Raw genomic sequence first — 60,948 nt, 5'->3', positions numbered from 1 at the left:
GGCTGTCTGCTGCCTCCCGCCCTCCCGGCAGGCTTCTCTGTCACATTCCATTGCGGTCTCGCCACAGACCAGATATCTTTCATCTGCCTGCGCCTCCTTCAGCCGGGTAAGAGGAGCCCCCAACTCCTGCCACGCCTTAAGGAGAAGACCGCAGAGGCCACCACCCGGCGGCCATTTACACCCGGCGAACCGGGAACAAGACGCCGACAGGAAGAACCTGCATGGGCGGCGACCCTGAAGGCGGAGCTGGAACCGAAGCCGGAAACGGCGCCGTGGGCGGGACCTCGGGCTCCTTTGTTTCTTATTGGAGCTCACCGCTGCCAGTCTCGGCCTCCTCCCTCCCGTCCTCACCTCTTCCGCGCCGGCAGTCAGTAGGTGGCGGGCAGGGGCGGGTAGGGGCGGACGGCCACTTCCGGGTGGGAGAAAAAAGCTGGGCCGCGGGAGGGGCCGGGAAGAGGGAGGAGGAGGAAGAGGAACCGACGGACGGCGGCGGTTGTAGGTTGTTCGGTGACGGCGGCTCCGGCTCTCTTACGGGCGCACTATGGACAGCCAGGGCCGGAAGGTGGTGGTGTGCGACAACGGCACCGGGGTAAGCGCTTCGCGGGGAGGCTGCAGCAGCTACAGGCTCGGGCAGGGGATGAGCGAGGGGCGCGCGGGCTCTTGGCGTCCGGGGCTGCACCCCTGGGCCCTCGGCCCCTGGGGCCAAGGGGCCAGGGCCTCGCTTCCCGCCTCCGTGGGTGTGGCGCGCGAGAGGGTCGGGCCCCTTAGTTTCCCCGAGCCCGCCACTCCCGCAGCTCGGGGTCAGGACGGCGGGCGAGGCCGGCACTGGATGGGGTTCCCACCTGCTGCCCGGCCGGGGCCGGCCCCGCGCTGGAGCCGCGGGATTCTGGCTGGCTAAAGGGCCGGAGGAGTAAAAGGCTGGGTTTGTGTGTTCCAAAAGGGCTCCATTCCCCAGGGTTGCCGGTGTGTAAAAAGAAGATCAAGAGGCCTTCCTCTTCCTGTATAGTTGAAGATACAGAACGGGAGGCAGGAAACGGGTTTAAAGAAAAAAGGGAAGTGCTGTCATGCTGTGAGCCTCAGTCCTTTCGCAGTGTTTGTTTTTTTGTTTTCTTGTTTTTTGAGGGGAAGGGAGACCAGGTCGGCAGCGCATCATTTACTTTTTGTTCTGCATGCTGGAAATTTGGCCCAGGTGCAGCCCCGCAGAGACCAGTGTGTTCCAGTGGTTGATCTTGCACCCTTTAAGGCCCAAGTGTTAATTCCACTAACCTTAGGGGAAGTTAATCAGTTTGGGTACCCCTCCTCCTTTTTTTCCTTACTTGCAGAATACAGGTAATGTTAGTATTTAAGATTCTAAAATGCAAATAATTGTAAAATTCTGAGTAAAACACTGATACAGAAATTATTTGAAAGTTGTTTCTTTCAATCGCCCCCCCCATTAAAAAATGTATTTTGGGCAGCAAATTAGAAGACAGAAGTGTTACTTATTTTGGATGAGTTCTGTAGTGATCACTTCCCCCTACATTACAACAAGTCCTAACCATCTTGGAGCTGCAGTATTTTGTGACTTTTATCCCCTTCCTTCCATAAATGTGATAGATGAATTAAAATATTTTTTATTTGAACTTAAAGCCCTTTGGAAACTGGATTGTTGAGGGGAAAAAAGAGCTGATATTCACTGCTATAATGCTGCCCTTGATTGAATTTGTTAGACTTTTACAAGCAATGATGATATTAGCTTTATCTGACCTAAGTTAAAAACGGATAAGAGTAAGAAGACATCCATACAAAATGGAATAGTACTTAAAGAAAAGGAGGCAGGTCCACCACTATAGAAACATTTTTAAGATCTATTGTTAAGTTTAAAAAAAAGTTTTACAGCAATTCCATCTTTATTAAAGATATTTATGTGTCCACAAATGTATGTGTATATGAAAGTTTTGGCGGAATTCATAAGAAATGTATGTTCATAGTGGTTACCTGTGAGACTAGGGATAAGAGTGAGGTAAGGTGGGAAGGACTTCATCACCCTTCTGAATTATTGGAAAACTGTTCTTTGTTTTTTTAACAAACCATGTATTGTTAAACTATCTCTAAATGAAACTAAGTATAAACATGTATTACTTTTACAGTTAAAACTCAGTTAAAGGTGCTTTTTAAAAAATATTAGCCTGATTCCCACTGTAGCTCAAATTGACCTCCAAATAAATGTAAATCTTTAAAGGTTGATGTTAATATATTTTGTTTTGTGAATAGGTCAGCTTTTTTCTTTAGAAATTGAAGTCAGTTATGTTTTAATGGATTCCTCCTCTTTGAAGGACAGTGAACCCTGTTTTTGTAGTATATGTTTTCTCATAATATTTAGGGGTTTTTTTTCTTCTTCATTTTTTAAAAAATTTTCTTTTTGGCTGCACTGCATGCAGGATCTTAGTTCCCGGACCAGGGATCGAACCCGCGCTCTCCGAGGTGGAAGCGCGGAGTATTAACCACTGGACAACTGGGGAAGTCCCATAATATTTAGTTTTTATGTTACTATTTCATTAGTTTATCTGTGTTAGAAAACTGATTGTATATTATTGATTAGTCTTATGTCTAATCCATAATTTAAGAATCTTGTTTCTTAAGACAAAAGATCAGTTACTATGACATAAATAGAAAAGTGTAGTTAATTCAAACAAAAACTTACATATTTGGTGTTATGTTTCTAGTTACTTTAAAATTTTTATCCAGATTTTCTATAGGACATGGTAGACTTCAAATGAAGAAACAGCTCTGATGTGGTATGTAGTCATGAATGCTGTGATATTTCTGAAAATTTAGAGAATTAGGAACCACTTAGATTCTGTATTTCTTATGGTTATACTTCATAGTCAGTTTGATTTTATTTAGGTACCTGAAGGTCTAATGATTCCTCTATGATTAAATAAAGAAGATATTAAAATTAAATTTCTAAAAACTTATGGAAATAGTTGTTACTCCAAAGCAATTTGCCTCTTACACATTTTAGGTGTTAAAATTATAGGTATTTGAGAACTTGATTTTTTTTTTTTTAATTTATTTATTTATGGCTGCGTTGGGTCTTTGTTGCAGTGCGTGGGCTTCTCATTGCAGTGGCTTCTCTTGTCACGGAGCACGGGCTCTAGGCGCGCGGGCTTCAGTAGTTGTGGCACACGGGCTTAGTTGCTCCATGGCATGTGGGACCTTCCTGGACCAGGGCTCGAACCCGTGTCCTCTGCATTGGCAGGTGGATTCTTAACCACTGCACCACCAGGGAAGTCCTGGGAACTTGATTTTTTAAGCCCCTCTGGCAGGCCCTGAATCGAATGCCCTAAGAGTAGGTGAGTTCTTGTGATCACGTGCCAGATGTTGGTCCCGCTCTTCTTCCTCACTAGCTCCCAAGCTGACCACTGTCTCTTTTCCTCCTAGAGGAGGAAAAGCTCATCCATTTCCAGTACTTTATGCATTTCACCTTCATAACCATTCAAACCTAAAATGGAGCCTTTGGTCCAAACCTGCACCTAAAATAGAGCTGCGGAAAGTGGCCAGATAGGTGAAAATGTGGAGATCTGCTTAGGCTTGGGTGCCTTACAAGAGTTGGGCCTGGGCCCCTGGTGTTGTATATTCTTTTACCAAACTTGGGTGATTTCATCAACATTGAGTTAGTTCACCAACAGTGAAGACTTCTGGCGTGCCTACTGTGTGACTGGTATAATTTTTAGGGTCTAGTGATACAAAGTAGCTTATAGTGTTAGGTAATTATACTTTTACAATTCACATTTGTAGTATTATGGCCTTTATCAGGCTTATACAGATTTATATAATGAATTTAGAAGTGTTTGAGTTAGAAACAAATCAGAAACAGGTTTGGTTTCACCCTATAAAATGCTTTGGAATAGGGCTTCCCTGGTGGCGCAGTGGTTGAGAGTCTGCCTGCCGATGCAGGGGACACGGGTTCGTGCCCTGGTCCAGGAAGATCCCACGTGCCGCGGAGCAGCTAGGCCCGTGAGCCATGGCCGCTGAGCCTGCGCTTCCGGAGCCTGTGCTCCGCATCGGGAGAGGCCACAACAGTGCGAGGCCCGCGTACCGCTAAAAAAAAAAAAAAAAAAAAAGTGCTTTGGAATAAATATAATAAATATTTTAGTGGTCTGAGATCAGAATAATCACTATGCAATTAAATTAATATGTCAATACCATTAATAAAGGAAAAATACAAATTAAATAAGTCCAAATGAGGCTTTATAAATCCCAGTTTATTTTTTGAGGGAGAAAGGTACTTTTAGAGCAAATGTAGATGAGCTTTTTTTTGTTGCTTGAAAGAACATTATATTGTTCATGTTCTTACCATTTGATGACTCAGTAGGAAGTAAGGGAGCCAGTTTAAACCACAGTGCTATGAAGAGGAAACTATATATGGTAAAATCTATTTCTTAAACACAGCCTTACTGCACACAATGAGAGAACTAAGCCACCAAGTCTTAAAGTGATTGGAATGGGGGGAGGTATCTCCAGGATTAAAAATGATACCAAACAAATAATTTTAAAAAGAATATTTTCTTTGTATTTTATTACATCGTGGTTTAGATCTTTTAAAAAATACTTTTTACAAGAAAGGAAATGCCAGGTTGTCTGTTGGTTATATGTTATTGAGAAATACATCATTGTAATTATATTCTTGTTATTGTAACTATTAATGCTTTCACATTTGAAATAATGTGAAATAGTGCAGCACTTGCCATTTTGACCAAACACTAGTACCCTGTAGTAATGCTAGCACTGGATTACTATGGTAGCATCTACTTCCAGTAAGCTACTGCTTAAGCGGAATAAATGATTTCATTAATAAGTGATTGGTATCTTTAATTTGAACTAAAAGCCAAATTTCCATTTTTTATAAAGCACAGGAATAGTAGTTTACAGTTATTTTTATAGTTTCAGGAGTTCTTAATTTTTTGTCATCTTACCTCAGGCAGTTGGCAAATATTTTGTCCCGTGAAGTATGCTCAGACAAGAATTTCAAGATGCAAACTACCCATCTATAATTGTTCAGATTATAATCAGTAAACATTGAGTGATGTGATTATGGATTTACCGTGTTGCACGTTTCCCAGTGTGTTTGGCTCAGAATGAGGGGAGGCACGTCAACCTTCGCAGCCTCCTCCCTGCACCAGGACTTGGCTTACGCCCCATCCCAGGCTCCTGCCCCACCTTTACCTTATGTTACAATTTCTCACTTAAATCATTTGTTTACATTTAATATGCTAAAAATGCCCTTACAAACTTGTAGGTTCTTTTTTCATTCATTCTGTCATTTTTTTTAAGAACATTTATACCCATGTGAGCATGTTCAGTCTGGTGAATGGACACTTTTGACCCACCCAGTGTCCTTATCTGTTCATTATGTTAATACATAAGAATTTAATGTCTACATTGTATTTGGTTTCTATATTTGGAACATATGTATAAATTATGACTAAAGCTGGTGATCATGACAGATTTTATTTATGTAGAAATTTGGATATGGTGGGTTAATGAGAAGAGATTCTCTGGTTTTGCACCTGATTTCAGTTCACATCAAGTGAGCTGGCTTTTGACTTAAGGACAAAAGCGAGTTTGATTTAGAAGAGAAGCGTGTGAGAGGTTTTTTCATTTTCTTTTAATTTGAATAGACTAGAAAATACTAAGTATTATTCTTTTCCTCTGTGGCAGTTGTCACTCCAACTCTTTCTGGGTCACATTGTTAAATTATTTGGGAAGACATTGTGGAAAAATGGACTAGCATTTCTGAATTCTGTTGAACACTTTTTTAGGGTGGGAAGTGTATTGCTCTTTATCAACCACTATTCAAATGGAGAGAGAGGTATGAGCAAGCAGGTAATCTATTGCATATGCCATCATATCACAGTAACTTCTGCCTTGGAAGCTAATCCGGTCAGAATTGTATCATAGTTTTAGAAATGGGTATGTGGCTGAATGGTAAACTAAGCAGGACTAGATTTTGTGAGTTTGGAAGAAAACCTATCTGAGCAGTGTGTTTTATGTAGGTTCTAAAATGTAAACGTGAACTGAGGAGATACGAATTCAGGTGGTATTGGAAATATGCAATTTTTAAATTTTAGGCATATTTTTCATACCAGTAGCTTTAGTCTGCTAAAGACATGACTTCAACATATTTTTAAGAGCTCTATATATAAAAGACTTGAAATTATGCATGGCAGAATGTTCTAGACTATTTATAATTAAATGTGGTTCATCAACATCATTTCCAACAAGGTTGTCTTTGCAGTAGAAAAATTTTATATTTTGGAGGGTTAGTCAGAAGTCAGTGAGTTTCAGGTAGTTGCTAACCTTTACCACTATCAAACAAAACAGTTCCTTGTATGTAACAGCTTTCTCTCCACTTCTCTGTTATTACTATCATGCATCACATTCAGTTTCTGTTTTTCTCCTTAATTCTTCTAAGAGAATATGGTACCTGAAGCCATGGAACAATAGACTTTCTCAATATTAAACATATTCTCTAGGTTAAAATAATCATAGTATCATACGGGTCAACAGCAAAACTGCTAATATTTATTGATCAGTTAAATAATATGCATTTAGTATGTGTCAGACACTGTTCTAGGTGCTTGGGATTCATCAATAGACACAAAAATCCTTGCACAGTGTACCATACATTGAATAAAGGCTTGGTAAGAGAGAGGGTAGAGACTGATTGCATTTCCTTTCTTTTATAGCTTCTTCCTCCCACCCTGAAGTTTTAAACTGCCTTTTCCTTGTAATGGCTGCTCTTAAAAATAAGTCTAAACAGACTGTATTATTGGTATAAGAACTAAAAACCCTTGGTTCTATTTTCAGTTTTACTGTAGATTGTTCAATCTCCTAGTACATCAGTTTCTTATTCATAAAATGGAAGTATTATTAGAATCAGTGATATGTCCTCATTGGAGAAGTACACTATCTGAATATGAAATTATGTCATTTGTTATTACTGAATACGTTTGTCTAAATATAAAGATGTAAATAGCCCAAAATGCCTAATAAATGTTTATTTTGATGCTAGTCCATATAGCATTTGATTTTCCCATTTTCAAAAATGGGGTTGCTTAAGTGAATTGCCAGACATGAATGAAAAGCTGCTTTAGTTCTGTTCATTTTCTGACATTTCTCTTTTAAAAATCCTTAGCATTTGTTGAGTGAATTTGTCCGTTCCCCTCTGTGCATCAAGGCAGTGGGCTCCAGCATGAACTGCTCAGCTTAGCTCCCTGTGGTGGGGAGACCTAGGCACTAAATAAGCAGTTAACCAGTAAGGAAATGGGAACTCTGGTAGTAGTGCCATAAAGGAAATAAATGGAGGATATGATAGATGGGGTGACTACTTTGGGTAATTTGAAAGCAACAAGAGTTTAAGATATTATATAAATGCAAAGTGGTACTTTTCAGATACAGTTTTTAAAAGGATAATATCATAAATACCTTGACACTAACCCACTTTTACTGTTCTTTTCCAGTTTGTGAAGTGTGGATATGCAGGCTCCAACTTTCCAGAACACATCTTCCCAGCTTTGGTTGGAAGACCTATTATCAGATCAACCACCAAAGTGGGAAACATTGAAATCAAGGTAATATTTTATTTATTGATAAATGAGGAGCAAACCCTGTGAGGTGTTCTTTGAATTAAGTAGTTTTAAAATGTGATGCCTTGAAAAGCAAAGGAGGAGGGCCGAATTTCTTATATTTAAAATTTTTATCAACACCTGAAGAAAGGCACCAGAAACTGAAGTTAATTTCATCTGACTTTAAGTATAGCTTGATGCCATTACTCTCTGAATGAAGTAAAATACTTAGTAAGATTTTTATGTTGATGTGAATACTATATTAGTGACTTAAAGTCCTATTACCTAATATAATTTTTAAAAGAAATCAGCCTGGTATTTTTATGTCTTTCAGTTCCATATATTTTTCTATGTTAGTGTCTCTTTGGGACCTAAGATTTTTCCTTCCCATGTTCTCATGGCCTGATCCCCCTACATTTTTATATAGCTAGTCAGGAAACACAGGATATAAATCTTATTGGTTCCTCTTTTCACCAGTATAACTGATTTCCATAGTGTGCAGGAGGAAGCTGTGCAAGTCTTTATTTGGCCTTGTATTTATCTTAGCACGAGGAGAGGGAAGGGAATATTGTCATTGCCTACCTACTGTACTTAACATGAGTGACTGGATGTTAAGGGTGATAGATTTTTATCTTCTATTAAAGGGATTGAAAATCAAGTGGGAGTTACAATACTGTAGAAGAAAAAGAATCAAAAGTCAGTGGTCACCAATTGACTTAAATTTTTCAGGTGGCCTAGGGATCAGGTTATACAAAATGCAGTAACATTTGGGGCCCTTTTACTGAATCATTTGTGACCGGACTAGCATTGTTGGTCCTATCTGGACAGTCCTTGGCAAGACTTCACTGAATTGTTAGTGTGTGAGTTAGTGTGTGCCTCTCTGGAACGTTTATTTGAGATGTCTAGGAAGGTGGTGGTAGGTGGTAGAGGTTTGCTACTTGGTGGCTCTCTGCTGTTGGGACTAGAGAATTGAATTACACAATGAATAAAAGTACAAACTGAAACTTAGGTTCTGTGTTAATTTTTTAAAGACTTAAAAGAGTGAATGATTCTGGCCTCTGTTTTGTTATGTTACAATCAGAAGGGATACTCAATGTGAGAGGTTTTTTGGTTTTGTTTGGGGGGTTTTTTTAGGGTCTTTTGGGAATTTTGTGGAATTCTGTATTCTCTTTTTGTGAACTTTCGTTCTGATTGAATTCAATCTTAAATGAACTCAACTTAAAATTTAGCTAATAATAGTGATAAGGATAAACTTTTTAATGATGTTGGAAGTCACACTTTTATTCAGTATCAGCCTTTTAAAGAAGAATGGCTTTTTTATATACTTTATGGATAATAACATTTTTGAGGTATTAAGATACATATAGCTATTTTTATTGACCAGCATAGTCACAATAATTACCATTTTCTTGCTTTTTAAGGCCAAGTGATAGAAATGAAACTAGATGATATCCTAATAAGACGTTTTTGCTAAGGAATTCCCCAGTAGCATTTGCTTGTATGGTTTGTCAGTCTGTGTTCGATTGGCTCACTTCTGTTCAATCTGCTTAATCTTTTAAGTCTTTCAAGTTAATTTGTCTTCCAGTAGAAAACTGAAAGAAAACAGACCTGTGTCAAATTTAACTTGACTACTAGAGCTTGGAAAGTCAACTCTAAATACCCTTTACTTACTCAGCTAGACCTTTTCTTCTATTTATTTTCCTTAATTAAGGTTCTTAAATTCAGTAATGAATTAAAGAAATATGACTTTTTTGGAATTCCTATGCCTAGTGGATTGATTTATACTTTTTGTGTCTTGTTAGCTAAAATGTGGTAGACTAAAAACTGGAAATTTAAATTGTTTAATGAGTTTATTTTCATTCAGGAGTAATAACTGTCCATGCTAATTCGGCCCTAATTGTTAACTCCGTAAACTGTAGTAGTACTGCATCTGACCTCGACCTAATTTGTCTCTATTGCTTGTATGTTTAAAAATTTCAGTGAGGATTTTATTTAGGCCTTTTCTGACTCTTACTTCTACCTTCTCTCTCTTCACCTTTCTTGACCTGTTGAAGTAGAATAACAAAAAGATGGTAAGTGAGGTTACACACATGCTCTCTGTTTGTTTTCCACTTTTGCTTGGTGGGACAGTAGTTGTTGTTTTGTGTCCCTTTGGTATTGGGGAGGGGGGTAATTCCATATTTTAATTTTTTAATTTTTAAGTACTTTGATTTTTAACCTTTTTCATTGCTTCAATTTGATAGCAACTAATTAAGTCCTATACTTTCCTGATTGCATACAATGGACCAAATCAGAACTAATTACTAACATAGTTTTGAATTGTTTTCCTTGTGTTTTTTGTAGATGAATGTTACGATTAAAATGGAATGTGGTGTGCCTTTTATTAGAAACCAAGTGGCTTTATTTAGGATATGTGTGATCCAGAAAATTGGGGTGAAGTTGTTGCATTTGGATAAATCCACTTTATTGACCATTGTTAAATTGAACACTGCCTGTCATAGCCTCTATGTATATGTGTATATATTTGCATCCAGTACAGTATCATATGTGTATTTAATAAACTGAGTAAAATTTTAATGTGCAAATGAACTGTAAATAGTAAAGGGGGAGAAAAAGAGATTGACTTGTTTCCTATATTATCTTTATCGATGAGCAGATTTTGCATTATCTGAGTATAAATAAGAAAAAGGTGGAAGTCTTGTAAGACTTTCGCATAGACAATAGATTCTTCCTCTAAATAAATACCATTGTGTGGCACCTTTTTCTTTTGAACTAGAACTAGGCGCATCCCAGGCAATTGACTCTTTCACCATATTTTTCTGTGGTAGTCAAAGTGCTTTCTGTAGTAGATATTTTCAAGTTTGTTTGTTTTTAATATTATTTGTAAGCAGCTTTGACAGAGATTAATATCAGGCCTTTCTAGTGATATGTATTTTAACTAGTAACAGTAACTTTGTGAAGTTTTCTTTTGAATAAACAAAAGCATTTAAAAGTGGAAATTCCTACATTTATCCTAAATAAAAGATCATGCATTTGTCTTAAAATCTGGAGGAGATTAAGAAAAAAGTGTACTTGTAGAGAACAGTGTAGGCTTAATTTAATGTTTTTTATGAAATTTTGTTCTAGGAATTTAATTGTGGTTTTAAAGTATATTTGCTCTACTTTTAATCTGAGGTGACATTGTTCAGAATGATTCTTGGCAAATCTCATCTACACTGCCTGCTTTTCATAAAATATAAATGCTTTTATAACAAAATCTCAGACAGTTACTATAATTTTTCATTCTTTCAGGTAATAGGTGATGGTTTAGGCTTGGTCCAATGATGAGGTGGGTGGTAAAAAACTAAGGCCTGATCTGATGGCTTATAATTTTGGTCTTGGAGATGCGGGCAAGTTACATAACCTTTTATCATTTTGGGGTTTTGGAAGTTAAAATGTTCTAAGGAAAACTATGTGTTTTAGGATTTTTTGAAATAAAATTTTAGATATCGATACGTTTTTAAATTAGGTAGCTTGAGTTAGTCAAGACTATTTGCACTAATTTGATAAGTTAATACTCGTTTTCTTCCATTTTAAATGTCCTCTTTGTTCAGAGGGATGGTAAGATAATGCCAGATGTTTTTTTCAGTTAATTATTTATGGTATGTGTGCCCTAGAAGTAGATCCATGACACTTTTATTTTGAGTTGGCATTAGATCAGACATATGTAAGCCCCTATTCTTGCATGGAATAAAAACTAAACAGTCTGATGAAATCAGACCAGACTTATACTAAATTTGTTGAAATGTAGTTGTGAATATATATCGATGATATAAACCATCTAATTATCTGATCTGTTATTACCTTGTATAACACAAAGAAAGATATATTCTAGAAGAAAGTAACAAAATTGTATATTAAGTTATATTGATGGCCAAAAGTAATATATGTACTTGGAGGTTTAAATTCCTCCCCCTAACATTTTATTAAGAAGTGTTTAGAATACACAGCAAAGTTGGAGGAATTTTGCAGTGAAACCCATACATCCATCACCTAGATTCTGATATTAATGTTTACTATACTGATATATCACATATCTATCCATTTATCCATCTGTCAGTCCATCAGTGTATCTTGTCTTTTGATGTATTTGAAATTATCAGTATACTTCTCCATAAGTAATTCAACAAATGCATGTCAGTTACTAGAGTTCACAAATGTAGATTTTTAGTTTTGCATTTTCCTATCAGATGATTCTAAATAGTTAATATTTAAGCAATTTGAGTATTAAGTTATGGTAAATTAACTTTATACAAAATTAGTTGCAACAGAAAAGTTTTAGTGAACATTTCTATCATGTGCTTTAACTTTGTTTTTCCTTTTTGTTGTTGCTTTCAGTGGATTTTCTGGAAATCTGTTTGGTTTTTTTTTTATTGGTGTTGTTTTTAGAGTCTTCACCCTTGTTTATCTCTTCTCTCTTTTTTTAATAGTTATTTTTAAAAGTTTTAAAGTCATACATGTATTTAAACTTCTGTTTAAAAATATCCTAAGGTCTTATAGCAAATAGTAGCTATTTCTGATACTAGGGTTTTTTTTTTTAATTGAATTCATCAGTATATGTAGAAATCAAGATTATTTAGCATTTTGACTAGCCGATTTCTAAAATAAGTTTAAATTCTGGGACATCGTTAGCCTTATTATACACACAAAATTTGACTTTTGAAATGTGGGTCATCTTAAGTATGCTGTCATTGGAGACAAGACTTGTGAGTATTCTGCTTCGTGTGTAATAGCATAGTTTTCCAGTATTATACTTTAAGATTGAAGATGTCGCTCATGAGATAATTTTAAAGAAGAATTGCTTCTCTTTGTCTTAATTTTTTGTATCTCTACAAATTATCATTCATCTTGGTGAGGCATATATTGAAACTTAATTTCAATTCTAATTGAGGCATATATAGGTAGAAGTTTGTGAAATTTACAAGTTATGTGGTGCATATGTCCATTCTTACAGTGTAATAAAACATCCTTTTATTTTTTTGCTTCTCATTATGCTTTATAGTAGTTACACTTATCATTTTGATATTTAGTACAAAGAAATGTGCTGCATGCATTGAGCATTTTTCTACAAGTTTTTTTTTTTCCCTGATGTGCTATCTCACATATCACAGGCCTTATTTTTTGAACATTTGAGCAAAAGAAACAGATGAAACCTCATACAAAACCCTCCAAAATATGAAAATGTGGGGTTTATTTGTGCTAATGCTCTTCTTTTGGAAACATATGTATTAAAGGTAAGGTCAATTTATTGATTTAAACCACGCTGTACATAAAAATTTACTATTCATGATTAAGATTTGCAAGGCATTGTTCATGAAAGAAAAGACCTTTTTAACTTGTGGAATGAAGAACTTTGTCTGAAAGTGCCAGAAAGATTAAAATTAATTATTCCCAAGTTTTCCAAAATATTATGGGAGGATAATTTTCTGAAGGTATTTTATACAAAAATTTGGTCTAAAGCTTTGATATTATAATTTTCTAGGATCTTATGGTTGGTGATGAGGCAAGTGAATTACGCTCAATGTTAGAAGTTAATTACCCAATGGAAAATGGCATAGTACGAAATTGGGATGACATGAAACACCTGTGGGACTATACATTTGGACCAGAGAAACTTAACATAGATACCAGGAATTGTAAAATCTTGCTCACAGAACCTCCTATGAACCCAACCAAAAACAGAGAGAAGATTGTAGAGGTAAGTTTTTAGATGGGTTGCACACATACGTGTTTCTGTGATGTGATGTTAAAGCACATGTTTTTTCTTTTATCTTACCATTGTCCTTAAGAATAAAGGGAATAAGAATAATTGTTATTTTCTCCCAGATCCTATTTATTGAGCACCTAACTATGTTAGTCATTACTTATAAGTAGAATATACCAGTAAACAAAGCGAAGTCCTGCTGCCATGGAGTTTATCCTCTAGCAGGGGAAAATGGACCAAAAGAGCAAAAAGTGAGTTAATTGAATGGTTTGTTAGAAGATAATAGATGCTAAAGGGAAAAAAAAGTAGGTTAAGGGGGATGGGGAATGTAGGGAGGCTGCGTTTTTCATAGAATGTGGTAGTATGTGTCTGTGAGAAGGTGATATTTAAACAAAGGGAGTTAGCCAGAATATATTTGGGAAGAGCATTCCAGGCAAAGGGAGTAGCCAGTGTAAAGGTCTTGAAATGGGAGCAAGCCTGGCATATTAGAGAGTCAGCAAGGAAGCCAGTGTGGGAGAGCAACAGGAGACGAGGTGGGAGAAGTAATGGGGCAATCTAGGGCCATGTAGGCTCTAATAGGGAATTAGATTTAAACTCCAAGTGAAATGTACAAGGAAGGGACATGCTCAGATTTAGGTTCCTGTGGCTGCTGTGTTGAATGTAGATAGAACATAAGGAGGCAAGGGTACAAGAGAGACCAGTTTGGAGACTTTTTCAGTTACCTAAGCACAAGATAATAATGGTTAGGATTAGGGGTAGTAGCAGAGAAGGTAATGAGAAGTGGCCAGATTGTGGCTCTGTTTTGAAGGTAGGGCCAAAATATATTCTGATTTCTTAGATGTGGGTAATAGAGGGATAACGGCAAAGATTTCGCTTGAGTAACTGGAGGATGGGGAAAGACTGAGATAGTAGAAGAGGATTTGGGAGGGAAATGGATCAGCAGTCCAGTTTTGGACATGTTAGGTCTTCATTAGACATCCAAGCAAAAATGTCAAGTAGATGGTTATTAAGATCAAGTTCAGGAGAAAAGTCTGGGACTGGGGATAAAAACTTGGGAGAGTCATGAGGATATAGATAATATGGTTCACCAAAGAAGTGATAGTAGACAGAGGTGAGAAAGCGAAAGGCCAGGGAGATAGAGGAGAGCTGGGAAAGGAGGTTGAAACGGCTAATGAGGTAGGCAGTTACAGAGAGCAGAAAGTCTACATTCTTAATAGTTTAGATAGGTAACTTTTCAAGGTTGTCTTTCATTTTGTTATATATGAGATAGAAACCTTTAATTGCTTTGTATTTTAGTAGCTTTCCAGATACTACTTAATGTAAATATCTTGTTTTACTCAGTGGCTATCTTTAGATGTTTATGGAAATTTTGGAAGATATTTAGAATTTTTATATTAAGTGTTTTAAATTTTTGAGATCATGGTTTTAGCTACAGAATCCATATCATTTCTTATGGTTCGTATTTTATTACTTTTTTCCCCTAGCCAACCCTAAAACTATGAAAGATGGGCTTTATTGTATTAGCTCATATTTTAATTGCATTTTACACTTTCTGGGTTTTTTTTGTTTTTGTTTTTTGCACGGGCCTCTCACTGTTGTGGCCTCTCCTGCTGCGGAGCACAGGCTCCGGACACACAGGCCCGGTGGCCATGGCTCATGGGATGTAATTTCTCCGAGGCACGTGGGATCCTCCCGGACCGGGGCACGAACCCGCGTCCCCTGCATCAGCAGGCTGACTCTCAACCACTGCGCCACCAGGGAAGCCCCATTTTACACTTTCTGAATGGTTTACAATCACTAATACTTTGTGATGGATAAGTAGTCATTTGTAATTGCTATTTATTTTTAGCAGTTCATTACAAAATCAGAGTGAAGAGATATTTTTGCATTAAATCAAAAGATTACTACACAAGGAAACCTTTCGGAAAGTAACATAATACCAGAATGAAAACCAAGTTTTCTTTCAAATGAAAAGTTAGGGAGATGACAGGTATAGTGTCATCCACTAACTAGCTATTTGACTAGGACACATATTTTTTTAATCTGCAAAAATGACAAGAATTAGTCTTACTGCACTCTAAGGTCTCATCTTTAGTTTAATGCTCTTTTTTACTCATGAGTGCAAATTTGGCTATGATTGATAATGCCCTACTTCAGTCTCATCCAGAAAGTTGTATTAGAACTATAGATACTTTTTAATGATCTTATAAGTAAAAACAAATTCTAACAGACTGTCAAGTTGATAAATGCAAATACAGTTGACCCTTGAACAATGCAGGGTTAGGGGTGCCAACCCCCCTCGGTCAGACATTTGTGTATAACTTTACATTTGGCCCTCTTTATTCCAGTTCTGCATCACTGGATTCAGCCAATCTCGGATCATGTAGTGGTATAGTATTTATTTACTGAAAAAAACCTGCAATTAAGTGGACCTGCGCAGTTCAAACCTGTGTTTTCAAGAGTCAACTGTATAGCATTACTCTTCCATTTTCATCCCTGTGGTGGGGGAATAAAGGATGATGGAGTAGAATACTACTTAGAATATCTAGTTGCTTAATTGATGAGTATGTGTTTCAGAGATGTAAAATTTATTTATGTATGTATTTTAGAATTTTTTTATTTTTTTAATTGAATTTTATTGAAGTATAGTTAATTTACAATGTTGTGTTAGTTTCAGGTGTACCGCACAGTGATTCAGTTTTGTTGGTTTTGGTTTTGTTTTTGGCTGTACCACGCTGTATGCGGGATCTTAGTTCCCTGACCAGGGATCGAACCTGTGCTCCCTGCAGTGGAAGCACGGAGTCCTAACTGCTGGACTGCAGGGAATTCCCCAGAGTTGTAAAATTTAAATTCTGTATAATTCTTATTGTGGTCAGTTGTAAAATTTCTAAATATGAGATATTCATAGCGGTAGTCAGCACTGCCAATCAAGGAATGCTCAGTGTAGATGACAGAGAAAATCCTATAGGATGTTCCCAGCCAACCTGCACTACAGAGAATGAGCATGGTTGGGAGCAGAGAGGGCATGAGGGAACTCCTCCCTGCAGTGTACCTTGGCAGAGAGTGGAACGCAGCCTTGGCTCCAGTGGGGAGGGCAGGCTCAGCTGCTGAGCATTCAGGATCTGCCAGCATTCAGGAGTTGCTGTGTTTATTTTTGTTTTCCTGCCCTACTGTTTTATTACCTTTTTTTTTTTTTTTTAACTGCTGGAGGTAGAGCCACAGTCTTTCTTGGCCCAGGTTGAGGGAGAGGGATGCGAAGGTAAGCAGTTAAGCAATTTCTATAGTTTGTCTTTAAATTAAAAGATATTTCCTTTAAGGGACATCAGTTGAGAAGAAAGGCTTGTTCAAAAGCAGAATGCTTTCTTTCACTCTAATTAGCCATTAACTAAAACACTTAGAAATCTTTGCTTTGTAGCACTTATGAAATGCTTGGGGACTTAGTGTGTATTCAAAAATCTGTCCCCCAAATTGGAGCTCTGTGACAGCAGGACTTCAGTAGAGGCAAAAAGAGCTAAAGAGAATGGAGGATTCTTTTGGGTTCTTTGATTCTATTTTGGATAGCTAATCCACTCTGACCATCAAGAAACCTTATACATACTTACTGTGTAATTTCTAAATACTAATTTTTTCCCTTTCCTTTTGCATTTTCAGGTAATGTTTGAAACTTACCAGTTTTCTGGAGTGTATGTAGCCATCCAGGCAGTTTTGACTTTGTATGCTCAAGGTAGGTGAAGCTTAACTTTTAGTATAATCAGTTCAGCAAATATTTATTAAATATGTTTGATGTCAGAGGAGTTTGATTTTTCGGTAAGTTGTAAGTCCCAGAAGAGCACAATATATATGTATTTATATTTATTCAAATATTTTAAATATTTATTCAGATATTTCCACAATTTCTAAAATTTGTCAAATAAAATATACACATTTTTATTTTCTTTACTAAACAATGAAAGACTTAGGAAAAAGAAACTTCTCAATTTTTTTAAAAGTAGAAGGTTCCCTCTTTTAGGCTATTTAAAGTAAAAAATGTTTTATAAAGTGGAGAATGAAAATGGAATTTGTCCTCAGAATTGGCAGTTAAAAAAAATAGAGCCAAAATGTTAGTATAAATCATGTTTGTCAAATACATAATAGATTAAATACAAAGGAAAAGGCAGACATTTGAGAGTGCCTTCCTAACTTTTGAGGTGGATTTAATGGAGGGGAGCTACTGTGTTTTCTTGGTACTGCCGTTAGTAACTGCCTTGCTGTCCATTGGGAATAAAATAGTAGCCATGTAGGGAGAACTCTTTATATCCTGATGGTCTTATTGAGAACTTAAGGGGCCATCAGATATGTGCTACAGAGTTTGTTAGGCACTTAAAATGTAAAGATGCCTCAAGGACTTAGAATCTAATGGGGAAAAGATACAGAAATTGATTCAGCATGTCAGAGAAGATTTCTGAAGGAGGTGACAATTAAGTCTCAAGCCTTAGTACTTAAGCAGTGTATGACAATACAGTTGACCCTTGAACAATGCTGGTTTGAACTGCATGAGTCCACTTATACATGAATATTTTTTAATAGTAAATACTGCAGTACATGGTCCATGGTTGGTTGAATCTGGGGATGTAGAGGAACCATGGATGCAGAGGGCCAATTATAAGTTATATGCACGTTAACCCCCGTGTTGTTCAGGGGTCATTTGTACTTGGGAAACTAATATTGTAGTGATCCATCTGATTCTACACATGCATGAGTAAAAATCACTTTTCAAAATACATACTGGGTTTTTAAACTGTCTTTACTACTACATATAGATACTAAGAAAGTACTTGGGGAGAATTAAATTTTTAAATAGGCTTTATTCATTCGCCAAGTGTAGCATGTGCCTCGATTTCTGTTTAGTGCAGAGGATACGGCAGTGAGTAAAGTAAGCTGCTCCGTAAGCTACGTGTGATTAGTGCTCGTCTGCACCTAGGTAATTTTGTTTCATTTTTTTTTTAAAGTAAATTTCAGGAATTATTTTAGAAAATACTTTGGAAAAATAGATACTAAAAATTTTGAATCTAAGCTTTGAAATTGGTGATAATAGTTGCATTTAGGGAGTGGGGATGGGACACTTCTGCTGAAATGATATTTTGTTTTAATTGAATGAAATTTACCTTAACAGATTTTTCTAGCAGTATTCATAAATTTATTTCTGTCCAAGGAGAAGATACCCTCTTTTAATTCCTGATACTTAGCTATTTTTGTTTAACTGTTGAATTCTTAATTTTAAGAAATCATAGTCCAGTAATACTAATCAAAAGAACTCTAAGCCGTGGAAAAATTCTCCTTCTTAAACAAGGTGACTAGTGCTAACCAGTTAAACCAAAAAAAGTAAGAAGCAGCATTCGGAGCCAGGGAAGGTTTTTGAATAAGAGAGAGGTAACACAGTGATTCAGGAAAGTATGTTTGACTGCATTTTGCAGACAGGATTGAGGGGAATAACAAATCATGGAGTCTGGGCTGGAAGTTAAAGTGGTCAGGGAAGGTATAAATGGAAAGGTAAGAACTAGGTTGAGCTTTAAAGAATCCTTAGGAATGAAGTGGAAAGAATGAATAATCCAGTGACAGAAGGGTGTGGCACTGGAATCCGGTCAAATACGTAAGGGAAAGGCCAGTATGTAACCTAGTGGGAGTGTAGAAAATAAGGTGAGGTTGGATGGGAAGGTCTATTTGGAAAATAAAATATGTAAATTGCTGCTTTAGTTGATATTACTGGGAGTATTTTTGAATTAATGATATTGTGGATTCTTCTTTTTTACAATAGAAAGTCTCTTGTTTAAAAGAATGCAACCTTAAGAGGCAGTGTATGATTTTTATGAAACTTAAAAAATCAGTCAAGGAAAAACAGATTATATCAACTTCAGTAGGAGGTGGTTTGAATAAACGTATTCCAAGATAAATCAGTTACTTAGTGCATAATGAGAAAGAGGGATGGGACAGGGATGGGACAATGATAAAAGAATGCTTGAGCAAATTGTAGATAATGCATATTCTGGTTAAAATTTTTTTTGTTGTTAAAAATATTATTAGACTATTAAAAACTACTAGAAAACATGAGTCAGAAAAAGTTTTGTCTTTCCTGAATTAACCCTGACACAAAAGGTGAAACAGTAATTTGCAGCCATTTATAGTTTTAAATAGCACTTATGAGAAACAAGGCAGCTTCTTTGCTGTTTTTTAAGACGTTTAACTGACATTGTCTTTTTGGTTTCTGGTGAATAATTGAAATGATCCTTCGGCTAGTCAAGATGAATTGTTCTCAGATTTCTAGCTATCTAGTATCAACAAATTTTCCAAACACAGTTTTGTCATATGACAAAAATAATAGTAAAGAACTAGATTATTTCAACAGGTTCACTATCAACTTGTGTAATATTTACCTTTCACAATGGTTTTCGTAAAAGTTATCCATGATGCTCTAGAAAATTTTACTCTAAGGGAATTCAGGGATCCAGATTAAGTTGGAAGGAAAAATAAAGACCATGTTGTATTTTTCAGTCCTAGGTCTGAAAAATAGTCCTAGGGCTATCTCCTGGGGCAGCCCATGATTAGACTAAAAGTCTCACAGGAGGCATGTGAGAGAACACTGACTTTAGTGTCTGTGTGTTTGAAATAAGCTGCAAAATAAGCAAATAATAAAGAAATGCTGGCTTTTAGACCATTCTGGTTGGTGACGTTTCTAGTTTGGTTTCTTTACCAATATTTGAAATTTGCTGGCTTTGATTTTTCTGATTTGGCTTTTTATTTACAACCTCATTGCTCTTCCACAGGCTTATTAACTGGAGTAGTGGTGGACTCTGGAGATGGTGTGACTCACATTTGCCCAGTGTATGAAGGCTTTTCTCTCCCTCACCTTACCAGGAGACTGGATATTGCTGGGAGGGATATTACCAGATATCTTATCAAGGTAAGCAAAAAAAAAAAAATATCATAGAATTAGATTTTGTAGTTTTGTGTGTACCAACTTAACACAAAATTAAATGTATCATCTCAGGATTCTAGCTAATCTGCACCACCAGAGGAGTGGCCCAGTTCATTATTCATATAAAATCCATGAGATTCACACACGTGATCTCTTGTATACTAATGAGAGTTCATCATTACATAATTATATTTACTATTCCCAAGGAATGGGTAGAGAGGTATTTCAAAGATGGAGGAAGACTCTAAAACTTCCTTGAACAACCTAGGCAACCTTTCTGCCATAAGACCTTCCTTTGAACAGGTGGATGATAAAGTGTACTTGTGAATATAATTAGTTACAATTTTCTTTAAAACATTGCTGGATAAAGTATATAAGGCCACTATTTGGAGGCATGTGGGTTTTTTGTAATGTGGAAAAAAAGGGTTTAGAATGTCGTCTGTACCAGAATTCTGTAGTTAGTGTATCCTCTCCAGGTCAGTCAGTGGCTCTCAGTTGGGGATAATGCTACCCCCCAGGGACATTTTGCAGTGTCTGGAGACATTTTTTGGTTGTTACAGCTTTGCAGGAAGGCTGCTAAACATCCTACAATTAACAGGGCATCCCCTGCAACTAAGAATTGTAAGGTCCGATATGTCATTGGTGCTGCTGTGAAGAGACTGTTCTAGGATGAAATCTGTGCAATAAATTAGGTTGCATTAAGTCTTCACCTTGACATTGGGTTCCTTTAATCTCATTTAAAGTAATAATAAGATTGTTAATGAGAATTATAATACTCTCATTCTAAGCCAAAATCCTACTCGAAGGTGACTACCAAAGGAGTGCCCAAGGGATTTCTTTTGAGCATAAGCACAAAGATAAGGGGATTTGTTTTCTTAAGTTTTTATATGAAAATGTGGTTTATGATGCATATTATGTGGGTTTTTTTTTTTTTAACAAATGCTATTGCCCATCTAATATTTGTCAGACATAATAGAAGTTAGGGATAAAACTTTGTTAAGACCTGGGGTCTTTCATGAATATGGTATTGATTGAGCAAATTGCAGAATTACAGGAGTCCAGTGTAAAGTATTATTTATTAATAGATATTTTGCTCATTTTGGCCATTTATTATTCATGAACTGTTAATTCTGTCTCTCTGTGAAACTGAAATATAAATCCTATTATGGCAAGTAATATTCCCATTTCTGAAATAGTAAGAGCTAAGGCTTCACTGCCCATTGCATTTGGTATTGATGTGACATATTTAGAGAGCATTAATCGCTTTTGCAGAGTTGAACTCATTCAGATTACTTGTGGATTTACTGCTATTTTTTTGTACCAGCTGCTTCTGTTGCGGGGCTACGCCTTCAACCATTCTGCTGATTTTGAAACAGTTCGCATGATTAAAGAAAAATTGTGTTATGTGGGGTATAATATTGAGCAAGAGCAGAAACTGGCCTTAGAAACTACAGTATTAGTTGAATCTTACACAGTAAGTATTTCCAGTGTATAATATATATGTGGTTTTAAAATGGACAACTTTGGCTATTGGTGTATGCTTAAGGAGGTTTTCTTGGAATCCAGTATTTTTGGTTTGGGTTGTTATAATATGTATATGTGTGATCTTTAATGTCTTTCTACATTATGATTCTATGATTTAATTATTTTAGGATACCGTATAACATGAAATAAGGCAAGAATCATGTATTGCTTTTCTACTTTAGGATGCAGTTAGATGTGAGATATTATTTTGAGATTCTAGTACCTGGAATAGCATTTTTCAGGATGGGTTTCACGTAATGTTATTTCTGTGAGATGTTAATAGGTATTTCACAAAAATTAAAATGGGGGCTACATTTTCAGGTAAGTTTGGGAGAGAGTTGATTTCACTTTATTAAAGGACTTCTCAGAGCCTTTGATATGCTGATTTGTACATGACTGCAGTAATTCCTCAGCATTTCATGGGGCTGGTGTTCTGAGATACTTTGGGAAGTGGTCATCCTATAGGATGGCTTTTATAATTCAGTAGGTGGCAGTCTTCCTGACTTAGTATTTTCTTAATGAGATGTTCAAAACAAATGTTAACTTGAAATTGAAACTGATGAGACTTAGAACCTAGTTATAGTTTACACTAGGGGAGTTGATCCTCCCTGAATTTTTAATGTATTGCTGTCTTTAAGTCTGTCATTCATCTGGGTATAAAGTACTTCCACATTGCATCTTTGATCAATGCACCTGGAGACATTTTTTGGTTGTTACAGCTTTGCAGGAAGGCTGTTAAACATCCTACAATGAACAGGGCATCCCCTGCAACTAAGAATTGTAAGGTCCAATATGTCATTGGTGCTGCTAGGATCTAGTAGTTATTAAAATGAAATTGAGTGATAGGCAATAAAAGCAAGTATTCTTAAACCATTTGATTCATATAAACTCAACCTATCACAAATGTGTACATAATAGTCATTTAAAAAATAATTATAGGGACTTCCCTGGTGGTCTAGCAGTTAAGACTCCGTGCTTCCATATGGGTGGCTAGTGGGAAGCTGCTGCATAGCACAAGGAGATCAGCTGGATGCTTTGTGATGACCTAGAGGAGTGGGATAGGGAGGGTGGGAGGGAGGATCAAGAGGGAGGGGATATGGGGATATATGTATACATATAGCTGATTCACTTCGTTGTACAGCAGAAACTAATACAACATTGTAAAACAATTATACGCCAATAGAGATATTTTAAAAAAAAAGAAAAACGGTTACCAGGGGATAAGGTGGGGGAGGGATAAATTGGGAAATTGGGATTGACATATACACACTACTATATATAAAATAGGTAACTAATAAGGACTTACTATATAGCATAGGCTACTCTATTCAGTACTCTGTAATGACGTGTATGGTAAGAGAGTCTAAAAAAGAGTAGGTATATGTATAACTGGTTCACTTTGCTGTACACCTGAAGCTAACACAGCATTGTAAATCAACTGTACTCCGATAAAAATTATTTTTTTAAAAATTGGAAAAAAAAAAAAAAGACTGTGCTTCCACTGCAGGGGGCATGGGTTTGATCCCTGGACGGGGAACTAAAGATCGTGTATGCCACATGGTACAGCCAAAAGAAAACAAAAACAAAAATAAATGAATAGGGACTTCCCTGGTGGCACAGCGGTTAAGAATCCACCTGCCAATGCAGGGGACGTGGGTTCGAGCCCTGGTCCGGGAAGATGCCACGTGCCGTGGAGCAGCTAAGGCCTTGAGCCACGACTACTGAGCTCGTGCCACAACTACTGAAGCCCGTGCGCCTAGAGCCCGTGCTCTGCAACAAGAGAAGCCACCGCAATGAGAAGCCCGCACACCGCAACAAAGAGTAGCCCCCGCTCGCCGCAGCTAGAGAAAGCCCGCGCACAGCAGTGAAGACCCAACGCAGCCAAAACTAAATAAATCAAAAAGAAAGAAAAAAATAATTATAAATTTTTATAAGTTATATTGTTTAATTTTAGAAGATACTGATCCAAATAGTCAATAAGTCAGTACTTTGCAACTTAATGATCTCCAGATTTGCTCTGGGGATTCTTTCCTGAAGCCTTCTTGGCAGTTACCCTAGATTTATAATTTGTCACCTACCTGACTTTGGAAGAAAGTGTCATGAGGCAGAGGATAAGGGAACTAGAAGTGTAAGACATATTTTATTTATTCTCCTTTCTCAGAGAGTTTGAGGTAGGTTACAAAAATACATGCAACAAATAAACAGTGAACTGATGAGTAAATGAAGAGGGATAAGAGTGGACAAATAAAGGAAAGGGTAAGATTTGGTGCAAAGAAATGGGAAGCATACAGTTTTAACAGTTCCAAGAGGTAGTTCCTAGGGTCGGTGACCCCAGGCTGGCCTGCAAATAGAGCTTTGAGAAGAGCCACACCATCAGAGGCTGGAAGGGCCAGGTACAGAGGTTTTGGTAACAGTAGTGTGCCATGTGAAGTTTTTCCATGTATCTTGGGGTGATTTCAAGTTTGGGTTTTAAAGTTTATTTTTTTTAAGGGTAAATTTTGTTTTAAAGACATTGATGTGATTTATAAAAAGATAATTTTGGAGTGATTGCTTTGCACATACTTGTAAACAATCATAGCAAACGGGGGTAAATGTCTTAAGGAACTTGCTTCATGATGCTTTGTCATATTGGAAAGTCAGTTTTGGAATCTAAAGATAATTATTTTAATTATGTTATTTTAAACAAATATACTGTTAGAAATGTTAATGTAAAACTAATTCTGGTATGTCGTACAGAAATGTGTCCAATGCCAGCGTATACAAGCATGCTTGTTACTTAGGTCAATTCAGTGAATTGTGAGGGAGTTTTTGTTTAACATTTCTCATTTAATTAAATATAAACATGATGTAACTTAAGAGTTTTCTGCACAAGGTCATGTTGTAATGGTATCTGACCAGTTGTTTAAATCTCATTTTCTTAAAATTATATTTATTCATTATCATTTAAAATTTAATAGGACCTAGTAAGTGGGATACAACAGAATTGCCCAATAAATAGTCTAGGTCAGTATTCTTTAAGTTTTCTTAATCATACAATTTTTTTAGATTAAATGATTTGACAGAAGTTTCACACGTGATATAAAGTGTTTTGATGACAAAATAATAAAGTTTCCCAGAGTAATTACTTGGTGAAAGAAATTACTTAAAATTTTTAATTGAATTTGTCTGTGCTCCATGGTAAAAATATCCATAAACTCACAAATGTGTTAAAATGATGAGCAACACTGACCCCAGCAAAAATCCAATTGCCATGGGCGATCAGTGCCACCTGTAGTGCTCACCTGCACACACCAGTGGACCATGACACACTCGTGCGTTGGCGAATCCTCCAAGAAATTCCTCCTATTTGGGGCCGTGACATACCATTTTAAAAGCAGAACATAGCATGATAATAAAAACAATTATTTTGATGTATTTAATTTACCTTTTTTGTCTTTTTTCAAAAATGTATTTTCAGAGAAATATATTGCTGATAATGATTTTGGTTCTAGAACAGGTGTTTATAAGCTTATAAGTACTAACATCTAAAGAGCACTAGGAACTTTTAAAATCTTTTGCTGATACCTGATTGTTCTTGGTTTCTAGCTCCCAGATGGCCGCATTATCAAAGTTGGGGGAGAGAGATTTGAAGCACCAGAAGCTTTGTTTCAGCCTCACTTGATCAATGTTGAGGGAGTAGGTGTTGCTGAATTGCTTTTTAACACAATCCAGGCAGCTGACATCGATACCAGGTACATTAGAAATTGTTGTTTCAAAGTTATTTATCAGAAATAGATGGAATAGGGCTTCCCTGGTGGTGTAGTGGTTGAGAGGCCGCCTGCCGATGCAGGGGACACGGGTTCGTGCCCTGGTCCGGGAAGATCCCACATGCCGCGGAGCGCCTGGGCCTGTGAGCCATGGCCGCTGAGCCTGCGCGTCTGGAGCGTGTGCTCCGCAATGGGAGAGGCCACAACAGTGAGAGGCCCGCGTACCGCAAAAAAAAAAAAAGAAAAGAAATAGATGGAATATAAATAGCTAGAATGACCAAGTTGTCTGTTGTCTCACTCAGGTTTCTGATAGGATGACACTGGTTGTTGAACAGCATATATCATTGTGTCTCAGGTGCCTCTTTAATCTTACTTTGAAATAGTTTAAATGTTGAAAGTTGCGAGAATAGAATAGAGAACTCCTATACACGATCCAGTTTTCCATTTTACTGATTTTAACATTCTGCATGTTTGTGTGCTCTCTCTCTTTTCTTTCTTGAGCCATTTGAGTAGGTTGTATGCATAAGTCCTCTTTACTGCTTAATATTCACTTTGTATTTCTTAGGAATGAGGCTATTCTCTTACAGCCACAGTGCATTATTGAGTTCTGGGGATTGATTGCTGACATACTTTTATCTACCATCTGTATTTCAGTTTTGTTCACTGTCCCAATAATGTCCTTTATACAGTTTTTCTTTTCTCCAGTAAAGGATCAAATCTAAGGTCACACATTGTATTTAGTCGTCATGTCTCTTAGTCACCTTTTATCTATTATAGTTCCTCAGTCTTTTATGACATTGATATCCCTGCAGAGTACAATTTGGGTTTGAATGTTTTCTCATGATTAGATTTAGATTGTGCATTTTTGGCTAGAACAGTACTTAAGTGATGTGTCCTTCTCAGGTTATCACATCCAGAGTGATGTCTGTTTGCTCCGAATTGGTGATATTGGTGTTAAACTCTTAATGAAGTTTCCTATTTTCTCCACTGTGTACGTTTTCTTTTTTTTTCCTTTCCTGACTTTTAAGTAATTTGTGGGAAGATACTTTGAGACTGTGTAAATCTCCTGTTCCTCATCAAACTCTGGCCCCCACCCCTTTTGGCGTCTGTTGATGATTCTTGCCTAAATCCATTTTTATTGTGGTGGTTGCAAAAAGGTGATTTTTTTTCTCATTCTGTCATTCTGTATTTATTAGTTGGCATTCTGGCATAAAGAAGTCCTTTTCCTTTCTCCCTTGTTTTGTTTGTTGATTATCAGTATGGTCTCATGATTTTATTTGGTGGATTATAATTTATTACTGCCTTATTTCATTTTGGTGCTAAATTGTTCCTGATATCGCCTGTGAGAGCCCCTTCAAGCAAGCTGCTGTGTCCTTTGATGTGCCCTCATCTCTTTTTGAGCACATTCTACTTCATTCTGTTTTGTGGCACAGGATATTCCTGGCTCATCTTTAATTTTGTTTTCTGAATAGGTAGTGAAAACTATACAAAAAAGTATACTCAGAAGTATTACTCTCCCCACCCCTTGTCTTTCACCCTAGTCCTCCTCCCTCTTTTTTATTTTCTTGCACAAAAGGTAGCAGACTGTAAATACTCCTTTGCACTTTGCTTTTTTCACTTAATGTGTTTGAAACAAGCTTTTTTTTTTAATGTCTAAAACTGCCTTCTTTTTATACGGCAGGTTTTTATTATCCGTTTTATACACGTGTGTATGTATGTCAGTCCCAATCTCCCAATTCATCCCCTGCCCCGCCCCCGCTTTCCCTCCTTGGTGTCCACACGTTTGTTCTCTACATCTGCCACTTCCTAGGGGTTGTCCTTATTCTTTGTTCCAGTTGCATTCTTTTTTCCAGTGTGATAATGCAGTGATAATGCTGCATTTAATAACCTTGTGCACACTGTATCTTTGTATTGTTGGGCATATATATTCTGAAAAAATGTCTGGGGGGAATAGTTGGGTTGAAGGATAAATGTGTGTGGTTTTGTTATTGCTCAGTCCCCTTCTATGAAAGTTGTACCCTTTCTTTTTCCCACCAGTCATATATGAGGGCACCTGTGTCCCCAACAGCTTGTTCACACAGTTTTTCAGCATTTTACTTTTATGCCAAGTCTAATGAGTGAGAAATGATATCTTAATGTAGTTTTAATTTGCGTTTCTCTTAAGATTGAAGTTGAATATATTTTTCTATGTCTAGGGCCATTTTTATATCTTATCCTGGTGAATTATCTGTTCGTGGCTTTTGCCTGTTCTATGGAATTAAAAAAAAATGTTTTCTCTCAGTTTTTGAAAAAGTTCTTTTTATATTAGCTCTGTGATATCTATTGCAGACAGTTTGTCATTTTTCATTTGTCTCTTATGGTGTTTTTGGCCATACAAAATTTTGTTTTTATTTAGTTATATAAAAAGATTTATAATCTTTTATTGCATCTAGAGTTTGAGTCATAGTTTAGAAAGCTCTCCTTTGTACTCAAGTTATTGAGAAATTCACTCAGAAGCATTTTATTAAGCAAGTGTTTGCCTACTTCTTTATTTAACCCTGAATGAAATAACCCCCTAATTTTTGTGGGCTGGCTGGGGAACAGGCTGGTAATGGAAATTAATAAAAATAGCAGTTGGCTTATAAAAAGCTATAAATCTAATGGAAGATGATCAAAAATCTCATCTAGACTTCATAATTATGATAAATTCTTATGGTAGGGATTGGGTAGATGCTTTTGTCCCTTGATTTAATGATCACTAATAGCAAAATTATATTTCAAAGTGCATTCCTGTTGGTAGTGATTAAAGTTTTGATGTTCCTAAAGCAATGGAGTGAGGTTCAGTACCCTCTCCACGTTGCTAGCACTGGAAAGCAGCACAACTCAGATTTTGTTTTGCATGTCCTGTGTGTTGAAAGCATACATGTAAATGCTCATGGGGGGCTTCCCTGGTGGCGCAGTGGTTAAGAATCCGCCTGCCAATGCAGGGGACACGGGTTCGAGCTCTGGTCCGGGAAGATCCCACACGCTGCGGAGCAACTAAGTCCGTGCGCCACAACTACTGAGCCTGCACTCTAGAGCCTGTGAGTCACAACTACTGAAACCTGCGTGCCTAGAGCCTGTGCTCGGCAACCAGAGAAGACACCGCAATGAGAAGCCCGTGCACTGCAACGAAGAGTAGCCCCTGCTCGCCACTAGAGAAAGCCTGTGCACAGCAACGAAGACCCAGTGCAGCCAAAAAATAAATAAATAAAAATAAATTAATTTAAAAAATAAAATAAAAATAAATGCTCATGGGCACTTACCACATGTAGCTATACCTCAACAACTTAGTTTATGTCACACTCATGTGCATACTTCTGCAATTAAATACAATACAGAACTTCTTCTAGAAGCTAGAATTATAATAGCCTGAGCCTTTGAGAACCTGAAAGTAAGTAAAAACCTGGAAGTGAGCTTGAATGAGGCCAAAATGGATGTGACTTAGCTCCTGAGTTTTACTAGGAGAAGAGTTCCTCAGACCCTCACTTCAGATGATGTTACTTTTACTACATATGCGGTTATTTTAGATTTGATTATCTGGTATCATGACCAACAGCATATTTAAGGAAGAAAGCGAGGACTGCTCTAAGAAGCAAGCACATCAATCTAACCAAAAATAGTGGCTGACGGCCTCAAAGCAAAGGAGCAAAGCAAGAACTGGAATCGTGGTAGAATATGGTTAATTATAGTAAACAACCACATCTAAGTGGCTCCATGGAAGCACTGTGATAGCACAGTCCAAATACTGCAGGTTTGTAATGTAAACTGGTCATTACTAAAAGACTCAATTACATTTGCAAGAAAATGTTATGTGCTTTAGAAGTATTGTTATCAAAATGCTAATAATTTTATATATAAAGAGGGTTTATTATCTATTAACAGTAGTAATAGCAAACATTCAGTCTTGTGGTTTACATGTTGAATTTTATTTAATTCTCCCAGCAGCCACCTGAGGCTGATGTAAATAAAAGCAACTCTGAGATACTGTTTTCCTAATCTGAAACCCCTAATGAATACCTATTGTGTTTTTCTAGATCTGAATTCTATAAGCACATTGTGCTTTCTGGAGGGTCTACTATGTACCCTGGGCTGCCATCACGGTTGGAACGAGAGCTTAAACAGCTTTACTTAGAACGAGTGTTGAAGGGAGATGTGGAAAAACTTTCTGTAAGTATCAGTCAATAATCCAACTGTTAACATACTTTTAAAACCCTGTAAAATAGTTTGTGACTCTTGACAGCCACCAGAGGGAGCAAGAAGTCTTTCTAAACAAATTCCTAATGCAGTCTAGTATAGCCTTGAAGAGGTAGGAAGAAGTAAATGGTTCAAGATGAACTTTGTCTCAGAGCGGTCCTAGTGCCGGGGCACCTCTGTATTCAGTGTATCGAGGCACCTGGGCCCAGGGTCAGATGTTTTGGTTCATCTGTAACAAACAGCCTGGAGCCAGAGGTGTCTGTAAGTATATGGGAAGAACCTGTTGTACTATGGGGAGAGAAAGACCCCTTTGGGTTTGTTTTTTTTTTACTTGTTTTTTTAATATGTAGTCAGCATTCAGTGCTACTCTTGGACTGTCTCATGTTTCTGACTGAGTTATTTTCTGGCTGTTTCTTGCATATGTCTTATCTCCCCAATCAGATTGTAAACAACACCGTGTCTCCAGTTCTTTTGCATCCCCGTCAACTATCATAGCTCTTGAAACAGACTTTAATTGGTAGTTGTTGGTGTGTAGAGTAGGAAGAAATTTTTAAACTAGTACGTAACAGTTGGTGGTTATTTGGCATTGATTTTTTTTCTACAAACCCTGGACTGTGTGAAGCATACTATACATACTATGCACTCAATTAAGAGTCGTTTAATTCTAAATTAATCTCTGAGGTTCATCTCACCAACTTTGATCAGTTTATGTAATGAGATTACATCCTACAGAGGGCTGTATGTATTAGAGACACTATGTCACATCTTTTATTTGTGACTCAAATTGTTGAAATTAAATTGTGTATGGACTCATACATTAAACAAATTAAAAGACTCAAAAGGAGCCATGTTGTCTAAGTACTTCACTCATTTGTCTGACTTTGAGTATACATATAATTTAAAATCAGTCTCAGATGATTATTTAGCAAGTGCTTCTTGAACTCCTTCTAGGTGCCAAACACTTGTCTAGATGGTGGGAGAAACAAAACAGTGGTGAACAAAACCAAAAATCCCCGCGTTTAGTCTGTGAATAATATATCAGTAGTAATAAGCACTATGGAGAAGTCAGGTTAGGGGCTAGAGAGCGGGCAGTGATTGGGGGAGACGGTGTGCTCCTTTGTGTAGTGTGATCAGAGAAGTACTCCCGTGAGATAAGATAACTTTTGAGCAAAGACCTGAACGGAGTGAGCCAGTGGGCAGCCTGACTCTCTGGGGGGAAGAATCTTCCAGGCAGGAAGAGCCCCAAGTTGGTGGGAGTGTGCAGGAGTGGCTGGAGCAGAGTAAGCAAGGGCGGGGGCTGGGAGGTGAGCTCAGAAAGGTAGTCAGGATGTAAGTCTTATTCAGCCACAGGGAAGAGTTTGGCTTTCCTCCTATTGAGGAAGGAGGATCTTGTGCAGAGATGGTAGGATCTGACTTGTTTAAAGGATCATTAAGTCTGGGTGGTGAATAGATTGTTGAGGGAAGGGAGGAGGAAAGGTGAAATCACAAGACAGGTTAGGAGGCTCTGAGAGGAGGAAGGAGCTGGGAGAGGTTTTATAAGATAGATGAGGAGGTGTGAAGTGGTGTCTTGCAGAGTGCAAGAGAGAAGAGAAATGTCACGGGATTGCCGAGCAGCACTGAGGGGCTCAGCTGAGGTAACGTTTAAAGCTAGATGTTGAGTTTCTCCGACACGTGTTCAGTTGCTTGAAGGCAGGGGCAGAGCAAGAGAGTTGATCACCCGAGTTGGTGTTCTGTCAAGTGAGGGAAAGACAGAATCACTGAGGATGATGTCAGGACATGGTGGAGAGAGCACGCACACGTGCCACAGAGCAGGTATGAGGAGGAATAACCTGGGCATCTATAGCTGCCCTGGGCAAAGAGGGGTGGTGGATGGAATAGTCAGATAGGATGAGTTTCTGAGTGGTGTGGAGTTGCATGGAGGAGGGAGAGAACAGTGAACAAGAATTACTGTTACCAACCTCCAGAGTTAGGCAGGTAGTGAGAGAGAGAAATAGCAGCCAGTTGAGAAAGCTGCAGGGGCAGTGGTGTCCTCAGGGGCTAGCCAGGTGTCCCTGAGAGCGGGGTTGCCAAACCATAGCCCTGGACCAAACCTGGCTGTTTTATAAAGTTTTTTGGAAAACAGCCAGACCCATTCTTTTGTCATATAATATGTTACCTATTGTCACATATTGTCTCTGGCTGCCTTTAGGTGTTGCCAGAGAGACCTGCAGAGCCTCAAGTACTTAGTCTCTGGTCCGTTGCAGAAAAAGTTTGCTGACCCCTGCCAAAGAGTAAAAAAGTAACTAGAACAGTTAGAACAGTAGGTTAGCCTCAGAATTAATAAGTAAACAGATGTTTTTCTATGTCATGTGTTATGACAGATCCTACGGTTCATTTATGTGATGTAAAGACAATGTAGAATGACATAGTTATTTTGAGTCTTTTTGTGGGATTTGTGACTTTGTAAATAAAACTGCTGTTTCATTTTGAGGTTTCTCTTTCAGCTGTTGACTGACCTACAGATGGAGGTCTTTGTTAGACAGTTAATAGTGGCTCCTGCTTGTCTTTAATTTTGGTTACTGTGTTCATTTTTTCCAACATCCTCATAATTTATTTTGACCGTATTAGGCCTTGTTTATTTTGAGAACATTTCGTTTGAATTTGAGAGAATAGAAAGTGACCTTTGCTTATAAGAAAAGAACTTAAAAAAATTAAAAAAATAAAAAAAAAAAAGAAAAGAACTTAAAGCTTACTCTATTGCATGGGACTACAATCATAGGGGCGTGAGACCTTGAAGAAACTATAGCAGTTCTCTTATCCCAACTCTTCATTTGACAGCTGGCCAGGTGATTTGCCCATTAGTGGGAAACCTGTCACAGGGCTCTGGTACTTGGGCTCTTGGTAGGGCGAACATGGAATTCATTGTTCAAATCAGGCTGCTTTTGAGAGTGACAAGGAGTGTAGTTAACGATGGGGCCACAGGTGTACATTGCAACTGTTCTAAGCACACTGGGATGGATGTGTGATCTCCTGGCTGTGAGCTTTGGGCAAATTACAAAATTTCTCTCTCTAACTGAGGTACTTACATCACAGGACCTTTGTGAGAATTCAACAAGAGAATATAAGAAAAGTCATTTTCATAAAGCAGAAAGCACCATGCGTGTGACGTTTTATCATCTCCTCTTTCTCTTTTAGAAATTCAAAATCCGCATTGAAGACCCACCCCGCAGAAAGCACATGGTATTCCTGGGTGGCGCAGTTCTAGCGGACATCATGAAGGACAAAGACAACTTCTGGATGACCCGACAGGAATACCAAGAAAAGGGTGTTCGTGTGCTGGAGAAACTTGGGGTGACTGTTCGATAAACTGCGAAGCTGGTTCCCATCACGCCCCTAATGCTTTCTTTTTTCCTTTATTGCCAATCTTTGAACTCATTCAACTCCAGGACATGGATGAGGCCTCTCTGTGCCCTTTGACTGGAAAGGTCAGGTTTTATTCTGGCGTCTTGCAGAAGTTTTGTTAAATTTGTGTTGATGTGGGTAAATCTAACTGCTTAATTCCACCACTTCCCTGCAAACACTAGAGGGCCAGGATCCTGTCTGCTGCTCTGTTTCTCCTAAGTAGGCATTTAGATCATTCCTGTAGCCGTCCTATTTTCACTTTCCTGTTCTAATGCTGCTAGTTTTTAGTCTTTAGCACACTAGGTGGTATGCCTTTATTAGCATAAGAAAAAACAACTTCCACAGGAGCTTTTATGTGTTATTGGGGTAGGGTGGTGAGGGCTGAGTGGGCGGCTGCTGAACCCTTTGTAGCGTTTCCCCTGTGGTGTGGCGCTTTCTATGTTACTGCTGCAGCTTTAAGTACCTTAAAGCTTCTGGTATTAACATTTTAGGGAAATGGTAGGCTCAGAACTAAAGTGTTTGGGGTGGGGTTTTGCGTGGAGGAAAGGGGGGGGTTTGGTTTTATTTTTTTGATTTTTGAGCTTTTCTGCTCTGGGGTACGTAAGATGAACTTTATTTACAATACTTTGATTTGGCAGGTTTTCTTCTACTTTTGGTCTGCCTGGAACTATTTCCATATGCTGTAAAAAGCAAGTGTAGTGTCCCATTATTATGTGACTTAGGGATTTTTTATTTGTATTTTAAAATCAACCAGATCAGCTGGGAGTAGACTCCCTAGAATCTACCAATGGAAAAGTAACATTGAAAAAAAGCTTTTGGAAATTTAAATTACAGACAAAAAGTGCTTAAGAGCTGGTATTTTTCTAAGTGCTTCTATTAATACCAGAAGCATTAAGGTAACCCAGTGCCAAGTACCATTCTTGCAAAATTCTTTTATATAACCGACCAGTGCTTATTTAATAAAAACAAGTAGATACATATAAATAATTACTGGCAGTAGGTTATAATTATTGGGTTAAAAATAACATTGAAATATGGGACTTGTGCCAGTTGGGTAATTTTCACTAGTTTTTTTTTGTTGCTATGTTTTCATTTAAAACCTGGAAGTGGAGTAAAATTTGACTATTTAAAATGTTGGCCAAAACAAATCAAGATTTAAATGCATATTTGTACTGAAAAACTAATCATAACTACTAAATCTCAGCCATCCTAAGCTTGAAAGAAGAATTGTTGGTATTTTGTAAATGTTAGCCGATCTACCTGTCAGAAAACCATATCTATGAATCCTGTTGGTATTGCTTGGTGTCTGAAAAAATATCAGATAGTACCCAGACTTGAATTCCTTCTAAATTTGAAAAATAAAGTAATAAGAAATTGTATCACTCTAAGTACAAAATGCACATTCTGGAGAAAGATGTTTTTCTTCATTTCAAAACATTCTTTACTAATAACGACTTTGAAAGAAGAAGCGTACTTTTTTGGGTGACTGAAATTGGAGAAATTATTGGCTATAGCATCTCTTCTTTTGTGAAGAAACTTAAAAATCAGTTTATATGAAATAAGCAGCAAAAGAAGGTTAGTTTTAATTATGCAGCTTCTGTTAATATTGTGTATTTTTTGTCTGTTTTACCTCAATTTGAACAAGTAAAAGAAGTTCGCCTGCATGCTGGACATGCTTCAGTACACGTGAATAGCCTATGAATAACGTTTGTTAGATTTTAGGGACGTGGGTATCAGAGTCACTTTGGAATTCTAAAGTGTTCCTAAGTCATGTTCTTATAAATCCCCGCCACCCCAGCCTTTTGAATACTGAGTTGTTAAAGGACACAGATGTAGGACCAGTATCTACTAGTTGTTCATTTCAGGTAAATGGATTGACTTCTGACCTTTGGTCATGATTTTAAAATATGGGGGTAGAAGACAACAAAGAATGGGATAGACTCTTAAATAAAGCAATGAAAGCATTTGTCATTTGTCCCTTGAATGTAGAATTTGGTTTTAATTTTATAATTCTGCTAGCAAACATGACAGTTAAAATGATGTATTAATATATAGAAAGAGTATAGTTTTTAAATTACATTTTATAATTTTCCTATTCCAAGGTGAAATAACGCATTTAGTAATTTGGGGGTGGGGTGGGGAAGTATCATGTTTAATTGGAGTTGTCAGGTATGAGTCCCTCAGAAATTAAATTTTTTTCGGTTTTAAAAGAGATCTGATATATAGCTCTTGAAAACCTTTGTCACTTAAACTTCCAATAATTAAAATTCTTTTCTTTTAAAATTAGAATTGCCAATGCCTTGACCTTTGAGAAGGGTTTCTTAGAAATAGGTCCTGCATTTAAACTTTTTTCTTTAAAATGTGGTATTGGAAAAAAAAATGTGGTATTGGATGTTAACTTTTACACAGTTCTGAGCACTGTCAACAATATTTGGAAAGTATTTTGAGAGATCAATGGAAAGTTAAACATTCTAAATTTAACATGAATACACTTCTTTTTGATTCAGAAAATAAAATCAGATTTTTCAAAGTAAATTTGAATTTTGTCTTTGTTTTTCCTCTTAATAGTATTTCTCTTTGGTTTCATTTTCTTATTTTTATTCATATTTTCGTTTTTGCTAATGCAAGACGGATCGACAACTTTATGCTAGTTGTTAGGCAAAGTTCAGTTCAGTGACATTCTACTATATGACAGAAAATAATTTATTTTTGGTATGATCTTTATTTCTGATATGATTTTAAATACCTAAGGGGGGGGGGGAAACCCTAGGAATAAAAGCAAATCACAGCTACAGCTCTGTTAGACTTTTTTCCCTCTAGGAGACTGTTTTGTCTCCCGGAAGATTTAAGGAGGCTTTGGCAGTGTTAGGAATGCTCGAGAGATCTATGTGGAACATGCCTCTTTTCAACAACATTTTACCTCATCTGCAGGCTTCTAGGCATATTATTTTTAACAAAGCAACTAAAGACACATGAAAATTTATTAAGCTGACCCAGCCCTTTCTTACTTTTATACTAGCCTTTGAGGATGGGGTCTGGGGAGCAGATGTGAGGATTTTTGTTTTTCTTGCTCCATGAACTTGTGTGCTTGAACCTCATTGCTCCCTTCACGGCCAGAGTCACTCAGGACTTCCTGAGGTTCTCCTCTGGTGTCTTTTATCCAGTCTCTTCCTGGTCACCAGAAGAATGGTGTGATTGCTATGTCCATGTTACAGAGGGGCACTGTATTAGGTGTCATTGTTGATGGAATGAATGTCTCAGTGCTCTTCATTCTTTTTTTCACCCACAAACCTTGACCACTGTACAACTGAGTGTGGTTATTAACTACTAATTTTAGAACCATTGAAGAGGATATCCAACGAAAGTGAACCAGAAACTCAAGGATTGATTTTAGCTCAATATTTAACATGCTGTCTAACCTTGGACTAATTGGCCAACTACCCACAGTACCTGGGAATATTTGTAGGATCACTTTTTTTCCTCCAGCACAAATTTCTTGAACTATTTAGAAGCTTGAAAATGCTACATCAGAGGTAAGTGGAGGAGGTGGGGGAAGGACCTGGAAAAGTATATTTGCAAGTGTTGAGTGCTTTGTAAAGGCCAAATTACTGACTTTAACCCTGCCATATTGCAGTTACTTTAGCTACAGAGTGAAAATAAAGTTGGGATGTAAATAAGGCAGCTCTTAGTAGTTAGTATTAGCAGGGAATTGGTTCCAGGACACTACCCATGTGTCCCCCCCAGGATAACAAAATCCAAGGATGCTCAAGCCCTTTATATAAAATGGCATGGTATTTACCTGTAATCTACACACATCCTCCTGTATTCTGTAAGTCATTCCTAGACTACTTATAATAACACAACGTGAAGGCTATGTAAATAGTTGCTGGGGCATGCAGCAAATTCAAGTTTTGCTTTTTGGAGTTTTCTGGAATTTATTTTCCTGAGTTTTTGTTTTTTACCAAATATTTTATAAATAAATAAAATTTATTTTATTTTTGGCTGCGTTGGGTCTTAGTTGTGGCATGGTACTCCTCGTTGTGCCACACGGGCCTCTCTCTAGTTGTGACCCACGTGCTCAGTAGTTGTGGCACATGGGCTTACTTGCCCCGCGGCACGTGGGATCTTAGTTCCCTGACCAGGGGTGGAACCTGTGTCCCCTGCATTGGAAGGTGGATTCTTAACCACTGGACCACCAGGGAAGCCCCTTCCTGAATATTTTCAGTCTGCAGTTGATTGAACCCACAGGTGTGGAAACTGCCTTACAGAGAGCCGACTGTATGTAAGTTCCAGTGACTTTTCACATTAAGCTTAACATTTAAAAAGCATCCTAAAGCATCTTGCTCTGCATTGGTTAAATAACATACAAAGTTAGGGAGAAAGAAGCTATTAATACTTTAGTTTAAATCATCTGCACTATGGCAGTGACAAAAAACAAGTCTTGTACCTACTGTAAGTATCTCAGTTTGTTACATGCAGATGCAAAATACCTAACTGGGTAGGGGGAATCCAGATCATCTTTCTCTTCCCTTTGGCAGAACAGAGTTCTTGTCCTGTCTTTCTCATATCTACCCTCAGTTCCTCCCACCCACTAGAGGAAAAAGGAAAGACTGGAAAGGACTCTGCAGATAATTTCCCTTGAAATAGAAGAATTACAGAATATTTTAACTAGGCTTGCATGGACCAGTTGAGAAGTTTGGGTTTGGGAAATGCAGAAACCAATCACAAGGATAAGGTACGGTTTTCAAGCTCAAGGTAGACTCTCGAGAACACTGCTCTTTGCCATTAACGTCAAGTTGAGCTCTTACCTGTTGAATGCTTTTTTTTTTTTAAGATTAGTAAGAAAACTAGTCAGCTGCTTTGTACTCCCTTGAATAGAGGTTTGAAAAAGGGCCCCAACTCTCAAGAGTAAGAATTCTACACATAAAAAAAGTATTTATAAATATTCAAATGTAAAGGTATTAATAGCAAATAAAGGTTGACATTTTAAGCAATCATTTCAGGAAATTCTGAGGTTAAGACCTGCCATAATATTAATTTGATCTTTTTGTTAAATGAGTACCTTGATGTGCAGGGGTTGTTGGGATTTTAATTTAGGCCTATCATATGCACAAGAAAATTTCAAGGCTTGTCTTACTTTAGGAAATCAAATGTAAGGATTTCCTCAGTGATAATTATTTCTATTTTTATATTTTCATATTTCATGCCAACTTAGTGTTTGAAAAGTAAGAAAGTTGTGCCTTAGTTTGCAACAGCATGGATATCATGTGATATCGCTTATATGTGGAATCTAAAAAAATGGTACAAATGAACTTATTTACAAAACAGAAAGAGACACAGACTTAGAGAACAACATGGTTATGGGGGCGGGGAGTGGAGGGGGGAAGGGTGGGGGGGAGGGATAGATTGCAAGTTTGGGGTTGACACGTACACACTGCTCTACTTAAAATAGATTACCAACAAGGACCTACCGTATAACAGGGAAGGCTGCTCAATATTCAGTAATAACCTAAATGGGTAAAGAATTTGAAAAAGAATAGATACGTGTATATGTATAACTGAATCACTTTGCTGTACACCTGAAACTAACACAACATTGTTAGTCAACTATACTCCAGTATAAAATAAAAATTAGGGCTTCCCTGGTGGCGCAGTGGTTGAGAGTCCGCCTGCCAATGCAGGAGACATGGGTTCGTGCCCCGGTCCGGGAAGATCCCACATACCACAGAGCGGCTGGGCCCGTGAGCTGTGGCTGCTGAGCCTGCGCATCCGGAGCCTGTGCTCCGCAACGGGAGAGGCCGCAACAGTGAGAGGCCCACGTACCACAAAAAAAAAAAAAAAAAAGAAAAAGAGAAATTTGGGCCTTAACTGAGGTTCAAATGTTGAAAGTAGTAAGTTGATAATATACATTTGACCCCTTAATTTGAAATCTTCAGTGTACCTCCAAATGTGTGTGTGTGTTTGTATATGTTTTCTTAGATCTATCTACATGTGAAAGTGTTTGGCATTCAATTTAAGAACTATTGAGAAGGAATGTAGGTTTGGAACCTAAAACTATTGACTAGGTACAATTCAAAGGATCTTGATCAATTAGGGAAGCCATTTTGCTTGTTTTGCTTTTACTTAGCAGTTTAGGTAGAATTTAATATGTCAAGTAGCCTACAGAAAATTTATGTAGCTAGAGTATAATTATATAATTTTAAAAAGACTCAGATCATTGCCTCTCAATGTCTTTGAAGTCAGAATCACATGGAATGTTTAAAAGCGCAAGTTCCTGGGCCCCACTCTGGACCTCCAAATTTGACTCTTGGTCCTGAGGATTTTCCTGTTTTCCAACTGCACTGATGGTTCTGATCCCCGCCAAAGCCCTCACTCCCCTGCTGTAGGATATTAACAGGACGAACAGGACCCGCTCCCCAGGGCCCACACCTGCATGCCCTTGTCTCGCTCTTCTGAAAACTTCTAGAGCTTTCAGCAAATAGGTTCAGAAGTGAACAAGCCCTGGAAACCGACGTTGACCTCCACCCCACCGCCCCAAACAAATCCTCAGTTCAGGTGGTGATACTATCCTTTGCTCAAAATGCAAATTCTTCTGGGACAGTTAAAGCAGCATCAGTCATTTACAGGTTGGGGTGAGTTAAAAGGAAGTCCAGTGACTCAGACTCACACCTAGTGAAGATTAGCAGCTCTTTGTGATTTAAGTGGAGGGAAGGTCTAAGTTTCACCTGAGTCCATTGGTGAAAACAGGCAGGATCCTGAGGAGAGTAAAAAAGTCAGGAGGGTAAGTTCACTTTTTAGGGGCCCCTGTAGATGCGAGTTGGGTGCTGGAAGTGGTGAAGTAACCAGAGCAAACTGCTTATTTCAGAGTGGTTTTTAGAGATGTTTCCTCCTCCCTTCTGACTTGCATGGTTCCCAGCTCCCTGAGCTCAAGGTAGTACAGCTAGTACTACGATCCAACCACTTGACTGAAATGATTTGTAGTCTGGCCAAGGAGCCCACCCACCAGATGTAGCTTTACTTCTGGAGAGGAAATATCTGTTTCAAGTTCCATGCAACTAACATACAAGCGAACTTGGATGCAGTGTGGAGACCACTTATATATAATTGATTCAAGTTTTGATTTTTTTTAAGCTCAGTTTGTTATAAAATTGGGAAGTTTGTGGAATTTTATTATTTTAGTTGATAGCTGCTAGAGATAGAAACAAAAGCTTACTCTTGCATTTGCTCTTTTAGGCAGGAATAATTGTAGCCAGAGATTTGCACGGAGGGGGGCGGGGCACTGCAGCTACTACATATTAAAATTAAGCAACCAGCTGCAGGTGAGGAGGTGGTTAGTTTTCAGTGCAGAGACGCTCTCTAAGGAGGAGGTTGGTGGATCCTCTGGGTGAGTAGGAAGTGAATTTTATCTTCTGAACCTAATTCTTATATAGCTCATATAAGTAAGTTTTAGCATCTTCTGTAGAAGCAAAGTGTGTGGTTGATGCTGGATGCATTTCTTGCTATTTGTTTGCCTGCATATCTCATTCCTACTGTTTTAAGCTTCTCTTAAATTTTCCATTTCACCCTGGAGCACACAGCAAATATCCTCCAGCATTTTAAGCACCACCTCTGATAGTACAGTTAGCTAAAAATGTGTATCAGATGTTTAGAGCCTTCTTTGTTCGCCGTGTTGACGCAGAGTTTGCCCAAAAGTGGAAATGTTTATGATGTCCAATAGTCACTTTAATGACTGCTATCAATACATTTCTTACGACATGAAAACTGACTGAAAAATCACAAGGTCCCCTAAAGCAGAATGCTGTTCGTAATGTGGATTTGGGGGGTATCAGTGTTTCCGATTTGCCTTTTCTCAAACACACAGGTGAAGGCTGTGCTAGGAAAACTACCTTCTGACTTTAAGCTACTATTCTTTTAAAACGGTGTGACAATTTCTTGGTTGTCTTTTTTTTAAGTTTTGGATAATTTTACTAATCTCAGAAAAGAGATGGCTGAGTTATCTTTCTCTTCCATTTTATATATGTAGCACTCTTATGCCTTAAACATTTTTTCTCTTCATACCATTCAAAGGAAGCTAAGATTTGTGGTGTGAGCCAATGGAAATCTTCTGCTAGGTATTTGTTTTTTTAAAAAAAATTGAAAAGGCTTCCTTGAGCATTCTAAATGAAAGTTTTCTTTGTTTTGTTGCATTTGTGGGTCTTTCGAACAAATATATGAGGGGAAAGATTTATGTAATGAAATGCCCATGTTTTAAGGGTCTAAAGAAGCTTAGATTTATGGCACTCCCACCCCCATCTCTGCTGTCAAATCACTGAGACGAAAACGTCTGAATATGGCCTGGATCACAAAAAAAACCTTTGCTGTTCCCACATTCTCTGAAATGACATCTTAAACTCTTATAGCTCAAGCTTTGCTAACCGGCAAACTAAACTAAATGGAAGCCCGCTTCACTAGCTGATTTGATTCAAAAACCTGACACCGAAGGAGGGCCTTTTCCCACTAAATTTCAGTACAATAATTACTTTCAAGAATATATCCTGTTTTCTTCAGGCGTGGAGCTTGTCTGCTAAAATAATTATGTGTGAGGCAGACAGGGAAAGAATTGCATCTGCGAAAGGCAGGACGAGTTTAGGAGATGAGGAGGTAAGCCCCTCGCTGACTCACAGCTGCCCACCCTGCAAGGAGAGAGCTGGCCAAGAACATCCACGCTGATTTATGGAGGAGAAATGAGGAAACCATTTATCCCAGATCTCTTGGATTTGTGACAATGTCAGTGTAAACTGTTTCCATTCAGACCAAGAGGGAATTCCGAGTCTCCGAGGTGTTCCCTCTCCCACCTCTTCCTCTCCTAGGACGTTCAGGCTGGTGGTTCTAAAACCTTGGGGTGCCTGAGAATCTCTTGGGGAGCTAATTATGGCGCAGATACCTGGCCCCACTTCCCGAAATTGAGGCGGTGGCACTCTCAGAAGGGCTCATTTACACTTAGAAAAACATGAACCAGAAACCCGGGGGGTTTTGTTCAGAATTAAGCTACAGCCTCAATGATAAAAATCTGGGTGTGTTTTTCCAAAGCTTTCATTTAATTGGGAGTTTTCTAACAGAATGAAGACAAAGGCTCTCCCGCCTAGAATTTACCACCAGGGACTCTTGGATTCCCGGTTAATCGTTTCTCCCCCTCCCTTCCCCTCCCCTCCCCCCTCCCTCCCTCCCTCTCTCCCTCTCCCCCTCTCCCCTCCCCCTACTGTAAGACTAGAGAAAACCGGCTTCCGTTATTACTGTACCTTAATTTTACTTACAAAGGAAAGTGTTGCCAGTCTCATCTGTTTCAAAGGGCCTTTGTTTGAAATCCCTTTTGGAAATGGAGCACATTTTCCTGGTTTACTGCCTTTCAGAGAACAAGAATGCATCTTAAACAAGTGTTTTTTGAACTTTTAAAGCTCCTTGACTTTCTGTGAGCTGAGCCAACAGAGGTCTTCAGGCTCTACATTCATTAACGGAGTCACATAGGAAGCATTAGCGACAAGGATGCCAACACGACAGAAAGCTGTAATGGTCACCATTTATTGAGCACACACTAAGAACCAGGCGCTGTCCCTCAGGGCACTTTACCAGCATTCTCTTGTATTTCAAATCGGATTTATTACCTTCACTTTGTAGATAGGAAGATAGATTGCAAAGGTAAAGTAACCCGGGGACTTCCCTGGCGGTCCAGTGGTTAAGACTTCCACACTTCCAATGCAGGGGGTGCGGGTTTGATCCCTGGTCGGGGAGCTAAGATCCCAAATGCCATACGGTGTGACCAAAAAAAAAAAAAAAAAAAAAAATGTCAAGTAACTGGAACAAGGACTCAGAGCTAGGAAATTCAGAGGCAGAGTTGAACTCAAGCATCTGGCTGCACAACCTTTGCTTCAACACCCTGCCATGGTTCTGCGTGATGGTCATCCGAGTCTCTCTGTCTCTCTAAGCCTCGACCAGCTTAGGACCTCGCCTGGACTCCACCCTCCACTCAGAGGCCTTGGGAAAAGCACTTGTCTCTTGTGTGCCTTAATTTAACTCAAGCCCATGAGTAAAGTGCCCCAGCCCGGAGTGGTTGACATCCCAAGTGCCATTAAAAAAGTGCTTTGATATGAAGTGCCCCATAAGAGCTTGCTCTTCTGTTTATAGCAAATCATTCCCATGAAAAAAATTAAGTGGAGACTGGGAGTAAACAAGTCAGTGGTCTGCTGGGCAAAGGCATTTAAATCCAGAGGGGCTTGTCACACTTTGAGAATTTACCAAGCTCAAACTTTTTTTCGGGGGAGGCTTAGTTTTTGCCTACCAAGTGTTCATTCTGGCCCTGAATTTAGATCAGAACTTGACAAATTCATCAGTGGAGATCTCAAAATCGCCACTCACCACAGGAAGGCAAGAAATGGAAAGAATGTCAGTTATTAAGGTTAGCAGTGGCCCCTGGAATCCAAATGGCCCTTGAAAAGAACACTTGGGAAGGGGAAACATTTGAATCACTTAAATCTGCTAAGGACTTGCCCTGTATGGAATGCTCTGAGGGTGGCGAGTGCATGGACAACGCTCTCAGAGTGACTGTCATGCATGGGGGACAACATAATGGGAGGCCATCTGCAGAGGCTAAACTGTGGAGGGCCATTGCCTTCTGGGAGACAGTGACTCTGCTCCCATGCAGAGCAGCTGTGTGTCACTTAAGCAGCAGCTAAATTTGCTCGCTCTCTGAATTCGAGGGTGTTTCCCAGATCTCTGCGCCATGAACAGCAGTGCTGTTTAAGGTGGCCTTTATTGCTTTCATCCCCTTTGGCCAGGAGCAGAGGGAGGGTCCTGGCTCTGGGTCTCCATCGCTGCTGCAGGAGGACGTGATTCGTGGTTAGCCCATCTCTAAAAGCCCTGGGGAGCCAAGGGTAGGAAGGAAGGAGGGAAGTTGTGTAGCATAAACAAAACAAAAGAAAACCAAAAAAAGCGGCAAGAAAGTACTTCAGATGTGCAAGGATCTGTAATTCACATACCCGTGGGACAGCTGAGGGTTAGGACCTGGTTTAAATGTTTTCACATGGAATGGAAATATCAAGGAAAAAGCAACCCAGCGTTGGAGGGCCTGACTTGGTTTAAAGAGGTCCTGGAAACAGATTCCTCTTATGTTTCTGGATATTTAGACACATCAAGTCCTATACATAAATTGTTTAAAAATATATGTAGCAGGTTATCCCATAAAGCCATTTATATTGCCAGTCTGCCTTCAGTTTTCCATGAGAGGATGAAATACATTTTATGAGATTTGGTTGAAAATAATTGATCACTTTTTTAAAAAAAACTATGGTTTAAAAGAAGTGAATATACGGATAAAAAGTATGAAATGATCTCTTGGGTGTTCATCAAAACCCGTTCCAAATGAAGGAGTCTCCAGCAGCAACCATTTTAGAGTAACTGGGCTGTTGCCTGGTGACCTTCACAATGCAGTGCTTTTATAACCAAAGGAGAGATTCCTCAGGATTGATGCTGTGGGCCACACCTCAGAGATGGTTTTTTTTCCCACTATCTTAATGGCCCTTTGGATAGAACCAAACAAACACCTTTAAAAAGTAGGAGTGGTGGACATTTTAATAGGCTGCTAAATTATCTCAGTATGAGGTGCGCCAGGGATTACTAAGCCAAACGGTATGTTGCAATTGGAAGTGGTCAGCCTGACGCAGCTGTTCTGGTGAAGGGCTTGAGGGCCAGCTCACGTGGGAGCCAAAGTTTTTGCAAGTTTTGTACACGTATATGTGTTAAATTAATTTGAAGGTGATCTGTCAAGTTGAACTTGACAGTGAGCCAAAAACCAAAACAAAAAAAAATAACAAAATCAACTCATGACGATGTTCGTTTCAGTTTGTGCAAGATAAGCACATTTGAAAGTTCCTGTGTATTGAACTGACTTTGTAGGAAACACCTTTTTTCCCTCACTGGATAACATTATTAGCCTGTGTTATTTAGCCTGTATTATTTAGCCTGTTTTAGTTACACTCATTGAATCTTAAAGCTTGCATGTAAGGTTAGGGGTTCCCGTGGTTGAAAGCTTTCAAGCTGCATTTCCTAAATCAAACGGCGGGGTGGGGAGGTAAAGTAACTTCCCTAGTCATTCAACAGAACTTGAAAGGGGCTAAATGTCTGCAGGTATCATCCCTCCTTCCCTTTTCAAAGTAGCCCTCAAAGTTGGTCTGAAGCCAGTGACATTTAAAATCACTGTATTTGCATGAAAGTCTCTGCGTTTTGAATTTGAAGAAGTTAACTGTTCTCTGGGGCTCTAACCTGGGTGAGAGGCAGCCTGGGGTAATTTCCCTAACAGTGTTTGGTGAAACCCAAGCAAGACACCTTACTCTCTGTGGTCCAGTGAGTTAGGGCATCGCTGCACGAACCTCCCTTGCAGCATAGTGGAGTCTCAGGGAAGCCCTACAGGAAGGAAATGGAGTGGACTTTTATTTGCCCGGCGCAAAGTCCCTCTCGTAATCACCGCCTCCTTCCTCTCTCTGGCCACCCATCTATTAACACTATGCAAGGCACGTTCTGGAAAATCATGGTCCTGGCCAGCAGCATAGACACAGTAGTGGTGGCCACATCCCACATTCCTGGGCCCCTTTCTTCTCATCTGGAAACAGCAGGTTTCCAGGTGCTTGAAATAGTTATTACTTCCAGTCTCCTCCTCAGAAGGTTCACTTTAGAACTAAGATTTGAGGATTTTCCAGATTTCATTTTTTGTATTCAGAATAAGCCTTGAAGTGCCAGAACAACAGAGGGAAGATGGTGACAGCAAAAGCAAGTACAGGAGCCTAGTGAGCGTGAAAACAACCTAGAAGCTGGGCGTTTTCCCTGGTTGCCTCGTCGGTGCTGTATTCGTGGATGTGGTCATGATGACTGTGGCCACCAAGCTTCTGTGGAACTCTCTTCCCATATTTAGGGGTTTTTCTACATTGTTAAGTGCTGCCTCCTTGAGACAGAAGTCACTGCTCGGTGTGCCCATCAGGCACTTCCACTTGGGAAGCAGACCCCCAGAGGAATGGTTTCCTGCCGAGGGGGTGGGAAGCAGCACAGGCCTGGGGCTCTTGAGTGCGGCCGTGCAGGGCCCCTGCTCTCCAGTGCCCAGCGTCAGAGGTGTGGGCAGCAGAGGCTGTGTCCACAAGGGGAGGTGGTGGCTTTCCTTAGTAACTGAGTGAGCTCCCACGTATCCCTTAGTAATTTCTTTTCAGCTAAAACCGTCCAGGGCAGGTTACGCTGATCGCAGCTAAGACCCTGACTAGTATACGTACTTTCTGTCCCAAATGGCCAGGATGCAATTCTGTCTTTTTTTTTTTTAAAGGTTTAATTTTATTTATTTTTTAAATTTTGGCTGCGTTGGGTCTTTGTTGCTGTGCACGGGCTTTCTCTAGTTGCGGCGAGCAGGGGCTACTCTTCGTTGCGGTGCACGGGCTTCTCATTGCGGTGGCTTCTTGTTGCGGAGCAAGGGCTCTAGGCGCACGGGCTTCAGTAGGTGTGGCACGCAGGCTCAGTAGTTGTGGCGCACGGGCTTAGTTGCTCGTCGGCATGTGGGATCTTCCTGGACCAGGGCACGAACCTGTGTCCCCTGCATTGGCAGGCGGATTCTCAACCACTGTGCCACCAGGGAAGTCCCGCAATTCTGTCTTAATGAAACTGGTGCTTTGCAATGAAGGACACAGGAGGTATTTTGGACACATTTAGTTCAGTAAAATAGAATGTGTTCATTCCTTTAAATGTCTGGGATAAGAGCTCTGTATACCACGCAGAGTAGAGGCTGGCTCAATATTTGTCAAACTAAAGATGACTTTCGTTTTCAAGTGAGAGGCCCCACTCAGTCCCCCTCCGTCTGGTAGAGTGAGCATCTGACTTAACGATTTTCATAGGAGCAGAAGGTCAGAAGAACAGAGAATGTACTCAGTTATGTCCTGCTGAGTTTATTTTTTTCACTCCAAGAATATGGTAAGAGTAATAAAATCCCAAGTAAATTTCCAGGAAATGTGGAGGAATTTATAAATGATCATAAAGTAAGACAAGTTCACTGTGTTTTCCCCCTTCCTTAGAGGAGCTGGGAGTAGAGTGGGGAGGAGGTTGGTGAAGCATCAGAATTGTATTTGTGCCCCCTCTAAAACCAAGCAGAAATGTTAGAAACCAAGAAAGCCATGCTGCAAAGTGTTTTCCTTGTTGTCAAGAAACTGGAGAATTATTTAATCAAATAAAAACGAAGATTCAAAATTCACTGTCTACTATGGGCTTAGCTCTGCTGGCTACTCTAAGGAATACTGCAGCAATGTTTATTTTTCCCGAAACATTTGAGAGACGTCGTGCCCCTTTATCTCGTATTAAAGGTATTAAGGTACCTCAGTGTGTATTTCCTAAGAACAGGATATTCTCTTACAGAGCCATTGTACAGTGATCAAATTCAAGAAATCTAATACTGTTACAATGTTTTCTCTTCTACACTCCATATTCAAGTTTGTCAATTGGCCCAACAAGCTTGCAAAGCATTTTCCCCCATTCCAGTGAAGAATCAAATCCTGTACCACCTATGGCATTTAGATGTCTTGTCTCTTTTGTTTCTTTACTCTGGAACAGTTCCTCAGCTTTGACGTTGACATTGAAATGTTTGAAGAATAGAGGCCAGTGATTTTATTGACTGTTCCTCCATTTGGGTTCCTCAGATGTTTCCTAGTGACTAGGTTCAGGTTACGTAGCCTTGGCCAAAAGACAACGTAAGTGATGTTGGGTGATGTCCACCTACGGTTCCTTTAGTTCACCTGGTCCATGCGTGGTCAGGCTTCTCTCCTGCATAGTTACCATCTTTGCCTTTTAACTAATAAGCAATCTGTAGGGTGATATACCTTGTCTTCTAAGGGACTGGGACATACCACCACATTAGTGGAGGAGGTCGCAGAGGGCAATGATGAGAAGTGGCTTAAATCCTGACTGCCATTCGCTAGCTGTGTGACCTTGGGCAAGTCACCTAACCTCTCAGATCCACCTTTCCCCATCTGTAGAACGGAGTAATAATATTTCCGTCCAGCGTTGTCAAGAGGATAAATATGTAAGGTGCTTGGCCCACGGGAGGCATTGCACAAACATTAGCGTACTTCTTCCCTCGCTCCTTTTAAACTTTTTAAAAGTAGCCTTTTAAAGGTTACTTTAGGGCGGTGGTTTGTTGATCTCACTATTGTTTCACTCACTATCCAGGGACATCAAGGACAAGAAAGACATACAATGCGACACATATGGCAAGAGGCAGGAAACACCAGATATGCACTAGGGGCCTAGGGGGAAATGTCTGGAGTTCTCTTCGGAAGTGCCAGGAGCAGGGGTTGAGGGAGCAATAAAAACGGCGGTCTTGAGGTGCGTGGTCACACTCAGCTGGAGAGTCAGCTATAAGGAAAGTGGCCAGTGGGACTCAGGTTATGAGACTTGACTTGGGCTCTAGGACTCCAGCTCTGCAACCTCAAGGACCCAGGGGTTTCACCCCACACCCAGACCAGAATCTGCTCTGCGCCCCACCACCAGCTGTCTCCCTGAAGTCCCTGGGAAAACCATCCCTCTGCTCTCAGCCTCCATTTCCTTATCTGTAGAATGAGGGGTTTTGACCAAATCTGTTGTTCTCAATCCAGGCTGGGCATGAGAACCAGTAGGGGAATTTTAAGAAAATGCCAGTTCCTGGGCCCATCCCCAAACCAATGAAATCAGAACCCAGACATCAGAATTTTTCAAAAGTTCCCCAGGTGATTACACCGTAAGCCAAATTTGAGAACCACAGGACTAATCTCAAATGTCCTTCCTAGCCTCCAGTGTCTATGAATACTTGAATGGATTATTCTGAGGAACTGAGTTTCCTGGCGAACTTAGAATTCGCCACCGAAAATTCCTCCTCATTTCTATTCCTATTTTTGAAAACATTTCTAAAGTGAATAAGTCTAATTGTGAAGGTCCTTCTTACCTTGATGTTTCTATGGCTACGTGAGAAGGATATTCTGAGGAACTGGAGTCTTCTGGTTAATTTAGAACTGCACCAAAGATTCCTTTTCATTTTTATTCCTTTTTTTTTTTTTTTTTTTTTTTGCGGTGTGCGGGCCTCTCACTGTTGTGGCCTCTCCCGTTGCGGAGCACAGGCTCCGGATGCGCAGGCTCACGGGCCCAGCCGCTCCACGGCATGTGGGATCTTCCCGGACCAGGGCATGAACCCATGTCCCCTGCATCGGCAGGCGGACTCTCAACCACTGTGCCACCAGGGAAGCCCTTTTATTCCTATTTTTGAAAACTTTTCTATTTTCATTTTTATTCCTATTTTTGAAAACTTTCTAAAGTGTACAGTTTCCTGCCTAGGGAAACAGGGGCAGTAACTTCCTAACATGGGGGCTACTGCATGCCCTTTCCCGAGCCAGGGCAGACATTACTAATTGATGATGACACCTGCAACTTGCCTTAAAAGTCCTCAACCTTAGCAGCCACAACCAATCAGCTGACGCTTGAGATGAATCCTATCTGCCATTCTGGGTATGGTGAATTTAGCTCGATATTTCTTTCATAACCAGGTACCTTTCAGGGCTTCAAGGGCAACATTCCATCAGCCCTTCCTCGACTCCAGTTCTTCAACTGCACAGGACTATTGAACAGGTGGTGTAGGGGGCTGTGCAACATGTATACGGAGTCTCAATAAACTTTGGGTATAAACACATACAAATTTTTATAAAAGTATGCTTTATGGCTAGCTACTTTTAAAAAAATTTATTTTTGGCTGCATTGGGTCTTCGTTGCTACATACAGGCTTTCTCTAGTTGCGGCGAGTGGGGGCTAGTCTTTGTTGTGGTGCGCAGGCTTCTCATTGAGGTGGCTTCTCTTGTTGCAGAGCACAGGATTTAGGCACGCCGGCTTCAGTAGTTGTGGCTCGTGGGCTCAGTAGTTGTGACTCGCGGGCTCTAGAGCACAGGCTCAGTAAGTTGTGGCGAACGGACTTAGTTGCTCCATGGCATGTGGGATCTTCCCGGACCAGGGATTGAATCCGTGTCCCCTGCATTGGCAGGGGGATTCTTAACCCCTGCACCACCAGGGAAGTCCCTTTTTTCTTTCTTTTCCTTTTTTAAACATTGAAGTATAGTTGAGTTATAATGTTGTGTTAGTTTCTGGCATACAGCAAAGTGATTGAGATACATTCTTTTTCAGATTCTTTTCCATTATGGTTTATTACAAGATATTGAATATAGTTCCCTGTGATATATAGTAGGACCTTGTTGTTTATTCTATATATAGTAGCTTGTATCTTCTAATCTCAAACTCCTAATTTGTCCCTCCACCTCTCCCTTTCCCCTTTGGTAACCATAAGTTTGTTTTCTATTTCTGTGTCTGTTTCTGTTTTGTAACTAAGTTCATCTGTATCATATTTTAGATTCCACATATAAGGGATATCATATGATATTTGTCTTTCTCAGACTGACTTACTCTATTTAGAATGATAATCTCTAGGTCCATCCATGTTGCTGCAAGTGGCATTATTTCATTCTTTTTTATGGCTGAGTAATATTCCATTTTGTGTGTGTGTGTGTGTGTGTGTGTGTGTATGTGTATGTGTATGTATGTGTGTGTCTGTATACCCATTTACCCATTCATCTGTCGATTTAGGTTGCTTCCATGTGTTGGCTGTTGTAAATATTGCTGTTATGAACATTGGGGCGTTTCTTTCTGAATTAGAGTTTTTGTCTTTTCCAGATATGTGCCCAGGAGTGGGATTTCTGGGTCATATGGTAATTCTATTTTTAGTTTTTTAAAGAACCTTCATACTGTTTTCCACAGTGGCTGCACCAATTTACATTCCCACCAACAGTGTAGGAGGGTTCCCTTTTCTCCACCTCCTCTCCAGCTTTTACTGTTTGTAGATTTTTGGGGGGGGGCGGTTATAGTTGTTTTACAATGTTGTATATTTGAGGACTTTTTAATGATGGCCATTCTGATGGGTGTGAGGTGATACCTCGTTGTAGTTTTGATTTGCATTTCTCTGATAACTAGCGATGTTGAGCATCTTTTCATGGGCATGTTGGCCATCTGGTATGTCTTCTTTGGAGAAATGTCTATTGAGGTCTTCTGCTCATTTTTTTGATTGGATCGTTTGCTTTATTTTGTTATTGAGTTGTATGAGCTGTTTGTATATTTTGGAAATTAAACCCTTGTCGGTTGCATCATTTGCAAATATTTTCTCCCAGTCTGTATGTTACCTTTTCATTTTGTTTATGGTTTCCTTTGCTGTGCAAAAGCTTATAAGTTTGATTAGGTCTCGTTTATTTATTTTTGCTTTTATTTCTATTGCTTTGGGACACTGACCTAAGAAAACATTGGTACGATTTATGTCAGGGAATGTTCTGTCTATGTTCTCTCCTAGGAATTTTATGGTGTCACATCTTATGGTTAAGTGTTTAAGCCATTTTGAGTTTATTTTGTGTATGGTGTGAGGGTGTATTCTAACTTCACTGATTTTTATACGGCTGTCCAGCTTTCCAAGCACCGCTTGCTGAAGAGACTGTCTTTTTTCCATTGTATATTCTTGCCTCCTTTGTCGAAGATTAATTGACCGTAGGTGTGTGGGTTTGCCATTTACTTCTTTGGCTTAAATTGAATACAGAGAAGACAGTTGTGGGGAAATAGTATAGCAAATAGAGTAAGAGCCAGGATTCAAATTCTGATTTTGTCACTCATTAGGTCACTTTGGACCAGTTTCTGAAACTCTCCCTGTAAAATATGTCTAATAATAGTATCTACTTCATAGGGTTACTGTGAAGTTTGAATGAAGTAACAAAGCTAACACACCCAGGGTCTGACACAGAGTGAACTCTCAACAGGTGTTACCCATTTACCTTGTTAATACCACTCATCAAAGGTGTCATTGAGTTATTAATAAAAATTGCATAGAAGTGTTACAGGTAGTAAAGATACTAGCAGTGGAGATAATAGAAGTACCTATGTTGTGCCCCAAACACCAGCTGAAGGGAGGGACATTTGAATCTGTGTCCATATAGTGGATGCTTGTCAATGAGGTCTTGGGTGGCAGTGACCCACATCTGGGATGTGGTCATATAAGTCTGGGGTGATCTACAGGAGCTGTGGTGTCCCAGAGGGGGCATTTTGGAAATTGGTGGGTGTAGTTTTTGGGTGACATGCCCATTGGCATCTGGGGATGAGGAGGAAGCTAGATGTCCTGCAGTGTTTGGGAGAGTCCCACGTGACTTTTGAATGTTCTCCCAGATTAAACTCACTACAGATGTACATCAGCAATACTTAGAACATGATAATTCTGAACATAAGTTCTAAAACGTTACTGGAAAAGTCCAGTAATTTAGAAGACCATTCCACAGAAAGAAACTTAAACAGAAGAAAGATCTTGTCTGGCAATGACTGTATAACTCACTCATGCTGTGCAACTCGCTGGTTCTACGCGTGAAGCCTTTCTAACTACAAATTTTCCTGAAAAGTGTTTCAATGCAGTAGGGCTGTACTGTGCAATGAAACCAACTGAAAATATGTAACAGAGATTTGAGATTCCTTTGAATAGATCTTGAACCAGATAGAAATTTGTAAACTCATGTAATACAAGGATCTCATTGAATTTCGTTGTTATTTTAAAAAATATTGTTATAATATTGCCATCTATATTCATACAAACACACGCACACACACATAGGCACAATGATAAGAAATCTAGGTTATAAGAATTTCACTTTCAAATGTTTTTCAGTTGGTCTCTTCTTTTTCAACATTATTCTGATTCCTTCCTCAGAGACCTTCCTACCACTTGGCCTCTTTCAGTCCAACCTCTCACAGGATACAGCCCCAAGTTCTTGTTAAACACCAGAGATTCTATCACTATAGTGACACCCCCGGTCATAAAGTAGGGAACTACTCTGATGCTGTACTTATAAATAAGTCCCAGCTCATTTATGATTGAGTCTGATTGATCTTGGTATACTATCTTTCTTTTAATTATAGTAATTTTATTCTTTCACGTACGTACAGTTAAGTGTTCTCTATTATTACTTAGCCTAACGCTCATTTTTCTTCTAGTGTCCATCCATACTTCTACCCTTACACTTTCCTGATCTTCTTATAGAAAGAGCTCTTGATCTTCTTACTTCTCTTAAATCCAAACCCCTTCACTATCAGCAGGTGCAGGCAGGTGGCTGCTTCATTGCGACTCCCAGTACAGCCATGCGTGAGCATTTATACTTTGAAATACATGTTACTTTATTACACATTATCACCTTTTTATTTATCCTTTATGTTAGAGGGAGTGGTTCTCAATGGAGGATGATTTTGTTCCCCGCAGGGAACACTTGGCAATATCTGGAGAACTTTTTGGTTGTCGGGTCTGTGGGTAGAAGCCTGGGATGCTACTAGCATCTGCAAGTGCACAGGACAGCACTTCAAGAGTTACATGGCCCCATATCAGTAGGTCTCACATTAAAAGCTCTGTGTTAGAGTTAGGGTATTACATTAATCTTTTAAAAATATGTATAGATGACTTATATAATCCATGAACTTCATTTGTCATACAAACAAACCCTATAACAAAACCGAAGCTTAAACATATAAACCGCTGGCATAAATCAAAAACAGAAGTTGTCTAGGTAGACTTTGGATTCCCCACCTCCACCATCACCCTTGAACTAGTTATGTAAATAGAAAATGACTTTGAAAAGTTTTCTGTCCCTTAATCTCGTGTGGAAGCCAAAGGTCAAATGTGAAACTCCAGTGTGTCTAAATGGCTGAGCACCCACCCCCCCAGCTGTGCTCCTCAAGTGACTGTCACCAAGCATCCTCGTGCCAGGAAACATTTCTTCAGCACCTGGTGGATCTAGTCTTCTCCCCTCCCATTTTGACGATGAGTTTTTAGGGAACACTCGAGAGGCCCCAGGTCACCCACAGGATTTGGTAGAAGCACTTCCCCTTCAGTCAGCACCTAGTTCTGGGTCGCTATCACAGTCCCTAACCCAGAGGAACACAGCTGCAAGGAGGCAATAATGGCTTCCGCCCTGTGCCACAAATATCCTGAGAAGAATGTCTCAGAATTGTTTAAAGGCGTGGCACTCAGTGTGGCTAAGATGTGGGAGAAGTGAGTTTGTATATAGTACCCTTAGCACATTCCTTCCCAAGATGCATTGAGACGTCTTTGCTACAAATGGGGTTCAACAAATGGAATGGAAAATTCCAGAGTCTGCAAAACAAAATAGGGGTGAGCAGACTTTGTAGGAGGTTCTGATTCTCTTCCAGTGGAGTAACTTGGCAGCATTTGGCCCGCGTGCCACCATTTATCGTACTGTGTGGCTTTGGACACAGCCTTATTCTTCTGCACCCTGACGGATGTCCTCTCTAGGAAGGGGATATGGAATACCTAGCAGATACCTGGCACACACAAAAGATACACCATGGGCTGCTTTTGCTTCATAAATCCACTCAAGGCTATACAGCATAGGGGAAAGATAGGCCCTCCCCCTGTCAAAACTGGAGCTTGCTTTAAGTGAGTTATATCCACGGCAGCTTGGGTAGCACTGGGGAAGGGTCCAGGCATGAAGCCAGCCCTGAACTCTAAGCCACCTAAAGGCTACTTACTCACTTAGGACTGTCTTTGGACCCTCAAACCATCTTAAGAGGTACCGCTTGATCATTATAAGCTCTTGCTATGTGCTGACTCTCATTTTATTCTCATGATAATCCAAAATATAGGAGCTATTGTTCCATTTAATGGGCATGGAAAGTGAGGCCCGAGCAGTGATGTGAGTTGCCCAGGCTCAAGGTGGTGGGGACCAGAGGGCTGAGGCAGGACTAAACCCAGGCATGGCTCTTACCTCCTGCCTTTGCACCTGGTCAGGGCCTCATTCCTTCCTTCTGGGGAAATCACTGCCAAAAGCCCTCACACACCTCCTGGGAGGGGAGTTTGTGAAGCCAGCCAGCCCTTCTCCAGGACTCCCAACTCAGAGGGCCTCAGCCCATCACTCCAGCCTTGGCTCCTAGCAACCACATCCGCTTGGTGGAGAAATGGGTGGGGCCCAGAGCAGATTTATTGCGTCTCCAGCGCCTTCGGCTCTGTCCCAGCCACATAGAATTGGAGCGATGACAAGGATAAATGTGTGCGGCTCTGGGCTCAGTCACTGAGGATTTATTTAGCACTTGCAGTAATAAAAAATAACAACACTGCAGCGTGCAAGGCACCACATAGTCCTGTGGAAGGATGCCGAGGAGGTGTGATACAGAGGACGCTCGCTTGCTCTCCAGCTGCTTGCAGTCTAGTGACGGAACAGAGACGGTTCCCAGAGAACCTCCGAGAGGGAACAAGGTGGGGCATCTCTGAGATGAGGAACCCGAGAGGTTGTGTGCTCTGAAGTCACATGGTTAGTGAGGAGTGGAATGACAGTTGCAGATTCTGTGACACTTCCATGAGCTTTCTTTTTCTTTTTAAACACACGTGGGAAAATCAAATTTAAGGATACAGCTAAACAGAAAAGCTACCCAGCGATAACTACTGTCACCCTGGTGGAGGACACCTCCCAGCCTCCTCTTTCTCTGTGTAGATGGACATGAACATGCCTGCAACGTATGTCCTTATTTTACAAAGTTGGATCACGCACATACTGTTCAGGAAACTGCTTGTCTCCTTTCCGATGCTCGCCAGCTACTTAAGTGGCTCCCTGCCAGGGGGCTGCCAAAGGGCAGGGAAGAGGGGCACTTCCAGGAAGTTCTCCCAGCAGGGCCTCAGGAGGTAGGTGGAAGGCAGGTGGGTGAAGATGACACCTGGAGGGGAAAAGATGAGCCTGGTGAAACATGTGGAGGGCTTGAGCACAGAGATGCTGAAGGGAGCCCGTTCAGGTCTAGGGGGTCGCAGAGGAGGCAGAGTGTAGAAAGCAACGTGCTTCAGGGCTCCTCCGAGAGATGCAAGATGCTGGTGAGCCTGGCTTTGTGCTGAGGGAAACTCCCATCTCTGGCTTCTTTTGGTAAGCAAAGCATCCGGCTTTCCCGCAGCTTCCCACACACCTTCGGATGGCGCTTCAGGAGGAAGAAAGTACGAAACCAGTGTTTTCCAAGCTGTGTCCCAGAGAACACAAATCCCACAAAAACAGTTCTCCAGAAAAAGGGTTTAAAAAGTCTGAGAAATGCAATCTATAGTCACCCCACCTTGGAGAATCACAAGGCACAGAAGCTTACCTAGGCCCTGGGAAGTAAGGAGATTGGTTTCACCCAGTGTTTCCCAAATGTATTTTCTCAGAATGGTGCTTACCATCCCTGGGATTTCCCTCTTGCCCTGAGCCCAGTGATATTGGAGAAGACACCACGGAGCACTGGGATGGGAGTCTCCCCTCATCAAGGTGACTTCCTTACCATCGGCGGAAAGCCCCAGGCCTCAGGCGCCCACACCCCGGCCCTTGAAGGGTCCCACAAGGGCAGAAGTCAGCCATCTCAAGGGCTCTTCCAGCTCTAACATTCTCCTTCTGAAATTCATGCCAATTAAATCTCACTTGGAGAGAATACCTAGGGGGTGGGATAGCCTAGGCCATTTGTTGGTCAAATTTGTTGGTTAACTTCACTCATTTATTCAACAAAGATTTCTTGAGTTCCTATTATGTGTCAGGAGCTGTCCTAAGCATTGGAGGTTCAGGAGGGAATCAGATAAGATCTCTTCTCTTATTGCTCTCACGAGAAACAGACAACAGATAAATAACTGTATCATATATTTGTCATCTAAACATTATGAAGATAAAGTAGTATAAGCACTGAGTGTGGGATGGGGGGATGGAGAGGAGTAAAGTGATCTGGGAAGGCTTTTCTTTTCTGGCTGTGCTGCACGGCTTGCGGGATCATAGTTCCCCAACCAGGGATTGAACCCGGGCAGTGAAAGCACTGAGCCCTAACCACTGGACCGCTAGAGAATTCCCAGGGAAGGCTTTTCTAAACAGGTGACATTGAGCAGAGACCTGAGGAAGTAAAGGATGAAGCCATGCCTAGATCTCAAGGCAGAGCATTTCAGGCAGCTGGAATAGCAAGTGCAAAGGTTCTGAGGCAGGAGCATGCTTGAGGAACAACGAGGAGGCCAATGTGGCTTAAGGGAGTAAAAGACGGGGAGGGTATTAGGAGATGAGGTCGGAGAGATGGGGGGGCCAGATCTTGTAGGACTGTGAAGGTCATGGTAAGAACTCTGATTTTCTTCAGAGTGAGATGGGAAGCCATTGGAGGGATGGAGCAGGAGAGTGGCATGTGATACAAGGGAGGATTTCTGCTCTCTCATGGGGTGAACAATTTTCTAAATGGTGAGGGCCCACTCTCTGCCTTTGAGAATAGCAGAACTTATGAAAAGTAATTGAATTTTCATCTGATGACTGAAGATCTCACAAGGCCTCAGGACTGGTCATTCATTCATTATACACCTACTATGTGCCAAGATTTCTGCTAGGCACCAGAGATACAAATATAGTTGATATGACTTTTAGTTCCCGACTATTGATGCAAAACCATCACAATTACTTTGTACCCCTATTTAAGTAGGACTCCAAGCTTCCACTGGCCATGGTGGCAAGGAGTTCCATCTCAGTCATATTTCAGGAGGCAGATGTTCTCCCTTTCCTCTATGGTTCCGTATGAATCCAGTAGCTTACAGGTACCTGGGAGGGGAAGGGCCTCTGGTCTCCAGTCTCTCGGGGATGATGCCAAGATGCTCATGGTCCAAGCCCAGTGATATTTTCAAAGGCAAGCAACTCCATCCCTCTGTGCCAACTAGGGCTTCCAAGATGCTTTCCTTGGTTCCGTGATTACAGCTCGTAAGAACACAGTCTCCCTGGGATCTACTTTCCACTTTCAGCGATCAGGTCATCAATGGATGCTTCGTGGGTACGTAAGCAGTCCCCTTCCTCAAGCCTCTTATAACCTTTGGTCCTACAGACAAGTAAGGCAGTTGTGGCTGGGCTCTGTTGAGCCATAGGATAGACTACAGCTATTTTGCTTACAAAGAGTAAGCCAAAGTAGGCTATAGAACCTAAGTTCTTAAGTTGTTTTTTTTTTAAAATAAATTTATTTATTTTTGGCCGCATTGGGTCTTCGTTGCTGAACGTGGGCTTTCTCTAGTTGTGACGAGCAGGGGCTACTCTTCGTTGCGGTGAATGGGCTTCTCATTGTGGTGGCTTCTCTTGTGGAGCACAGGCTCTCGGTGCGCAGGCTTCAGTAGTTGTGGTGCACGGGCTTAGTTGCTCCGTGGCATGTGGGATCTTCCCGGACCAGGGCTCGAACCTGTGTCCCCTGCGTTGGCAGGCAGATTCTTAACCACTGTGCCACCAGGGAAGCCCAAGTTGTTTTTCTGTTTGTTTGTTTTTAGTGTAATGTTCAGTTTTTAATGTGATTAATACAAATATTATTCATTTTCAGTTTTGTGCAACAAGGGAAGGCATACAACAGCCTGCTTCTGTTCTTGGGAAAGATGCTGTATTTCTTAAGACTGTAGAACAAAAACAGAAGTTTATGTTTTTACTTTTTCTTGGAGGTAGAAGGGGTTTCAGGGATCATGTAGACCAGATGAGAAAACTGGGTTAGTCCCTTAACCTCATCAAGTTACTTGACCTCTCCAAGCCTCAATTTCCTCATGTCTTGGTTTTACTCCAGAGGATATTTACCATATATCACAGTCAGTCTTTTACTAGAAACAATAACCAGTTGAGTAGAATTTCCTTTGCGTATTCATGTACGTTCTGTTTTTGCTTCATTCCCTAGTTACTTAGGGAAAATTTCTCTCTCCTTCAACTCTCTTCGTTTTTCACTCTTTGACTCTCCCTTTTTCTTTCTTTACCCCCTTTAAATTTGTTTACCAGTTTATTATAATGGATACAGATGAACAGCCAGGGCAAGGTCCGGAAGGGTGCTGAATGCAGGAGCTTCTGTCCCCAGGGAATCGGGGTGCCCCACCCTCCCCTCATGCGGATGTGTTCACCAACCTGGGAGCACCAAGGTTGTTGTTGTGCTTTTTTTTTTTTTTTTTTTTTTTGCGGTACGTGGGCCTCTCACTGTTGTGGCCTCTCCTGTTGCGGAGCACAGGCTCCGGATGCGCAGGCCCAGCGGCCATGGCTCACGGGCCCAGCCGCTCAGCGGCATGTGGGATCTTCCCGGACCGGGGCACGAACCCGTGTCCCCTGCATCGGCAAGCACTGCGCCACCAGGGAAGCCCCCAAGGTTGTTTTTAAGATCACTTGAAACTCTGGGTGACGGGAACCCGGCTGGGGTAGCTTATACTGGGCCCTACAACCTCATCTGGGCACTCCTCTCAGCCCGAGAGGCCCCCAGAGCCCTTTGTTCAGGAAGCAGAAGTGCCGCAGTGATCTGCCGCGATGGAGTTTGTCCTCTGCTGTGTAGGACGCTCTCAGAGAAGGATCGATGGCAGCAGTGCTGCAGCACTAATGAAGTTTAGGAAGTGCTGCGCTGAAAAGGGCACGGAGCATCAATGGATGCTTCACCATTGATGCATCGGATGGGGTAATTGAATCAGTGTCAGACACCTAATGGCTTCGAGAGACTTTTCTCCCTTATTTGATAAGAAGAGTCCTTTCCCTCACATCCTCCGTAAAAGCTCAAGGAGAAAAGGATGTTCTCCCAGCTATATATCAACCCTGTATATTGAGCAGGAGTTTTGGGAAACCATATGGAGGAGCACAGTTTTAAAGAAGGCTTTGGGGGCTTCCCTGGTGGCGCAGTGGTTGAGGGTCCGCCTGCCGATGCAGGGGACACGGGTTCGTGCCCCGGTCCGGGAAGATCCCACATGCCGCGGGGCGGCTGGGCCCGTGAGCCATGGCCGCTGAGCCTGCGCGTCCGGAGCCTGTGCTCCGCAACGGGAGAGGCCGCAACAGTGAGAGGCCCACGTACCGCAAAAGAAGGCTTTGGAGACTGTTAATAGCAGGCTGGGCAGGGCACAGGAAGAGGCAAACGAGTGTTTTCTACAAGATGCTGTCAGGTGATAAAATATTAAAACCAATATCAACACTCGCTCTTCAAGGAATGGTCTTCATGATACTGTCAGATATCTGGGCCCTGTGGTCAAATGGACAGTGAGCTTTGTGCTTGATCAAAAATAGTTAAAAAAAAAAATAGTTTAATGGGCACCATGAATGGTTGCCAAGAATGCTTAATGGGTGCCAGGCCCTGGGCTAAACTCTTACATATGATCTCATTTAATCCTCACAACAATCCAGTAAGGGAGGCACTACTATTATCCACATTTTACAGATGAGGAAACTGAGCTTTGCCCAAGATCACACATTTATGATGACGTGAAGATTGGCTTGAAATCTAGGATTGGAATCCAAAGCCAGTGTTTCCTTTCTTTACTTCTTGGACAAAAAACTCTAGGGATAAACCAAATATATCCATATATGGTAAAATATAGTACAAAAGAATTTACAATGAAAATTAATTCTGTCTCACCAGACCCCAGCCCACTGCAGCCACCATTACTTGTTTCTTGTGTTGCCTTCCAGCTGTATAGAACACACACACAGACGTGTACGTGCTTGTGTGTCTAAATGTGTGTATATACAAATGGTTGTGTGCTCTCCACACTACGTGCACCTGGCTTGATATGTCTTGGAAGTCTTTAGCGTCAGTACAGAGACACCTGCCTGGCTTTTAAATAGCTGCATAGTTCATAGTATGGATATATCGAAACTTAACCAGTCCACTCTTTAGGAACATTTAGGACTTTCTAGATTTTTCTTGGCCTTTCTAGATTTT

At 40.1% G+C, this 60,948-nt stretch overlaps 1 protein-coding gene across 2 annotated transcripts; it reads left to right on the top strand.

Moving 5' to 3' along the window:
- Positions 1 to 456: 456 nt before the first annotated feature.
- On the top strand, positions 457 to 35,706 carry ACTR2 (actin related protein 2). Of its 2 annotated transcripts, none has more exons than XM_022597232.2 (9): positions 457 to 589; positions 7,506 to 7,616; positions 13,132 to 13,347; positions 17,005 to 17,077; positions 20,154 to 20,290; positions 21,630 to 21,779; positions 25,415 to 25,560; positions 29,631 to 29,763; positions 32,965 to 35,706. In XM_022597232.2, exons 1-9 carry the CDS (start codon positions 542 to 544, stop codon positions 33,133 to 33,135), a joined length of 1,185 nt encoding a protein of 394 aa, XP_022452940.1. In that variant the 5' UTR covers positions 457 to 541; the 3' UTR covers positions 33,136 to 35,706. The 2 variants fall into 2 exon arrangements, with proteins under 2 accessions (XP_022452940.1, XP_089779216.1); XM_089923090.1 differs by lacking the exon at positions 457 to 589 and adding an exon at positions 2,733 to 2,777.
- Positions 35,707 to 60,948: the final 25,242 nt, after the last annotated feature.

This window comes from Delphinapterus leucas, chromosome 13 (genome assembly GCF_059928025.1).
Source record: "Delphinapterus leucas isolate spDelLeu-1000000601 "Yukka" chromosome 13, BTC_Dleu_Yukka2, whole genome shotgun sequence".
NCBI lineage: Eukaryota > Metazoa > Chordata > Mammalia > Artiodactyla > Monodontidae > Delphinapterus > Delphinapterus leucas.
Note: the sequence above shows the minus strand (reverse complement) of the source record. Positions and strands in the feature narration are given on the sequence as shown.

Coding starts and splice junctions, on each gene's coding strand:
- ACTR2 (XM_022597232.2), top strand. CDS start 542: ATGGACAGCCAGGGCCGGAAGGTGGTGGTGTGCGACAACGGCACCGGG. Junction 590..7,505: donor TGTGCGACAACGGCACCGGG/GTAAGCGCTTCG, acceptor GTTCTTTTCCAG/TTTGTGAAGTGTGGATATGC. Junction 13,348..17,004: donor ACAGAGAGAAGATTGTAGAG/GTAAGTTTTTAG, acceptor TTGCATTTTCAG/GTAATGTTTGAAACTTACCA.